The 72,089-nt window shown below is 39.5% G+C and overlaps 1 protein-coding gene across 2 annotated transcripts; it reads left to right on the top strand.

Moving 5' to 3' along the window:
* The first annotated feature begins 15,949 nt into the window (after window positions 1–15,949).
* Kap-alpha1 (karyopherin alpha1) lies at window positions 15,950–65,622 on the top strand. 2 transcript variants are annotated; one of them, XM_076184830.1, is made up of 10 exons: window positions 15,950–16,070; window positions 37,083–37,280; window positions 39,443–39,658; window positions 39,909–40,129; window positions 40,645–40,908; window positions 41,237–41,315; window positions 50,365–50,484; window positions 59,822–59,971; window positions 60,180–60,339; window positions 62,276–65,622. In XM_076184830.1, the coding sequence occupies exons 2-10, from the start codon at window positions 37,083–37,085 to the stop codon at window positions 62,467–62,469; spliced, it is 1,602 nt and encodes a 533-aa protein (XP_076040945.1). In that variant the 5' UTR covers window positions 15,950–16,070; the 3' UTR covers window positions 62,470–65,622. The 2 variants fall into 2 exon arrangements, with proteins under 2 accessions (XP_076040945.1, XP_076040944.1); XM_076184829.1 differs by lacking the exon at window positions 15,950–16,070 and adding an exon at window positions 33,601–33,654.
* The last annotated feature ends 6,467 nt before the right edge of the window (window positions 65,623–72,089 follow it).

The raw sequence follows: 72,089 nt of genomic DNA, 5'->3' as shown, positions 1-72,089 counted from the left end.
TTTCCTTCTGAACCCACAACCAGATGAGCTGGGACAAATCTGAACTTAAGTGGTTGTTATTTAAAGATAGCATCTTCCCCCCACTTTGTACCACTGAAGAGGATTGCAGTTAGCAGTCGAAATATATAGACTCTCTTATTATACTCTTTATTTTTTCCGACTTTGCTGTTAGTTATGACATACTTGTATAGTACATGCATAATATTTGCATAATAAGTAAATATAGAACTTAGACACCTTTATGTTTTTAAACACTATATCTTGTGGACATTATATCGTGTGGCATCTTGTCTTGTGGCATTTTGTCGCAGATTCGTTTGAAAGGGTTTATAGTAATTAATGGGGGGAATGGATGTGTGGGCCACGTAATATTCTTTTAGGATTTTTTTTGGGGGGGGCATAGAATAAACTATTTAATTTCTAAATATGGAAATAAGAAGCATTCTTATTTAATTTATTTTATTTATTTATTTATTTATTTATTTATTTATTTATTTATTTATTTATTTATTTATTTATTTATTTATTTATTTATTTATTTATTTATTTATTTATTTATTTATTTATTTATTTATCTATTTATTTATTTATTTATTTATTTATTTATTTATTTGTAATGAACAATCACAGGTTGGGCTGTCTAGCTTTTTGGGGCGATAGAATGAATACTTAGATATTTGATATATCATGATTTACTCCAATCTGATGTAGGGAGTTTCTCATAGTCGTTCACCCCCCCCCCCCCCCCGCCCCTTAGAAACTCAGGATGTATTTGAAACTTAGCTGGTCGTCACGTATAATTTTGTTATTTCTTAAATTAATTATCAATGTATGATTGATGAAAGTCAAATTGTGCCTCATGTCGATAGTAGAAACATGTGCCTATGCGGCCAGTTTGATGTGTGTATCTTGGTATAATCTTGTACCACTAACCATGTATGTATATTTAGTTTTTAATTTTATCTCCCAGATACAAAAGTTCTTGCTGCTGACGCCTCTGCATCTATTCATGGTGTATATGGTAAGTACAAGAATGAGGCATATTCACCACTCATGGCAACACCAGTAAACAACAAAATAGTAAAGATGATAGACCTTATTCATAATATTTATTTCTATTTATCTATTTATTTTTAAAGCGTCCATAACGGAAGTGCCCATTTGGTACCACAGAAAAGGTGGAGCGTCCATCGACTTGTGAGTTTTTTCCAGTGTGTAATATTTTGTCTTATGAGCTTATGTCGTGGAATCGAAAAACATACCTAAGGTCGATCTGCCAACTTGCTTACCGCGACGTCGTGGACTTCGGCGGTGTACGCCCAAAATGTCTTCTACTTCATTTTCAGTGTATAAAATGTCTCCTAATTTTTCTAAATGTGTTTAATGGTATATATTTCTATATGAAATAGTTATATTCTAGATTTATGTTTTACTACAAAAATAATTAGGATATTAAGTTGGTTGAGGAGTTATTTGAGTATTGCTCTAAGATGAAAAACATGACAACCCAAAGTCCAACATGATGTCAGATAAAATCCCACATAAGATATTTATTATGCATTTATATTTTTGATGCGTTTTCTTATGTACATGTATTTTGATGTATTTGATGAATGTGTGATGCACCAATGATTTAATAGGCAAGTGATCTGTACTTTGATCTAGTAAGACAGCTGTAAGACAATACATTTAAGATTAAGTAAGCTAACTAATCAGTTTGCTGTCCCTTTGATCTAGTAAGACAATACAGTTAAGATTAATCCAGTTATACAGTATGTAAGAGGCCGGTAGATAGAGGTAGACAATTGGATAGATAGAGGGGTAGGTGGAGACGAATGCTAATTTTACGACTAAAGGTTTAAAAACAACGGCCGACAGAAATGGCTTAGTCATACACGCGCTCGCTCGCGCCTTGTATATTGTAAACATTGCTGATGTGGCAAAAATTGTAAACGTATAAGCCATTTCCGTTGCGACATAATGCTTACGTAAATAATATCGCTTGAAACAGTATAACAGCCTCTCTGATTAGAGAAAAAGGTGGAGGAGAAAAATTATTGGCGCATGGAGGTAAAGTCACGCCCTTAAGGAGTGGCACTTGTTTGAGAAGTAAAAGGATATTGGATGAATGAAATAGTGACGTCAGAACGAAGGTGGCTTGACGTATTGTATAGGGATCTCGAGCGGGACTCCCTTGGTGTAGCTCACAAAACCAAGTAGAAGAATGAAGATAAGAAAAATCAATCTCATTTAATTCACCCCTCAAGCTTTGAGTGAAGGACTAGGCATGGGGCCTAAAGAAGAATGAAAATTACTAAGGGTTAAGTATGTCAATAAATCGTAGCTCAGTTTCAATTCACCCGATCAAATGAGTCAGTTTGATTAAAGTATTAACTAGTGTCCTTTAATTTAGCTTCACAATATATCATCATGCATACTGCAATAGCCAGTTTTTTGCGTGAAATTTTTGTTATGCATTTTCTTGCGAAAAAACCCTGCTCAAAAATTTTAAACCGACTTTTTGAAGGGCACTTAGAAAATGAGGAGGAAGAGGCGTGTCCGATGCCCCCTTAGATTCGCCACTGAATATCGAAATAAATATATGTGGGATTATGCCCTGGATTCTTATATCGACTATCACCAATCCTTACTTTCATTTCTTTGCAATACCATAGAATGCAAATGATCAACACCGAAATAGAATTAACGAATAATTCAGAATAATGAAACTTTATTTTATTTACAAAATATAATCACATTTCGTTTGATACATTGAACAACTCAAGCAATTTACAGGTAAACATAGATATAATATGATCACCACAGAATTAAAATATGATTAGCATAGGGAAATAATAATCGTCGGCATATAGAATATGATGACAAAGACACAGGGAAGATCGTGACTCCAAATCACAATATATCATAATATAATATACAGACTTAGACAATCCTCAAAATTTGACCAGCTCTAGTGAGGAATGTAGGTAAGTCCATTTTGTTATCTTGACAGGATGAGCACAGGTTACACAAGCGCCTCTGTAAATCCACACATTGCCTCCTCTCGCGTTTGGTTAATGGGTTACCAAACGAATCCTGTTGAATTTGAAGGCTGACAGACAACGGCATTTTCCTGTTTTATGCTGCTGATTGTTTTCCATATCGTTAGATGGCTATTTCCTACGAGTTTCAAGAAACGGTTATTCCAGGCCTCACACAAATTGTTTGTACGGGCACTATTTTCAATAGTTGCGCTATTAACATTCCACATTTTTTGTGGAAACGAAGGAGCTAATCGCTTGAATCTTATTAATCCATTTGGTGCGTGAACGTGACGAAAGGATCCATTTACATAGGTGTCATCAAAACACTAAATAATGTCCCTCTCCGGTAAGAAGGCTAATGCACTAATTTTATTACAGAATAATTTAAACTGTTCATCACCACGATACAAGTTAAATAATCCCAATGTCTGAATTTTCTTCCATATGTTCTGAGTTAAATGGAAGAAGCACCCTTTAGATTCTACGCCATCTCCGAAAACCGAAGACACTGCATTGTGTGCTGCCAATTCAAAGTCAGTATCACTGTATCAGGATTCGGGAAATAACGCATATGTTCGCACCGGGCCACAGTCACATTTACGAGTAAAAGTTCTTTGTATGTCTGTTGGTTTTTAATGGTTAGGGATACATAAGCAACTGATATCGCACTACCACCAAACGGTACTCTTATCGCGTGTAGTTGTTCAAAAAGTCTTGGTGCTACTTGATAGTTCTTATCCATAAACCATTTCTTGGACTGATAACTTCTTCAACCCTTCGTCATTGGCGAAGATGACCCTTCGTCCACTACTGTGGATAATACGCTCTTTGTTATCGTATAGGACAGTGGTTCCCAAACTGGGGGTAATTTAACCAATTTTCGGGGGGGGAGGGAGTAATGGAGGGGTGACAAAACTATTAAGAAAAATTCTGAAAATCAAGAAGCCAATAATTCCTCAACTACCTTAAATTCCTGCAACTCCATCCATCCCACTGATGTTCTCGACATCTTTGGCAATAGTCATTAGAGATGCACAATGTTCAAATCCAATAAATAAACGAAATTATCTCTAAAGTTTCAATTTATTCACATATGTCAATGTTGAATACATTTTGTGAAAGGGGTAGCATGTTTCATGTGGCATGTCAAATTGGGTAACAAATTGAAAAAGTTTAGAAACCACTGATATAGTAGAAAGCGATCGCCATCTTTTGTTTCAATACATTCGCCATCCAGGTTGTTCTCATCTAAGGATGCTGGTTCCTTCGTCATGTTCTTCCTTCTTACTCTACAAACTGCCATCGGTGGCATTCTAGCTTTTACATCATCATCTTGGATGTTTGACACGACCTTGGCGAATATCTGACCGGGAGCGTCTAATGTGTTCTCTGACGTCTGCTTCATCTTCTCTCTTGTCTTAATTACTTCAATTTCTATTGTATCTCGTCCGTGCTTGTGTTCCACTTTCTCTTCTGGAATGGCCATCTCTAAATTTGTCATCAGACTGCCTTTACAGTTTGGTCTCCTACTGCAAATCTATCTGATTTAGCCAGATCTCTCGTATTGTTTCGTATAAGAATAACCGTTATTACATAACTGGTTTTTCTTTCGTTGACATGACGATCTCCATGTTGACACTTTGACATTAACTGATTGATTTGATGAAGAGATCATTTTGAGAATAGTTGGCCAGATAAAGAGAGTTGGGTTTTAAGAATTTGGATAGGTGTGGTATTTGAAGAAAGTGATAGAACGGAGGAGAGGCTACATAAAGGTGTTTTTATACCCTCTGATGGTAGGTATAGTTTGTTTGATAAGGCCTAATCATTATGAATATACTTGATGTAATCATCGAAACGAAAGAGAAATATCAATGACAGGAGACATAATGGATGGAGACATTTTATCCAGGAGACATTATGAACCACAAACCATGGAAGCATTTTGGGTAGAGACATTATGTACCGGATCCGACTTGGGCGCATATATGGATGTACGTGAGAGAGGAACGTCACCCCAACCACTCCAATTATTACTCGAGTCCCTTTTACTCCTCGCATAAAACAAGCAAAGTCTGCAACTTCATCTCTTTTCCAACATTTATTATCATTACAAGCCCCGGCTTTGCCATGGGCGCTTAGCCTACGGCACTGCTCGCTTCGCGCCCTGCCCTTCGGGCTGATGTTAATGAAAATTGTATTTATATGTAAAATAATTAGGACATTAAAAACACGGGATTTTCATAATGAGTTTTATTTGGCAGGACTACAATTTTTTAATTGTTTTGCCGGGTTCTTTTGAGTGGAAATGGCATCAAATTCTTCATCGAGATCCCGTTAATTATTCCCTTACGGAAGTGTTCCCCCAAACACCGCCACCAGTGAGGTCATTTCCAAGTTATTCTGAAAGAGTTTTATCTTTATTTATATTATTATTAATATTAATATTATTATTATTATTATTATTATTATTATTATTATTATCATTATTATTATTATTATTATTATTATTATTATTATTATTACTATTATTATTATTATTACTATTATTATTATCATTATTATCATTATTATTATTATTATTATTATTATTATTGTTATTATTATTATTATTATTATTATTATTATTATTATTATCATTATCATTATTATTATTATTTCATAACTACGCATTTTTGTGGTTATTTTAGAAAACAAGATGGCTTAAGAAGGCAGGATGGCACGAAAATGTGTAGTGTACAAATATTCGATCTTACAGATTCAGTAACCATACATTGATATACACATTTACGTCGTAGGTATATTTCCCCCCTAGATTACATTTCCGTATATATTTTACACATACAAATCATTTATGTAAATCGTTATAGGAGAATATGGCCTACGAGTACATACATAAAAGTGCGATCAGCAAAAATAGATGTATATATATGTATGTGTATATATCTATATATTTATAAAACTGATAATCGTGTTTGTTATCTTGCTTGCTTGAAAATGTCACCCAGCCAATCAGAAGAGATATGACGTCACGACTGACGACTAACCAATCAGAAGAGATATGACGTCACGACTGAGGACCAGCCCAGCAGAAGAGATCAGAAGATATATGACGTCACGACTGAGGACCATCCAATCAGAAGAGACATGGCGTCACATCATATGATGCGTAGTGTTCCAAGCAACGACATGACGTCACAATCTTTTGCATTTCACTTCTTATAATAACGTATCATTTAAAATCTTATTTGACCCAACATACATATACATATATCTACATATACTTATAATTTTTCATATTCAGTATTTAAAAGTATAGACAACTCCTGAGTTAGCATCTATGAGGTATAATGAGTTTATTAAAATATTACGAACCCTATAAATCATATGATGCGTAGTGTTACAAGCAACGACGACTTGACGTCACAATCTTACGTATTTCACTTCTTATAAGTAATCAAGTCACTGCCTTCGTCTGCTGAATAGAACATTGTCTTAATAAAGATTTTATTGACCATTTTATTACATACATACATATACCAAAAAGGAAAAGGCATAAAATCATTCCCACCCATTCCATCCCTGAATACACTCCACACCCCTCCACCCTCCCTCCCATCTTAGCACCTCCTAGATGACGGGTCATCCCTGCACCTTGTCCACTGCCCTGGGTCAGAAGCAGTGTCGCAAGACACAGCACATCCACAGCAAGGCCGCTTCATCAAATCGGCGACCCCCCCCTCTCCGTCCCCCCATATAAAGGAGAGGACGGGGAGAAATCCCTTCGGGCTGCGTCAAAATTTTGCTCACACACTACCTCACCCCCCATCCCCCCGTCCATTCCACCTCCTGCATCACAACATCTTCCATACACAACCATTCTCCATTCACCCCTGTCTTCTGTCCTCTCCCGTCCTTCCTCAACAGACATTCCCCTCTTCCCCAAAGCCCCCTTCACCCCATCCATCCATCTCATCCTAGGATGTCCCCTCATGTTCACTCCCCCCACATCTGCCTTCCATACCTCCTTTACTAGCCTTTCTTCACTCATTCTTTCCATGTGTCCAAACCATCCTAATACTCTTTCATCAACCTCCTCATTTCTCACTCTATCTAGCCTAGTAACCCAATCATACTTCTCAGACACTTCATCTCAAACACATTCAAGTTTCTCTCTTCCTCTCTTATGTTCCATGTTTCTGCTCCATACAGTGTTGTTGGCACAATCACTCCTTCGTACAATCTCCTTTTAGCATCCATTCCCAAATGTCTATTCCTCATTACACTTTTTAATCCACCAAGGCATTTACTCGCTTCACTCAATCTACATTCTACCTCCACCTTTTCCTGCCACATTTGCACCCAAGTATCTAAAACTATCCACTTCCTCCAGTCGCTCTCCCTTAATGCTCACTTCCAGATTACTGCCACTTTCACCCCTTGTACATCTCATCACCTTACTTTTACCCACATTTATCTTCAGCTTTCTTCTATCACACACTCTCCCAAACTCTGTCACCAACTTCCTCAATCCCTCCTCCGATCCTGCCACAAGCGCAGTGTCGTCCGCAAACAACAGCTGGCTCACCTCCCACTTTTCTCCATTTTCTTTAACCATCTCCAATCCCTGACCCACTACCCTTGCATTTACCTCTCGCACTACCCCATCCATGTATAAGTTGAACAGCCAGGGTGACATAACGCATCCTTGACGAAGTCCCACCTTTACCTCGAACCACTCACTCTCTCCATTTCTAATCCTGACACAAGCTCTACTACTCTCATAAAAACTCTTGACAGCTCCTAGAAGCTTTCCTCCTATCCCGTATATCCGCATAACCTCCCACAGTGCCTTTCTGTCTACCCTGTCGTAAGCCTTTTCCAGATCCATAAAGGCCCAAAAAACATCCTTCCCCTTTCCTATAGCTTTCTCACATATCTGTCTTACCACAAAAATCTGATCTACACAACCTCTACCCGTCCTAAATCCACACTGTTCCTCACCAATTACTCCCTCTGTTCCTCTCCTAATCCTCTCAATCAAGATCCTCCTATAAGCCTTCTCAACTACACTTAACAAGCTAATCCCTCTGAAACTACTACATTCACACTTGTCCCCTTTTCCCTTGTAAAGTGGAACTATACAAGCACTCCTCCAGTCCTCCGGCACTCTACCTTCTCTCCAGCAAACATTAAATAACCTCACCAACCAGTCCACCATCACTGTACCTCCTTTTTTAAGACATTCTGCATGGCATCCATCCAGACCAGGTGCCTTACCTGCTTTCATCATCTTAACTGCTTCCTTCACTTCATCCTTCCTTATTTCCCCTCCCTTTTCCTCACTCATCACTCTCATTTTCTTAGCATTTCCCACTGCAACTACCTTTCCCTCCCTATCCTCCTTCACATTTAGCAACTCCCTAAAATATTCTGCCCATCTTCCCCTTACTGCCTTCTCCTCCATTATCATCTCTCCATCTGCACCTTTTACCTTTTCTTCTCTATTTGATTCGCCTCCTCTTCCTCTCTTAAATTCTTTACAAAACATCTTTTTATTACTTTCAAAATTTTCTGTCATACTCGTACCCCATTTTACACCTGCTCTCCTCTTTGCCTCCTTTACCTTTTTCTTCACTTCTCTTTTCTTTTCTTTGTACCTCTCATATGACTCCCTCGTCCTATTTTGTAACCAATCTGTGTAAGCTCGCTTCTTCTCTTCTACAACCTTCTTCACTTCCTCATCCCACCATTCACTACCCTTCCTTCTATTTCCTCCTGTCCTTCTTGTTCCACACACCATCTTTGCACACTTTGTGACTCCCTCCTTGAACCATCCCCATTCCTCCTCCACACCTACCTCTACTCTATCCTTCACTCCCTCCCACTCCTCCTTCAGTTTCTTCTTGTACTCCTTCTCCTTTTCCTCTTCATTTAAAGAGTTCACTCTAAGCACCTCCCTACCTTTTGTCCCTTTCCTCTTTCTCCATCTGTCCTCCACTCTCAACTTACCTTCCACCAGAAAATGATCTGATATTCCCCCACCCTCTCCCCTTAGCACATGTACATCCTTAACTCTTCCCATCATAATCCTATTTACCACTACATAGTCCATTAAAGCTCTATCTACCACCCTTCCCTCCACCACCCTCTCCCATGTGTACTTATGCTTGACTTTCTTCCTAAACACTGTATTTGCTATCATCAACTCTCTTTCTAGATACATTTCCACCATCAACTCTCCACTACGATTGTTTCCTGGAACGCCACATTTCCCAACCACTCCATCAATTGGATCCTTTCCTACCCTAGCATTAAGGTCTCCCAGTACTATTACATTTATACTTCTCCCTAAACCCTCTATGCACTCATTTAAATCTATCCTCTCTTATACATGTCGAGTTCAATTTGACTGCAGCTCGGGCTATAATAAACTTCTTGTTGATAGCCTTAGGTTTTCTTATTAAAGATCTCGACTCATCGGTAGCATTTTATTTCGCCTCCCCGATGAGCCGAGATCTTTGATAAGAAAACTTAAATCATCAACAATAAGTTGATTCTAGACCAAGCTGCGATCAAATACACACACATATATATATATATATATATATATATATATATATATATATATATATATATATATAATATATTTATTTATATATATAATAGATAGAAAGTATAAACCTAGTACAATAGGGTGCACTTGCAAGAAATATGGTAGGACAATGGATTCATTGGTTGATGAAATTTTATGTAAAGATTTTTACAACCAATCTTTACTTGTTGGTTAAAATACACTTTAGCAATCTGTGGTACCCATGATGAGTACCTGCTTGTGGTGGCACAGCAAGCTAAATAGCAGAAAGAATAGTCTCCTTGCTGCCTTTAGTTTGTGTGTGTGTGTGTGTGTGTGTGTGTGTGTGTGTGTGTGTGTGTGTGTGTGTATGTACTGTATTTACCTAGTTGTATTTTACGGGAAGGGGAGCTATGCTCGTGGGGTCCCGTCTTCATATCTCATTTTATCTAAACTATTTTTAAATTCATGTATTGTTTTTGCACACACCACTTTCTCATCTAACTTGTTCCAACTGTCTATTACTCTGTGAGGAAAGCTGTTCTTTTTCAAATCTCTTCTATAGCTGTCTTTTTTTTTATTTTCTTTCCGTGTCCTCTTGTATTTCTGTCATCCCATTTTATCAGATTCTCTCTATCAGTAATTTCCATGCCTTTCATGATTCTGTAAATAGCTATCAAATCTCCTCTTTCTCTTCTTTGCTCTAGTGTCTGTAGTTCAAGTTTTTCTAGTCTCTCTTCATATGATAGTTTTGAGAGTGTTGGTGCCAATTTTGTAATTGCTCTTTGTATTCTTTCAATTTTTCTTATACATTTTTTGTACTTGGTGACCATATCGTTGCTGCATATTTCAATCTTGGTCTTATCAGAGTGATTAGGATTTTCTTCACCATTTCTTCATCCAGGTATGTAAATGCAACTTTGATTGTTCTTATTAAATTATAAGTTTCTCCAAAAATCTTATTTATATGTTTCTCAGGTGACATATTATTCATAACAATGACTCCCAGGTCCTTCTCATTTTCTACTTTTTTTATTCCTTCTTCTCCCAATTTATATGCTCCTGTTATTCTGTTTTTGCTTTTTCCAAATTCCATTATACTACACTTTTTTGTATTGAACTCCATCTCCCACTTCCTACTCCATTCCTGTACTTTATTTAGATCTCTCTGTAGTGATTCACAATCTTCTTCAGTTTTCACTCTTTTCAGTAGTTTTGCATCATCTGCAAAGAAGCTCATATAGCTTTCAATTCCTTCATCCATATCATTAATATATATAGCAAACATTATTGGTGCCAGAACTGTTCCTTGCGGAACACCGCTTATTACTTCATCCCATTTTGAGTGCTGGTTTCTTATCACTACTCTCATTTTTCTTTCTTGCAAAAAGTCTTCCATCCAATTTAGTAGTTTGCCCTGTATTCCTCATTCAGTTTCTAATTTCTTAAGCAACTTCTTATGTGGTACTTTGTCAAAAGCTTTCTTTAGGTCTAGAAATGCACAGTCCGCCCATCCATCTCTTTCTTGTATTATATCTATTACCCTTGAATAGAAACATATTAAATTGGTGACGCATGATCGTCCTTGTCTGAATCCAAATTGCCTTGGATTTAACACTTTTTTTTTCTAAATATTTTACCCATCTACTTTTGATAATTCTTTCACAAATTTTTGCTATTGTACTTGTTAGAGAGACTGGTCTATAGTTGGTAGGTTCTTCTTTATTTCCTCCTTTATATATAGGTACTATATTTGCTTTTTTCCAATCTTCTGGAACTTTTCCTTCTTTCAAGGAACTGTTTAGTATGCTATGTATTTTGTCTGCCAGTTCATTCCTGCATTCTTTCAGTATCCAGTTTGCTATTTCATCTGGTCCATGCGATTTTCTGACATCAAGATTACTCAAGTGTGTTAATATTTCATTCTTTGTTACTTCTATTTCTTCCATAGGGGGGACTTTCTCTTTCCATTCGTTCTCTTCAGGTTGTATGTTCTCCCTTGTAAACACTAATTTAAAATGTTTGTTCATAATTTCCGCCATTTCCATTTCCTCAGTGTATTCAACTCCCCCTTGTCTTAATTTCTCCAAGTCTTGTTTGTTTTTCAGTTTATTGTTTACAAATCTGTAGAATAGTTTTGGTTGATCTTTACACTTTTCTATGATATCTTTTTCATATTTTCTCTTTTCCTCTCTGCACGTTTGTACATATTCATTTCTATAACAGGTATATATTTTCCATTTTTCAGGTCTTCTGTCTTTTTTCCATCTGGTCCAGGCTTTGTCTCTTTTGTCTTTTAACTCCCTACAACTTTTGTTGTACCAGCATTTTACATATTCTTTTTCTTGTTTTTGTCTTGGGACATACTTTTCCACTCCTTTTTTGTAAATTTTTGTCAAAATATTCCATTTCTCTTCTACTGTTGTTTCTTCTTTGTATATTTCTTTCCAGTTTTCCTTTTGAAAGAATTCTCTTATTTTATCAAAGTTTTTTTTTCCTACATCATTCTTCCTTTTCTATATTGTTCATTTCTTTTCATATATTTTTCTTCATTAAGTTCCAGTTCAATCAATATGTGGTCACTTTTACTTATTGGTGTTTTATATTCAATTTTGTCCACTATTCTAGGTTCAGATGTAATTATTAGGTCTAGTCTCGATGGCTCTTCTTCATTTCTATACCTAGTGTTCTCCTGTATCCATTGTGTCATTGTATGGTCAGTAACCATCTCAAGTAGAGCGTTTCCCCATGAGCCGTCTCCACCCTTTACTGTCATTTCTTCCCAGCAGATTTCTTTGCAATTAAAGTCGCCCATCATAACTATTCTTCCTCCCTCTTCCATTATCTTGTTTAATGCTATCTTTGTGTCCTCTAACATACTTTTATGTTCACTCTCTTCCCATGAGGCTGTTTTCGGAGGCACATAATTTATCACAAACTTTCTGCTCTTCTTATCTCTGTCTTCTACTTCCATCATTATCATCTCTACTGTATTCTTTCCATATGTGACACACTTCACGTTTATATCCTTCTTAGTCAGGAACATAACTCCACCCCCTTCCTTTTTCACTCTGTTTCTAATCCAATAATTATATGCATCATGTCCTACACTGTTGGGTGGTAGTGGACCTTTTAATTTTGTTTCTACAATTCCCATTATGTCTGGTTCTTTTTCTTTCAAATAATCATTCAGCTCATTCAATCCTGTTATTAATCCATCTATATTTGTGTAAGACACTCTTAGTTTTCTGCCACTTCCATTGTGTTCTCTGTTTCCCTTTTGTTTTTGTTTTCTTGTATGTCGACTTTCTTTAGTTTCATATTCACTACTCTCCAATAGAATCTCTCTTTTTCTGACTCCGTTCTTCTCTCGTTTTTTTCCTTAGCTTCAAGTCTTTTCTGTTTTTCTTCCTCTCTTTCCTCTTTATTCATTTCTCTTTTTATCCATACCTTTTTATATTGTTCATTTGTTGCTAGTTTCCCTGTTTTGGATAAGATATTCTCAGCCGTAGTTTGTGACCTGAATTTAATCTTAATTGATCTGGTCTTGTCTGTACTATATTTCCCGAGCCTAAATTTCTCTTCGATTTGTTTCATTATTTCTGGTTCATTTTCCTGAACTAATTCTAGTAAATTTCTTACTTTTTCATTTTCCTCTTTGATTCTTGTGGTTCTATCTGGGTTATGTTTCTCTTCCATTCCTAATATAATTATACATTTCTTTCTGTCTGCTAAGTCTCTTACTATATTCTCCTTCTGTCTCATCACTTTAATAACTGAGTCTTCAGTTTGTTCATTCATTTGCTGTCTGATTATGTCAGTGAATGCATCTTTGCTATTTTCTTGGATTTTTTCCAACCCTCCTTGTTCTCCTTATTATTCTCCTTTAAGACTTTATTCTCTTCTTTTACTTCTTTTAACTGTTTTTTAATTCTTCAATTTCCTTAGTTAAGTTTTTGTTCGCCTTCTCTAGTTCTTCCAATTTTTCAACTCTCTGCACAATGTTGTTAACGTGACCGAACTTAAATTCCCAGTGCTCGATCATCTTATCGAGTTTCTCTTCTAGTCTTGTTAATCGGGGGGGGGGTGTTTGTGTCCCCCCCCACCTTCTTTAAATCCCTGGAAAATATTCTCATCATCTGTATTGCTCTTATCTATACTTCTAATCTTTACATTTTTTTTAGACATTTCATCATCGCTAAATTGGTCCGGCCCTCGTTTGTTTAGATTTCGTCACTGCCTGCCTGGGCCAAGTCCTCACCTTCCTCATTTCCTTCCATTTCCCTCAGTAATCCCTCCCCTTCTCCTTTTTCCTTACTTTCCCTACACCACGAGCAATTTCCCCCCCATCCTGTAAATACAATAGGTACTTCCTTTGCTTTGGGATCCACGAAATTTCACTTTTTCTTCAGAACGTCGTCTATGCCGTCCGTTCGTTGAAGTGTGTGTGTGCGTGTGTGTGTGTGTGTTATACGGCTTCACCGCATGTGCTAAGTGAGAATCCTACGTCAGGAGCAAGAAACAAGTGCCTGCCGCCGGGAATCGGAGAGGCGTGCGGTCTCGAGCCCACACCTAAGCGACTGCGAGAACAGCACGTTTCCGATTGGGCCATCACTAAGAAGGTGAGATTATTTTCGTCGCGATCTCCGAAGTAATACTCTGGGCACTCAATATTATTATGATGTTAAGTCACCCAATGGGGGAATGGTCAGACCCCATAACACAATACTTCATTAATCATCATATACATAACATTACACAATACTTCATTAATCCTCACATACATTAGTAAAGCACAAATCGGTTATATAAATACTAATAACTAAGTTAATGTTATATCATGGTTACTACATCACAGCGATGAAGTAATATAATCTTATTAGTAACCATCGTCCCTATTTCAGAGAGTGCATCTGAACAGTTCTGTAACTTGACTTAAAATTGACTGAAAGTAAGATCCAAAGTTCAAAGTAAAGGATTTACAATCAGTCGTGGAAATATTTAAGAAGCTGGATGTTAAATGCTAAAGCTGACTGTAAACCGTAAGAAATAAGTATAATTGTGTATTACAATTACTTGGAAAATGTTTAGTAAATATGAAAATATCATACGAGGTTCCCTGTTTGTATGTTTACAACACAAAATTTACAATATGTGTACAATTCCAGCTATGATCTACGATACGAAAAAGGAGAGGTGGTGGAGCAAGAGTGTTACTGACTAGACGCCGCGAGAGGAGAAACGTTTAGTAACAGGAAATTTAGAAGGTTAGGCGAGGCAATTGTGCAGTAGTGAACTCCGATTATCTGATCGATTGTAAATAACCATAAAGAAGGTCCTACCATCACCCAGTCAGGGTGCAATGATAATAACAAATAGATAAGATGAATAAATTAACAATTACACTAACAATAATAAAAATCATTTAGAGTATAATGTATGTACTAGACACAAACAGATTCCCATATTATCTACAATTGAACTTTATTCTAATTTGTTTTCAAATTTGCAAGGTAATTTTTATTTCAATTTCAGCTTTAAAATCTATATAGAATGTTATTACTATTATTAACCCCATATAATAAAAACAACATTGAAAAGCTGTAGAGTATTCAGACATGTCAATGTAATTATTTTCTGGAATTTATACAGAAAAAAATACACGGTCTCATTTGTCTGCAACCACAGATTAAACCGACTAGCAAAACGCAATTGGAAATTATGCTCCTACTCTAAATCTATTACCCGTCAATCCCTATTCCCAGCATTATAAATATAAATACGGTCCTGATAGTTTCATAAATCATCTTGGCAGTTTATTATAACTTCCTTTACAGAATAGAGCTTTACTTTCAGAGGCATACCTGATGAACAAAGCAGATTTAAAATTAGCAGTTCTAGAACGATCAAGAATACTGTATTTACATTTTAGAAGTTTCCACATCTCAATGCCAAATTTGAAGGTGACGCCAATCTATTACGTCGTCTGCAAAAGTGAAAGTCGTATATGGGGTTGAAAGGGGTATTTAGGATATGGAAACAATATACTTTATGTTGACACTATAAAGTCCTTGATAGTGTAAACTTAGACTCTTTCTGGAATTTGTAGTATGAGATTCTGTATTCAGAGTGTAAGATAAAGTACTATAGTAAAACTTGATCTAAAAATAATACTTTTATATATTTTGTCAAAATATCAATACAGAATTACCTTAGTATATTTTTTATAACTTCATTTATATATAAAATTAATCTAGTGGAATTAAATGGAACAAACTTTTGAATAAATTCGTGTAGGAAATGGCCACATAAGGATCCAATATTACTGGAACATATAAGCGCTATGTAACTCAGTTAGACACCTCTGCTGTTTCTTGACGAGTGTGAGACAAAAACAAATCATTTAGTTTAACTTTTCTTATTAATTTGTTGCATCATTGTAAGACCACAAGGTAAGAAAAACACCATAGATTACTTCCCATACTGTAGATTACTGATATAAGTCATTAAATTTTAGAAAAGGTGGCCTATGAAATGGCCGGCCTTGACTTGCAGATGACATGTCACACTCGTGGATACAATGTTTATAGATAAGGGCCTTAGAAATGTAATGCTCTAATGTAAATAATGTGTTCAGTTTTATTCTGAGTTATTCTTATTTCGAATGCGCTATACCACCAAGTATTCTAGTATGATATGCTGTGATGTGTGGCATCTCTCCGCTAGAAATGTAACCATGGCATGAATTTGTCAGGTTTCATGGAATTGTTGCGACATAAAGTAAAGTGTATGTCTAATTATCATGCGTTATACTACTGGTGGCATGAAGAAGCAATTTTTCAAGGTTTTGGTAACCTCAGAAAGCTAAGTAGAGGAAGAGATGTGTTAGTTGAGGGTGTGTGTTGATGGATTGTTGAGGCTTAGAGCAGGTGGTTTGAAGTAAATAGGCCTCTGTAAGTATATTGCTAGATCCAACTTAAGAGAGCAGTTCATTGGTATCAGACATAAATAGAGTATTATAGTAGATTTATTTTGGATTAGTTGATATATAATATATTCCAACAGAGTTAATAGTTGTGTTGTTGATTTACTGGAATATTGATATGCCATTTGACAGTTATGGCTTAGGCAGAAAGAGATGTTGCCAAATTAGTGATTTTACATCCAGAAATTGGGCCTGCATATTAGGTGAAAGGCGAATTATTATTTTTTCAAAGTAAGTTGTCAGTATTTCTTTGTCTTGTGAGATGTTGGTATGAGGACAGTGCAGCTTTTTTGAGGTTTGGGTATTAAATTTGACTTTAAGTAGGTTATGCATAATAGTTATATGTCATATACATTTAAAGGGGTGTTTCTGTTTTGTTTACAGATTAATTAAGAATAATATTGCCAACATGATCAAAATATCTTTCATTTTTTAAGGCCTCTGGCAAGGTTAAGTTAGGTTAGAGGAAAAGTGTGGCTTCATGTTGGCAGGGACTTTAAAAATATCATTCCACTAGTATTGATATTGAATATTGGATGCATAGCAACTGATATTGTTATCAGAAATGGTAATATAGTTTTTTAATTTCACAATTAATATATGAGGGCAGTTTGTGTTAGGTGTGAAGAAGGAATGGACATGAAAGTGTGTATTTTGTCTTTGGTATGTTACTTAGTAATTGTGTATGAAATAGTGACGGTATGGGTAAAGAAGTACCTGAGCTTAGTTTATATAAATATATATTATATATTATTTTTTATTTTATTTATTTTTTATTTATTTATTTATTTATATTTTTTTATTTTTTTTCAAAATTTGGGAGCAGATTGATCTAGATTGAACATTGTCAAAAATTGTATCTTAAATTATACATAAAGAGGTTAGATTGATCTTGCATTTATGAAAACTAGGTGATTTAGGTCAGGTTCAGAAAAGTAAATTGTGATAAAGGTTACTCAATACCCGTAATCCAGGAGGTGCCAAGATGCGAAGGAGGGAAGAGGGTAGAGGGGAGTGGAGTATGTAGGGGATGGAATGGGTGGGAGTGGTTTCTATGCCTTTGTCTTTTGGCTACCTCCTGTGTAAGGAGGGAAAAGCCTTTGGTATATGTATATATGTACTTAATACTGTAATATGGAAATCATAAGGTTTGCATCACTCATTGTGTTTCAACATTTTAAGTGTTTTCAGCCGGATTGCTAGAATTGGCCAAAGGTCCATTCCTCTTGTAATAGGGTTGACCATGCTGAAGGACGTACTTGTATCATAAATAAAAGTTGTTCAATCATCCCTCCCATCTTGGTGGCTTAGGGCTGAAAATTTGCCCTAAAATTGTATAGAGCCAAAATGTCCAAGGTGTACCCATAATCACGAACTTTCTAAATGTAAATATATATATATATATTTACTTGCATATATTTATATATAAATGTAAATAAATAAAAATTAATAAATAAATAAACCATATAGATAAGAACTATGCAGATAAATGATAGATATGATAAATAACATTGAGTGTCTTGTATCAAGAAATATATCAAGCGGAAATTAAGAATATCATGGGCGGGTTCTAGGATAAGATTATAATACTTCAGCTAATACTCGGGTAATTGGAAGTAAAACACCATAGAAGTGAAATAATTAAAGAAATCATAAAATGTTTCAGCAGGGGAGTGGCTATTATTAAATAATTAGAAATTTGTGAACACGTAGAAAATGGAGTGAGGGCAGTGAAAATAACTACTTGTACTTGTTGTCATTATTTAACAGGTTCAACTCAGCCAATGGCACTCAGCAGGACTGTTCACGTATAATTACATCATAGAGCATATGATTCACAAATGGTTCATGTCGTCAAGGTTATCAGTCTGAGAATAAATATGTCTTTAATTACTTCTTAAAAATTTTCATGTTCTCAATTTATTTAATGTCAAGAGGAAGTTGGTATTATTTTAGTTCTGCACACCTACATGATATAGCATTAGAAAATTAAGTATTAATTTTGTGAATTATAATACATGAACGTAATATGTGATTTTCTTGGTGGAAATAAAAAACAAAAAACTTTGCTTCAAGCGAATTTAGTCACGAATGAAGCTACTAGAATACAGTCCAGACGCCATGCCAGTCCAGCCACTATCGGATGATAGCTTTCGCATTGTGGACCGGATGTTCTCCAACTCCAGTTGATGTTAATAAGCACTGTTACAAAGACAATAGGGCTTCCTTGGACTTAATGAGAGAACACGGGGTTCTGTTAATTGCCTGAGGTACAAAAATAATCAGGCCGTCAACATCCATGACGATGACAATGACCAGGATGATCTTTAGAATTTGAGGTACTGTACTGAATTACTGAATATAGGTTAGGTTAGAATAGACTAATTTATCATCCTTTCATTTCTTTGACCTCGGCATCTATCAAAACAAACATGGGATATCATTCAGCTGCTGCAAATTAGTTAGTAAATAGGTTTTAGCGACTTTTGTTATTCATTTCTGCCAAGAAAATCACATATTACATTGATCTTTTATAATTTACAAAATTAATACTGTAATTTTCTCTTGCTATATCGTGTACGTGTGCAGAACTAAAATTTTACCAGGAAGTTTATTGTAGAATCTTGGAGCAGCAGACTAAAAGTGCGAAAACCTACAGTCAGTGAAAATCTTGGTTCAAACAGTGTTAGTCGAGCAGTTGCTTTCTGGGTATTGATATTTTCTTCTGTTGGTTGAATTATGTGCAAAATTTTTCTTAAATATGATGGTGAACCAGTATGCAGTACTTGATGAGTTAAAACACAAATTTTGAAAATAATTCTGGCTTTAACAGGCAACCAGTGTAAGTGAATCAACACAGGAGTGATCCTACCTCTCTGTGGAATATCCCTAACAAGCCTTGCAGCTCTATTTAAAATAATTTGTAACTTTTTCAGTTGTATCTTGATCAAATTACAGTAAATTGAATTGCAATAATCGACTACTAATAACACAATTCATCACAAGTTTCTGAACAGAACTCTCGTTTAAATATTTTTCAACGGATGCAGTGTTCTTTAAATGGTAGTCAGCAATTCTTACAATGTTATTAATTTAAGCATTTAGAGACAAATGACCGTCACAAACTTTATCAACAGTACTTACAGGACCACCATTTACATTCAAATCAATCTTACCAAAATTTCTTAGTCCATCTTATCTTCCAAGTAATATATATATTCAGTCTTATCTGAATATAATCTTAACTGTCTAAAGTCCATCCATTATTTAACCACGTCAGTACAATGACACCCACGTAGGTGTCATGAGGCGTGAGTAGGTACACAAGGATGCCGGCATCAGCATTTTGATTATACAGTATATCTTTTTGCAGTTGTACATGAGTTAACCCGAGATTCTGTGAACTGGTTTGATCATGTTTTCGATGATTATTATTACTCAGAGTAAAAGAGAACGAGTAATATATCAGTGACTTTATATTTTATAATGCAAGTAGTGTGATGAATCATACATTTGGCAGCTGATGCTGCTCGCAAAATTTTGAGTTGTACTGAAGTGGTTAACACTCATCAAAACACTATTCAGTTTCTCAACAGTGCTCTCAATATCAGAAATAGAATTGGGTGTCATCAGCATATAGTCTCTTACACCATGTCTTTCCAAAACTTCAGATAAACCAATTGTATAGATACAAAAAAGAACTGGACACCTCAGGCCAAGGTTTCAGTTTATGAAAAAGAATTACCAACTTGTACATACTATGTCCTATCCTTGATATAACTATGTAAATATTGCAGTGCCTCATCAACAATATTTTAAATCATTTAAAAGTATCTCATGGACAACAGTGTCAAAAGCAGCACTGATATCAAGCAAAACTAATATCCCGCATTTGAGGAGCCGCGTGCTGTAGGGGCTCAAGCGCCAAATTAGGAATTCCAAGTAATTGAGTGTTAAAGTATGGGTACATATTACGGACATTGTTTACGCGTAAAAATCAAACTGTAATATATCATTTGAAAGCTTTCGAACAGATCTTTTTTGCTATGTGTTATTAATAATTTTATTGTTTCATATTATTATAGAAATATGAAAATTTATACACATATACAGTGGCCGCGAAAAGTTTGGGCACAAAATTATAGGCGCCCCAACTTTCCCCTAAACTCAAAACATGCGAAAAATACAACTTTCCACCCAAACTTTTCGCTATTTTTCAATGCTAGCGTTTGTACCCGTATTTAGCCGAGACAATACACACTATTTGGCAACTCTGTTTAGGCGCACTCGATGTCACATGGAGTCAGTTTCTAAACATCTCTCACGGAGAGTAGTCTTTTTTTTGCGGTGGTCTCTGTTTTTGTGCCTTGATATCTCCGTAATGGGAAGTGGTAAAGAGCTGGAAAGAGACACAGTTGTTACAATCATAACCCTCCTTATAGAGGGTTATGATTGTAACAACTGTGTCTCTTTCCAGCTCTTTACCACGTTCCCATTACGGAGATATCAAGGCACAAAAACAGAGACCACCGCAAAAAAAAGACTACTCTCCGTGAGAGATGTTTAGAAACTGACTCCATGTCACAACGAGTGCACCTAAAAATACTTGCCAAATAGTGTGTATTGTCTCGGCTAAATACGGGTACAAACGCTAGCATTGAAAAAGAGAGAAAAGTTTGGGTGGAAAGTTGTATTTTTCGCATGTTTTGAGTTTAGGGGAAAGTTGGGGCGCCTATAATTTGGCGCCCAAACTTTTCGCGGCCACTGTATGTATGATTCCCAATATGTGTGGCATGTAAATAAACATTCAAAATGGAAGGTAAATACATGTATAAAATATGTAATATAGTACCAGTTTCATTGTCCATTGTAATTATTTTTAATTATTATTATTATTATTTTTTTTTTTTTTTTTTTTTTTTTTTTTTTTTTTATATACCAGACAGAGACAAATCGCAATAAATACATGAAATTCACACAATATTAGTCACACTAACCATTCCAGGGAAGATGTTGTGCCCACGAAACTTGAATAAGGGGGGGGGGGATTAGTAATCGAGGAAGTCGTCCGGCCCCTCATGCACGTCTACCTCACTCTCCCTTCCTTCCTGGGACTCGAAGAGCTCGTTGTAGAATGACCTGTATTCACCAGGAACAAACTTCAGAAGATCCTTCAAATCAGATGTCTTATCCTTAGTGAGAGGAACACCACGGGGGTACTTCAGGGGCAGGTCAACGTTGCTTAAGTCAAACCTTGGGTCGTACTCCCCCTTCTTTTTCTGCATGACCCACAGAAAATCATCCTGTTCTTCACAAAACCCCTTCATCACCATGATGCCCCTTCGCTCCTCATTAGAGACAGTGAGGACCTTAGCAGACTTGAACCCGGACTGAGCCTGCTTGGCCTTTGAAACTTGCGCTCCCAAGACGGTGAAGTCGAAGAAGTGGGTGGAGTCCATGGGAATGACGATGAATGGCTTCTTCTCACTCGCTGTCTTCATGATGTCCATGTAGTGTTTGGGGGTGTAGATCTGATGTCCACGTAGTTTTAACTCCAAACGCCCAAAGTCACGGTCACATGGCATGTAAGAATGACCTGGTTCCATGTAGCGGTGTTCAATCCTGGTTAGTAGTCCGGAGTGGATGAGCCTGAGGTAGTAGGAGACAAGGTTCACATTCTTGTTCTGGACGGAACAGTTGTCGGTGAAAACAATAAGCTTCTCAACCCCATCGTCCATGAAGTGAGACAGGTAATACTGAAGACAGCTGCAGACCTCTGATGACCCCCTCTTCGCCTGTCCCTCGTGCCACACAAAAAAGTACCCCTGCTTGGTCTTGAGATTGTGAATCCCCAGGTTGTATGTCCATAGCTTCCTCTTGTAGTACTGTGCACCCGATGTAAGTCTAGGGGTAGGGAGGGTCTGCTGAAGATCAATGGCAATACACGCAATCTTCGGGTTTTTTTCTGCACCGTAGGCCTTGAGAAGTCTCTGGGCAACCTTAGCGTGGGCGTCATGGACGGTCTTCTGAGCCTTGAGTATTTCCTTCTCCGTGAATTTTTTCTCGTCCGTCAGCATCTTGAACTTGATTGCGTACTCATCACAAAAGTTACAGGTTGCTTGGGGTGGAGTAGTGCCGATGTTAAACTCACTGCTGAAAATATCACGAAACATGTGTTCATGTACCACAGAATTAATTAACTGCTTCTCCTCGAGGTCGTCCTTGTAGGCCTTGTACAGCGAGATGAGAGTACTGCCAGGGGGGAGGTACTTCCGGTTGGGGGCCTTTGTACGACTGTAATGCGAAGAACACAGTGGTAAGGCCTTAATAAAGTTACGCACCAGGTCTTTTCTTACATCAGCAACTTGGTTCCACTTTACTGTACTTCCCCGTTTGTCTGCTGTAGGAGTTCCTGTAGGCGAGGCTTTGGTCTTCACTGAAACGTTCCTTACACGTTTATCACTGATGCCGTGAATGTTGAGAAAGGCTGTCTTACAAACAATCACAACCATCCCACTCACTAACACGGAATAGTTGCGTGTGCACTGTCTCTTGGACTCGGTAGACCCATCCTGCTTCTTCCTAGGACGCTTCACAGGTGTCTCAACTACTCGAAAGGCAAGGTAGATACTCTGGGCATCGTGGTTTGCTAGATCCCAGTAAGCTTTGAAGATTGCTTCCACGTTGTCATCCCCTAGCCTGGTGAAACACTTATCAGGGCAAGAGCAGGGACTCCCAACCCTCCTTTCCCCAACTTGCTTTTTGGTGGTGTGGCTGGTGTACGCCTCACCCCTGTTACATTTCGCCTTATTTTGGTTCTTTATCCACTTATCAGGACACCGTTGCCGCTTGCGTGACTTAGTAGAAGCCTCTTCTTCATGTTCTGATGCACTGGAGCTGTTATCAGACGATAAATCCATGGTAAGAGTGGAAAATAACACAACACTCGCGAAAGCACGTGTAGCTTAGCGGGAACGTGACATCGTGACTATACCTCGGAGAACGTGATTGGCCGGGTGAGTGGGTGTGCCTGAATATGGACCGCTCATTGGCCGAGCACTTGAGCCCCTATGCACCGCTACCGACAAAGTCCTCTGCTCAAAAAACAGGTTTCAGTATGCAACTCTAACCCCTCGATACAGTGGGAATAAGGTATGTAATCCTATCCCAGTCTATTGCCCCATGATCTAGAAGAGATGGAGCACCTAGAACATGCAAAAACCTGAGATCGCGGGAACTGGCGCTTGAGCCCCTACAGCACGCAGCTCCTCATTTGTCCTCATCCATTATTTCCAGTACATCATTAACAACAGAGCACACTGTAGTCTCCATAGTGTACAATTGCCTATAAGTTGACTGTCAATCAGGTAAAGCATGAACTTGCTCCAGGTAGTCAGTCAACTGCTCAAGCGTCATGTATTCTAGTAATTTAGATACACAAGATAAAGTTGAAACTGGTCTATCTGAGTTTAAACTGACAGTCAAATGAACCCGTCAATATTGGTGTAACAATTGCTGTTTTCTCAGATTTAGGAAATTTGCACATGGATATACAGTGAGTCGTCCTTAAACGGTAATTCTTTATCTGGTAAATTCGTAGTTACGGTATTTGGTAATTACTACCCTCGATTCAATTTACAGTAAGAAAAATTCATAGATATGGTATCCGCTCATGTTTTGGAGGTAAAATTAGATATTTTGAAGAGGAAAGAGCAGGGAAAAGGTACGTCTGCATAAGTAGAAACTTCAGTTTGGTATACGGTAATTTCAATTTGCAGTAAGGTTTTCAGGAACACATATGTACTGTATAACGAGGACTCACTGTACTAGCATTTACCAATGTCAATATAATATCTATAAGACAAGAGAAGTTTTCTGCTCCAACCAATTCTGATATTGGCTTTGGATTAATAGCAATGTGTTTTCTTAGATCTGTTTATCACTTGAATAATAGTATCTCTGTTTACTGTCTTAAAATGTGGCAATATAAGTTCAGTAACAGCTGCCACCACAGCCAAGGAATGCACATTAACAAACCCACTCAATACATTTCCAGTCTTATTTCCAAAAAAACTATAATGTCCTCAGCCAGGTAAAAATCACTGAAACCATCAGGGAGTTTCTTCTTTTTCACATTTCCACTTAATCCGTTTAAAAATCTATATAACTGTGCTACATCTGATCCCGCTTCATGAATTTTCAAATTGTAATATTCACTTTTCCTTCTTACCAGGTAATTATATTGATTCTTTATACTTTTGAATTCTTGAAATGCATTATTAGTCTTGAACCTGTACTATTTACTTTTTTTTTTTTTTTTTTTCTCTCCAGTTGTCACCATTAAACCATGATGACTTATCCTTGACTGTTATTACTTTTTCTAGCTGATGACATTGATCATCAAATTATTTTTTAATTACAATGTTATAAACACTCATAATACAGTCCACACACTCAGATCTCAGTAATGAATATTGTGAATACACAACATATTTAGTTCAACATCCATTCTCTGAGTTACCACATCAATAAATGCTACAGAAGAAAATTCAAATTTATTTCTAAAAGATATTCTCTTAATTACTCTTGACTTTGGAAGATGTAAGTTAAAAGTTTTGAACTTATGGACTGGTGAAATATTACATTTTTCTTGTACAGCAACATTAGTTATTAGATTTACTGACATATTAAATTTACTAATATATCTCCTATAACTAGATCCAAAATATGACCTTTGGTTAAAGTTGGAGTCCACACATTATTCAACAACTGATAGGAATCTAATAATTCTTTAGACCTAATGGCATTAGTTATCTAAATCATCCATCCATGTTAAAATCACCAACAATAACCACTTGTAAAGAAACCATATCAATCAAATCCAACAAAGAAACAAATTCCCCTAAAAATACACTAACATTTGATGATAGAGATCAATAAACAACCACAAAAGACACCCACTGATTATTACACTTAAAATTCACCTCCATATACTCAAAACTGGTTACAGTTATTCTCCTTATGCTTTTTAAATAAGAATAAGCATTTGACACAGAAATACCAAAATCACCTGAATCTTCCTCATGAAGAGCATGAAGGAAAGCGTGTGTAGGAGTCATCTCATTAATCTTTGAATAATCAAAATTGTGCGGCCATGTTTCAGCCATAGCCATCACATCAAACATCTTATTAAGCAAGTCTCTAATTCTAGGTGTTTTGTTCCCAACAGATTGAATATTTACAAAGCCACAAATAATAGATTCAAAGTTAATATCTATAAGCAGTGATTGCTGCTAAACCAAGAATTTCAGTTTCAAAAGCTTTACAGTAACTAGAATTTACTCTATGTTCAGTGTCTGTATGCTTTTGTCATACAGAGTTTACATTTAGAAGAATTAGAAGAACAATTCTTAGTCTCATGATTCTCAGAGCAAATACCACATATTCTATCCTGATCCATAAACTTACAGTTGTTCTCCACATGGCCATACCTTTGACAATAGAAACAAGTCAACACATGGTACCTATCATGTACAACATACTTTCCCCATTGTAACATAACTTTGTCTTCATTATCATGAATGGCTTTACATACCTACCTCTAGTGTACACTTAAAGATATAGTGGGCAGTATGCCCTGCTGCTTGCTTTTTTAATACAAACTTTATCTTAGTGTTAACATCAGAGACAGACTCTAAGTACAGATTTCTTTCTATCATTCTGAACATTACACACTAATTTTTGGCTGCAATTTGCCAACTTTTCTTGCCATTGCACCTGTAACACAACTTTGCACTAACCTTGCAGTATTATCTTTAATAGTTAATATTTTGGCTATCAAATTATAGAAATTGATATTTGGCACTAAGACTCGGATATTATTGTTAGGTTACCATCTAACTCATTTGGCATAAAGACCCACCCGGTACACAAGGCCAGTACAGTATTTGAATATGGTAGAATAGGGTCTTCACATAAAGTGATGGCAATCACAAACAAAAGGTGACTTTGTCAGTTATTAGAATGCTATAACCGTGGAAACAAATCCATTACAGCAATAACACTAATGCACAGTTACCCTAATATGGTAGAATAACGATTTTGTCATTAACCACTTCGGTATTGGCTGCCTACGTAGCCATCATGAGGTGCGAGTGGGTACACGAAGAGGCCAGCGTTGGTGTCTTGATTATATATTTTATTTGTAGTTGTACATGAGTTAGCCCCAGATTCTGTTAACTGGTTTGATCATGTTTTCTGTGTTTATTAGTACATACATACTTATACCAAAGGCTTTTTCCCCCTTACAAGGGAGGTAGCCAAAAAGAAAAAGGCATAAAAACCATTCCCACCCATTCCATCCCTAATACACTCCACTCCCCTCCACCCTTTCCCTTATCTTGGCACCTCCTGGATAACGGGTCATCCCTGCATCTTGTCCACTGCCCTGGGTCAGAAGCAGTGTCGCAAGACACAGCAAGTCCACAGCAAGGCCGCTTCATTAAATTGGCAATCCCCCCTCTCCATCCCATCATGCAGAAAAGGAGAAGGGGAGAAATCCCTTCGGGCTGCGTCAAATTTTGCTCACACATACTACCTCACCCCCCATCCCCCCACCCATTCCACCTCATGCATCACAACATCATCCATATACAACCATTCCCCATTCACCCCTGTCTTCTGTCCTCTCCCGTCCTTCCTCAACAGACATTCCCCTCTTCCCCAAAGCCCCTTTCACCCCATCCATCCATCTCATCCTAGGTCGCCCCCTCATGTTCACTCCCTCCACATCTTTTACTAGTCTTTCTTCACTCATTCTTTCCATGTGTCCAAAACATCCCAATACTCTTTCATCCACCCTATCACCCAACTCCCTTACCACCTCTGTTCTCCTTCTCACCTCCTCATTTCTCACTCTATTCAGCCTAGTAACCCCCATCATACTTCTCAGACACCTCATCTCAAACACATTCAAACTCCTTCTCTCTTATGTTCCATGTTTCTGCCCCATACAGTGCTGTTGGCACAATCACTCCTTCATACAATCTCCTCTTAGCCTCCATTCCCAAATGTCTATTCCTCATTACACTTTTTAATCCACCAAGGCATTTACTCACTTTTCTCAATCTACATTCTACCTCCACCTCCACTTCACCCTTTCCTGCCACATTCGCACCCAAATATCTAAAACTATCCACTTTCTCCGGTCGCTCTCCCTTAATGCTCACTTCCAGTCTGCTGCCACTTTTACCCCTTGTACATCTCATCACCTTACTTTTACCCACATTTATCTTCAGCTTTCTTCTTTCACACACTCTCCCAAACTCTGTCACCAGCTTCCTCAATCCCTCCTATCCTGCCACAAGTGCAGTGTCGTCCGCAAACAACAGCTGGCTCACCTCCCACTTTTCTCCATTTTCTTTAACCATCTCCAATCCCTGACCCACCACCCTTGCATTTACCTCTCGCACCACCCAATCCATGTATAAATTGAACAGCCAGGGCGACATAACACATCCCTGATGAAGTCCCACCTTTACCTCAAACTACTCACTCTCTCCATTTCTAATCCTGACACATGCTCTACTACTATTGTAAAAACTCTTGACAGCTAATAGAAGCTTTCCTCCTATCCCATATATCTGCAAAACCTCCCACAGTGCCCTCCTGTCTACCCTATCATAAGCCTTTTCCAAATCCAGAGTAAAAGAGAACAAGTAATACATCAGTGACTTTATATTTTATAATGAGAGTAGTGTGATGCAAATTACATATAGGAGCTGATGCTGCAGTACTGAAGTGGTTAATTGGTGCAGTCCCCTAAATTGACACAGTAATGTCTTGTACATAATAATGATGATAATAATTATTGCTTTGAATTTCATGGACTGGAAGCCTGCAGCCTCACAGGTGCTGGTGGTGGTCCTTGGGTTATCCCACATATCATTGTGGGAAGAAACTTTGGACTGTATTATGTGTTGTATAAGTGTGGGACTGTTTCAATGTCAACAGCTGAAAGTAAGAAAAAGGGGGAGTGGTCACCAATTGGCAGTTCGCCATGTGTGAAAAGATGCAAGAAATACAGTTGAAGTTAATAGAAATCTTGGGTCTTGTCTGGAGACCAGTTGTTAGGGGCTCTGGGCTGGACCCAGTGGCAGATACAGATTTTTTTTTTTTTTTTTTTTTTTTTTTTTTTTTTTTTTTTTTTTTTTTTTTTTTTTTTTTTTTTTTGGGGGGGGGGGGGAGGGTGGCTGAACTATGTAGGAGTAAGTGGGAAGCGAGTGATAGCAAGCAAAGTGACCAGAATCAGCTGGGGGATTTGAAATGTGAACAATTTTAGAAGCATTTTGAAGCTATTTTCAAAGGTATATTGAGGAAATGGTCAATAAATTAGATTGCAATGGTAAAGAACTTTATACACTCGCACATACATGGCTCTTCCTGAAAAGTAGAATACAACTATGGCAAAAAATAAAACTGCCACTTCAAGTTTTTCCATCCCTCTTTCCCAGGGTTGCGCTACAGCATCATACGAGATCACCTCGACCAATCAGCATTCATTGCCATTGTGACACCATCATACGATGCTCTATCTAACTGAAACTGACAAAAGCCAATTGCACTCCAACACCACCATGACGCGGTCATATGAGTACTTACAGGTCCAGTTCGGACTTCGGACAGTGTCATTTAAATCCAAAATACATTAGATATATATGGCATATGTCTCTCATCTTCTGGAGAAGTACTAAATTTTGTAGCCTACTGATATTTCTCTTGATGTGTGGATATGGATGTCTCACAGGGAATTGGGGATAGGTTGTTCTATGGACTTGAATTATTGGGGCTGATAACAGTTACAGCTGAGAATCAAAAATATGTATAGAATTCAAACTAGTGGCCATAGCTGTTTCTTTGGGGCCACAGGTCTCTTGCATGAGAGAAATGGGACAACAGATTGATTCAACCTCCATAGTGTCATCAACTTGGGGCCAGCATTTGCTGAGTGAGTCACATGGCTGTGCTGCTACAACCGGTATTGGGTGATAAAGTAGGTTATTTGTTTTGGTTCCGCTCATACCATAGGAGCTCAAGGTTTGATATATGTTTGTTAGAGTGATACTTCATTATCCTCAGGAGGGATTTACTCTAAAGGCATAAAGGTTTTCTTAAAGTTGAAGATAGTGTTGTGAGTCCTGCATTGATGTGATACTTGAAAGCCATGGGGGGGTCTCCTGGAAAAAGGATCTGGAGCAACAGATTGATTAATTGCCAATTGTTGGTGCAAAGTAGAAAAAACAATAGTTGTACAATTACATTCAAATTTTTTGAGAGTCAGCAGTGTAAGAATTGACTGCTAAAAGGGCAGCATCAATATACAAGCTGAGATCAGTGAGTTGTCAGACATTTCTGGTATCAATAACACTGGCCTGCGAAGTTTCAAAGGTAAAGCATCTGATAACTGATTCTAGGGTAATTTGCTATGCAGAATCTAAAAATCACACTCATTTTGTTCAATCAGGTCACGTTTTTGAGATACGAGGCGGTAAAAATAAATAAAAATGCCATTTAGTGCTATTTATTCCCTTTAATTTTGGAAAAAATTCTTGACAAAAGAAAAAAAAAATTCTTGCATAGTTCAGAAGATAAAGAGGATATATTACAGAAAATCTAATCATGGATGAAGGGCCTTTTCAGTGACTTTCTCCTGTGTTGGGCAGCCACCACGTCTCGTTTCAAACACCAACAGTAGTCCGCAAGAAAATTCACATCCCACCGGCCTTGGTAGCGTTCTTCCATGACACGAATATCCTGGTGGAAACGTTCTCCCTGTTCCTCACTGAAGTCACCACAGTTCTGAGGGAAATAGTCTAAGTGGGACCGTAGAAAGTGCATTTTGACTGACATGCGAGCCCCTAATTTTTTATAGCTGTTCAAGAGCTCATCGACTTCTTTCTCGTATTCTGCACTTCGGTTATTTCCTAGAAAGTTTCTTATCACTGACTTAAGCGACCACCAAACGGACAGCTCAGCTGCATTCAGTGCATCGTCAAACATTGAGTCCTTCATAAGTTCCCTTATCTGAGGCCCATCAAAGATAGCCTTAAGCTTTTCCAGACTGATCCGAGGAAACTTCTGCTGAAGAAAAGTAAATCCCATGCCATCCTTGTCCATTGCCTTCACAAAGTTCTTCATCAGTCCCAGTTTGATATGTAAAGTAAGACCTTGTTTGGTTCAACACGAGAACGAGCCTGAACATTGTGTGAACCAGGTTCCAAACGTTGTCGTGGTGGCCATTCTTGTCTGACAAAATGTTGATCATCAGCCCGACTATCCCACAAACACAAAAAGCATGGATACTTTGTGTACCCACCCTGTAGTCCCAAAACCAATCCAACTACCTTAAGATCTCCACAGATCAACCAACCATGGTCATTGTAGTTCAGAGCAGACAGTAGCTGATCCATGTTGTCATGAGTTTCTTTCATTTGCACCGAATGACCGATTGGAATTGAAGAGTATTTATTTCCGTTGTGAAGGAGGACTGCCTTGAGACTTCTGCTGGAAGAGTCGATGAACAGTCTCCATTCAGTAGCAACATAGTCCAGCCCCATTGATTGAATCAAACCAGCAATGTTGTTGCAGTAAACTAATGACGAGTCCTTCTGGGTTGTGAAGAACTGTCTAAATTCTCTTTCACGCTCTCGGTACCAAAAGAATGTTGTCTCAGGTGCTAGCAAATTTTTCTCACGAAGACGAGAACCCAGAAGCTGTGCTGATTCCTTTGATAGGTTTAGATCCCATGTCAGGTCATTGAGATCTGCTTGTGTTAGAGGCACTGGCCGGTCATTCTCTTCTGGCATGTATTCTCCACCCTCTGCCCTGTCTAGTGCGTTATCAGATTCCGATTCAGTACTAGATTCCATTGCAACATCTGGCTCGGGAACGGGCAGGCTTGGACCATGAGGGACTGGTCGTATGGCAGACGGAACATTAGGATACTGAATACAATGCTTGTTCTTGCGGTTGACTCCTTTAAGATTAGTCATGCAGAAATAGCAGTCTGACACATGATCTTTACCCTCTCTCCAAACCATTGGAACAGCGAATGGCATACTCTTCCTTTTTTTATTTCTCCAATCATGCAAGTTCTTGACACATGTTTTGCAGCTAACATGGGGTGCAAATGGCTTGTCCTGGTCCCCAAGCTTAACTCCAAAGTAAGCATGATATGCCTTCTTCACAAAATCAGTTATATTTGCTAGTCGACGAGGAAGAATCACATTACCACATATGTAGCAGAACCTATCAGGATGATTTGTGCATTTGCGTTCCATTTTCTGTCAATCTAAGATACGTGTCCAAAATAGAAACACAAGAAGCACAGATTCTTATAAAATCAGTCACATTGATTGGAGATCACACTTTTCTAAACCATTTTCAGTTTCAGTGTTGTCAATGCAGTTTGTCAATGTAGTCAATGCAGTTTCAGTTTCGGTTTCAGTTTCCTGAAAGTAAACAAAAACATCATTAGGTTTCAGTATCAGTTTCGGGGTGCTACAGTATAATTTTTATGCAAAAAAAAAATAAGAATAGGCTATACCTGCAGCCTCGTTTTCCTTATACTTAGTACTATACAAGGCCCAAAAGTCGCACTTCTCATATCTCAAAAACTAGACCTGATCCAAGGAAACAGATGGCATTTTTGGATTCAGCGCACCAAAAAACCTATAAATCACTTGGAAAAATCTTCGACCTTTGAAAAAAAAAATTAAACGCAGGCCAGTGTAATGCATCCACAGTCAACCATAAATTTGCCCATCAGCCACTTCACACCAAAGTTTAAAAAAAAAGATAGGAACAAGGGGACACTCCTGCCATACTTTCATTTTATTTTATACCTAAAGGAATTTTTCACCTCTGCTACACCTAATTTCTTGTTGTATTGAGCACAGCAAAGAAGAAAAAATCACCGGGCACACCTCTTAAAATCTTCTGGAATACCTCATAAGCAAATGAATAAAAAAAAGATCTGTCGACCACATAGATACATCAGTTGAAATTGTAGCCAGTATTCAGATATGACACATTATGAAGATCCCGTTGTAGATTTTTTTGGGCATGAAGCCAAGGTGCAGAGGTACTGGTTTACTGGGAGACAGGCTTCTGTTCATGAGTAAATGGGCTCTTGTTTATGCCACAATGACAAAAACAGTGAGCTTATCAAGAATCACACATTGTTACATGATAGTAGCCATTGTTCTCATATCAGTTATCTTCTCCAGATTAGGGTGAAATGACCCTTCCTTCAATCTGCTGGGATGTGGATAGAGTGCATCATCTTCATGGCACAATCTCACCTCCTAGGGGGGATTAATGTCTCATTTGTCTTTCTGGGAGTGGTGGGTGGGGGTGGAGGGCATCACTGCACCTCTCAGATGTCTCCAGCAATGCCTTTAGCAATCAAGCCAACTCCAGTTAGCCAGGAGTTGTATATTGGGACATTCCTATGCCAGAAAAGGAGCAATCAGGCTGCTGATCTTTTGAAGTTAGCGGGAGCCTCATGCCAAACAATTAGACTAATCAAATTATATAGGTAAATGAAAAACACACAAGTTGCTGGGGTTTTTGTGGATGGAGCTGATAATCTGGCTCTTGTCCCCTTTCTACCTAGTGACATTGAAGAAAACCCTGGACTGCCAAGAATTGTATACATTTGTCACACATGCACAATGGAGAGGTCTATATTAGGGCTTGAGGAGTGGCTGAAGACTGTCAGTGTAGGTTTCCAATGAGTGGAAGTGGAGGCAACAGTTATTGTTACTGTATTACAGTTAGTATAGCTTTCTGCTCTACTGGATGTGATACTCTCTTATCAGATAATCCTATGATTTTATTCATAAAAGTGCTGGGGCCAATGAAATGTACCTGGAAGTATTAGTGCAAGATACATCAGAAAGTCACCCTGCCGCCAGTTTAGAGAATTCACCAACATCCTCACCTCCATTAGGATGTGTGGGCTCAAGGGGTGTCTCTGGACTCATTCAAAGGTATCTCTCCACTTCAACTTTGTTTCCTCCACCTTTTCATATAGAAAACTGGCAGTTGCTTCCTGCTACCACTGTAAACCAGTGACTAAGAAACTGTCCTAATTTAATACAACACAGATAGCAGTTCAGAGTTTCTAAAGAGATCTGTGGGAGAGCATGAAGCTGTGGGTTTCTTGTAAAATTTAAGGCAACAATTGTTAGTGTTATTGTGATGATGATGCTCTGCATGAGGTAGTTTTTTATTTGAATTTTTTCTTTGTTGTGTTCTTGGCCCAATGAAGAATTCAGCCAGTCTCATTAACTTTGTTGAATGTTTCCTGCCCTTTTCACTGAAAAAGATCTTTACAATGAACATGATTTGTTATAGAAAATATCATAAATTGGTAAACATGTCTTCTTCTGTTATCACAGTGAAGACTTTCATTTGTCGAACAGGATGGCTGAAAGTCAGGACCCACCAAAGTCTTTAGTGTGGAAAGCCATGGTAAGAAAATTAATTACCATTGTAATGAATCATTGTGGTAAGAAAATTAATTATTAATGTGTGCCAGCACCTGGAGTGGAGTTTCTGCAAATAGTAAAACAACCTAGTTTGTGAAAAAAAATAGTTGCACTTTACAAAGAGTATGTATCAGTAGTAATGTATTTTACATAGAACTAATTTCAGAGCACAAGATAATTGATAAATCACTTTGTTACTGATGTGATACCATACAGCTGAATGAAAATATCTGGTAAGCAAGAATTAAAATGCAAATGTCCCCCCTATAGTAATGAAGGGATTAACTGAAATATGTTTAATATTAGCCAATGAAGGAGGACACCGTATCATAACTGAGGAGGATATTTTGTTGCCAATGACCTGTACCTCTAACCTTAGGGGACAATATCTCACCAAAAAAGTGGATTCAGAGTTGGGAAAAGGGAGAGAGTTAAAGGGGTTGGCAGGAAAGACTGTAGATGCTAAAAATTATTGGAATTCTTTTCTAAATAGAATAAGAATAGGTTGCCCTCAGTAGAGAAGGCTATGACTAGGAGCTTCATATTCATGTCTGAAGATGCGTCAACCAAAAGAAGTGACATGTGAGGATGGAATCTTTATTAGTATAATGTTTTGCTTGTCAGAGCTTTATAAAGTACATAGCAGAGATTGCATTATAGGATGCATGACTACATATTTGTAAATAAAGAATAATTGTATATTCTATTTGTGAGAGCACCAAATGTTCCTTTTGGCACCACGTCTTGAATTGCTCAGCATTCCGTGAGAGGGAAGAGCTTAACAAATTTTGCTTTTAGCAACACCCTCAGATTTAAAAAACCAAGAGGAAAGAGATGTTTTCATTTGTGTTGCTATTGCAATAGAATTTTTGTATGTAGCGTTTACCATTTATGAAATTTTGCACTTTTGGGGGTATGTATTTAATGACAGGATCATTGTTAAGCTATCAATTCCCTCTTGAGCTGTGAGCAACATTTACAAAAAACATTTAACACACAAAATACATTGATAGCAGACAGATTACTAATTAAGTCCACAGCCACAGAATCATTTCAACCAACAACTAAATTGTAAAATAGGAAGTGTGAATAACTCACTGGGACACCATCATTGGTCTTTACTTGTGTATTGCTTTTGAGAGATTTCATGCACCACTTAAGTGTCTTAAAACAAGCAAACAAACAAATGAAACACTGTGTCCATTGAACTCTTGTCTTCTTTAGCAAATAGCTCTAGTTTAGAGGAAGTGAGGGAGGGAGTGAGGGTGGCATGTGAATAGGAATGCCAGATCACAGTCATCACCTCCTCCTCCTCCTCCTCCTTCCCCTCCCCTCCCCTCCCCTCCTCCCCATCTCTTGTGCATCCACCTCCTCCTTACCTCTTCCCTCCCACACACACCCCTTCACCCTCTTCCCCACTTCCTCCTTCACTTCTTCCCCCTTTCTCTGCTTCATCCCCATTCCACACCTTCTTCCCCTGTCCTCTCCTCCCCTTCTCTCCATCCCTTTTCCTGTCCTCTCCTCTCATCCCCTCCTCCCTGTCTCTTGCCCTGCATCCCTTTCCTCTTGCACCACTACCAAGGCAGGCTTCACCAGCTACGCTATCACCACAATCACACCATCACAATTATCATCACTACAGCTACCAGTGATGGATTCTTATCCACATGGTCCTCTTTCCTTTGTTTCTTTCCGTTGTTTACATGTATCTGTATCATCTTCCATTTCTTCCCATTCATTCGGCCTAGTTCAGTCCAGTTCATCACAGTAAGGTGTCATGTGTGTGTATATATATATATATATATATATATATATATATATATATATATATATATATATATATATCAGAAACCATGGGGAAATCAAAAGAATGGTATACTAAACGTTTTTGTCTATTAAGACATCGTCAAAGTATACAGGAAAATCAGTAAAGGTAACATATATATAGTCACATCACCAATTATGTACACCTTGGGGTGCTGTTACACAAATGAAAATGCAAATAATTATATGCATCAAAAGAATGGTATACTAAACGTTTTTGTCTATTAAGACATCGTCAAAGTATACAGGAAAATCAGTAAAGGTAACATATATATAGTCACATCACCAATTATGTACACCTTGGGGTGCTGTTACACAAATGAAAATGCAAATAATTATATGCATCTATCAAAATATACATAAATACATACAGAGTTACATACATGCCAATATGAATAAAGAGTGAATAAATAAATAGATGGATTATAAGTTTTGTGGTTTCTGCAAAATCTTTATTCACATGTTCATTGTGAAATTTATTGCATATATATATACAGTATATATGTATATATTATATATATTTTTTATTTATTTAGGTAATTATTTTATTTACCTGGTAGTTATTTTATTTTACCTGTAGACAACAACATTTTATTTTATTTTATTATTGTATATTTTTTTCTCGTACAGAGCTCCTCTACTTACGTTCATTCGTTTTACGTTTTTTCGATTTTACGTTTGAACTGACTGTAAAAAAAAACTGTACAAATTTTTTTTTTGAGTGATTTCTTTAGTTTAGCGCGCTCTCCGTAGTTCAAACGATACTTGCGCATGACGTCCATTGTTTACATTGCACAAACGACAAACTGAACATGCCTTGCCTCCTCCTCCTCCTCCCCCTCCTCCTCCACCATCTCAATTTATGTTGCTTGAATTTAATTTATTTGAAATTAATGTTATTATTTTACAATGTTATGTGTATAATTAATGATTTAGGGGTGTTATATAAGATACGGTAATAGAATTTATGGATGTATAGTACAGTACCAACTTACGTTCATTTTCAACTTACGTTCGGCCGTTCGGAACGTAACTAAAACGTAAGTTGAGGAGTGTCTGTACTGGTTCTTACTACAAATACTAATATTAATGTTAACCTGCAGATGTCGGGCCCCTCGCAGCACAAGTATCGCTACAAGAATCAAGGCCTGGACTCAGCAGAGATGAGGCGGAGGAGAGAAGAGGAGGGGGTACAGCTCCGAAAACAGAAGCGGGAAGAACAACTGGCCAAAAGACGTAATGTGGCAGCATTGACAGCAGCTATGGGAGAAGATGAACAGTCCGATGTTGCCATGAACCAAGTAAGATCAAATGTAGAAATTTTAGGGGAAACTGTGTGACAGGTGGATGGGAAAGCTCTGCCATTGCATGCAGCAGAAGAAATATTAGGTTAATTATGAGAGTGTATGCTGTTAGCATGATTTGTATGTATTGAGACAAAGTCAAGGATATATCATTTTAGTTATTCACCCATTGTTATAGGTCTCTGTCCCTGTATGGGCTCAAACATTCCAAAATATATGATTAACTGAATTCTATTCATGTTGATAATGTAGAAGCCAAAGGCATTTTTCCTTATATAAGGGGGATTGCCAAGTCAAAGCAACTCCGGGGCTGCAGGTTTTCCACTAACCTTGAGGCAGCAGTTGAAGAGAGAAGGGCTATATATATGCATTCATTCCTAGTCTCCAACATTTGAGAGATGTGACTATTTATGGCTGCAATGTGCAATAGTTTATTTTACATAATACCATATTTTTCGGACCATAAGGCGCACCCGTAATTTGCTATTCCCCGTCCTTACATAAGGCGCACCTGGTCTCGTCATCGGATAATCATGCATATGTGAGTGCTTTCAGAACTGAACATTTTCATTGTTGAATGAGAAAAATCGGTTGGGATTTAGCAAAATTACAAAAATAAATGATATATTTTTTTATTTTGGTCAGTGAAATCAGACCACCTCCATGGGCGGTCTGCCCTGCCAATACCCCTAAAAAACAACATAAACACGTTACGGGAATTGTGGGGAATTAAACTATTGAATTAAATTATTAAATTATTAAATTAAATTATTCCCGGAATTCTCTATTCACTTAAAAACACAGGATTACAAAGAAAGGTAAATTTTTAGTTTCGACCATGGGCGCAATATAGTAATAGAAAATTAATTATTAATTTTGTAAATTATAATATATCAACGTAATATGCAATTTTGTGAGCGGAAATATAAACAAATAAGGTGCTTAAACAGATTTCGTAAGTAACGAAGTCGTGTTGGACGAATGGTACGCCATGTTTGTTATGATAGATGCCGACGTCGAAGAAATGAAAGGATGATAAATTCGTTTAACCAAACCTAACCTGTGTTTAAAATAAATCATTACCTGCAAATTAAATGTCATCCGGCTCGTCCTCGTTGTCGTCGTCGTGAGAGACGTTGGCGGGCTTTTCAACCACTCTCTCACCTTGCGGGGTATACAAAGTTCTTGCAGCTTGAAGGAATGCATGTATCTCCTCTCCATAACATTCCTTCAAGAAAATTTACCTGGCGAGGTGCTGTCGGAAGTATCGAGACAAGATGGCGTCCCGATCCTATGCTACCGACTTCGTTCATTAGCATATTTGCTTGTAGCAAGGCATTTTTTATTTTCATTTCCACCCACAAAATTGCATATTACGTTGATACATTTTAATTTACAAAATTAATAATTAATTTTTTATTGCTATTATATGCGCCCATGGTCGAAACTAAAAGAATACCCAAATGACTACAGTCTGAGTGGAGCGAGACTAGACCAATGCAAAATGGCTGTCTGTGTCATGTCATAGACATGATAGCGTGAATGAATGCGGTGACATGGACTCGACGACAGTTTTCGCAATTTTCTTGTCAAGATACATGCATCTTGGTTGTAACTTGGTTGTAACTTTTGCTATGACTATGCACTGTTGCCATCGGCAGGCTAGCTACGAAACGCGTCAAAATAGTACGTCACTGTCCGAGGCATTTTTTTTGTGCTGAAGCCACACATAAGGCACACCACCCGATTTTGGCCGATTTTAAGGATTTTGCCCGCGCCTTATAGTCTGAAAAATACAGTAGTTTGAACATCATTGTAATTTTAACCTCTTCATTACGAGTCAAATTCTTGTGTGCAGCATCGGATGCCTGATGTATGATGATTCAGTGATGCATCACAAAACTTGTGTCATAAAATATAAAGTAACTGCTAGTTTACTTATTTTCTTTCACTCTGAGTAATAATAAACACAGAAAATGTGATCAAGCCAGTTCACAGAATTCAGGGGGCACTCAGGTACAACGACAAAGTAAATATAATCAGGATGCCAACTCCAGCATCTTCGTAGGCGTCATCTGTGGGGTCATCATGTGGAAGAGGTTAATGTTTTGATTTTTCTTACAACCATGGATATCTAATCTTTGCCTTTTATTTTACAGGAAAGTAATCAGACAGTAATTGGTGGAAGCCTCATAACTTCAGAAATGGTCCAGGCACTTTATAGTGATGACATCGAAGCTCAGCTCAATGCAACACAGAAATTCCGTAAATTGCTTTCCCGTGAACCCAACCCACCCATAGATGAAGTTATCCAAACTGGTATTGTCCCTAGATTTGTCGAGTTCCTCCAAAGAAATGGCCACTGTACGCTACAGGTAAGCTTTCTGTTTCACCTGATGTTTTGTCCATATTCTTAGAAAGGGTGATGGGAAGTGGTACATGGTAAGGGGATGCCCTGCTTGGTTGTATTCTCTTTTTCTCATGTTCATCAGTTGAAATGTGAAGATGATTGAACTAATACACGAGTCAAGGATGATTATGGAAATTATTTAATAGTATTATCTTTGTAAAAGACTGGTGATGCCATAAATATTTGCTAAACATCTGAATATCTTTATTTTTCAGTTTGAAGCTGCGTGGGCACTAACCAACATAGCATCAGGCACCAGCAATCAGACACGAATTGTGATAGAGGCCCGAGCAGTACCCATCTTTATTCAGCTATTGAGTTCGGAATATGAAGATGTCCAAGAACAAGCAGTTTGGGCTTTGGGTAATATTGCAGGAGATTCACCAGATTGCAGAGATTATGTCCTGTCTGAGAGTATTCTTATGCCATTACTACAGTAAGTATTGCATAAAATCCACACCCACCCATTCCATCCCCACATACTCCACTCCCACTCACTCCTCTCCCTCCCTTTTATCTTGGCTCTTCCTGGATGATGGGTCATCCCTGCATCTCGCCCACTGCCCTAGGTCAGAAGCAATGTAGCTAGACACAGCACATCCACAACAAAGCCGCTACATTTAATCTGCAACCCCCCCTCTCCATCCCCTCATACAGAAAAAGATAAAACTGGGAGAAATCCCTTCAGGCTGTGTCAAAATATCATTCACACATACTCCCTCACCACCCATCCCCCCACTCCCTTCCATGCATTACAGCATCACTGATACACAACCATTCTCCACACACCTTCATCCTCTGTCCTCTCCCTTCCCTCCTCAATAGACAATTCCCTATTTCCCAATGCCCCCCTTACCTCATCCATTACCCTATTACAAATGATAGTAAATATAACTTTACAGTTTCACTCTTTTTTTAGCTAATGATATATTCAATAATCTTCTTTCACAGATTGCTTAGTAAATCCACGAGGTTGTCTATGACTCGCAACGCTGTCTGGGCACTCAGCAACTTGTGCCGAGGCAAGAATCCGCCCCCAGACTTCTCTCGCGTGTCCCCCTGCCTTCCAGTCCTCTCCCGCCTTCTGTTTCACAGTGATGCTGATGTCTTGGCAGATGCATGTTGGGCACTGAGTTACCTGAGTGATGGCCCCAATGAGAAGATACAGGCTGTGATTGATGCTGGGGTCTGTAGGAGACTTGTAGAACTACTTATGTAAGTATATAAGAGCTTGGTCTACTCATATATTCCATTCACACATAGAGGTTCCCTGAAGTTGGATAGAATTAACTGGGATTGCTAGTGCAAAATCCTTGAATTATCAAATTTTCTAGTTAATGAAAATGGATTGCGATACAAGTTGTCATACACAGAGATGCTAAAGGCACTTTTTCCCTTAGGGAAGTGGCCAAGTGGAAGCACACATAATGTGTATACACATTAAAGCCTAGTTAACATGCCTCCCATTAGCACCTTGTGGATGAGGATTCATGACAGCCCCCTGCCACACTGCTGAGATTAATTTGTTTCTTTTCATTTCAAGGTTCAATCAACATAGTGTTGTTGCAGCAGCCCTAAGAGCAGTTGGAAATATTGTTACAGGAGATGATGTTCAAACACAGGTATGTGGTAACATTTCAGGGGAATGCTCAGTTTAATAGAAATTAATAAGATCACCAGATGTATATAAATACAAGGGGAAGGGAGCATAAGATACATACATATACCAAGGCTTTTTCCCCCTTACAAGGGAGGTAGCCAAAAAGAAAAAGGCATAAAATCATTCCCACCCATTCCATCCCTGAATACACTCCACCCTCCCTCTTATCTTAGCACCTCCTGGATGACGGGTCATCCCTGCACCTTGTCCACTGCCCTGGGTCAGAAGCAGTGTCGCAAGACACAGCACATCCACAGCAAGGCCGCTTCATTAAATCGGCAACCCCCCCCTCTCCGTCCCCCCATTGCATAAAAGGAGAAGACGGGGAGAAATCCCTTCGGGCTGCGTCAAATTTTGCTCACACATACTACCTCACCCCCCATCCCCGCCCACTCCACCCCATGCATCACAACATCATCCATATACAACCATTCTCCATTCACCCCTGTCTTCTGTCCTCTCCAGTCCTTCCTCAACAGACATTCCCCTCTTCCCCAAAACCCCCTTCACCCCATCCATCCACCTCATCCTAGGACGTCCCCTCATGTTCACTCCCTCCACATCTGCCTTCCATACCTCTTTTACTAGTCTTTCTTCACTCATTCTTTCCATGTGTCCAAACCATCCTAATACTCTTTCATCAACCCTATCTCCCAACTCCCTTTCCACCCCTGTTCTCCTCCTCACCTCCTCATTTCTCACTCTATCTAGCCTAGTAACCCCCACCATACTTCTCAGACACCTCATCTCAAACACATTCAAACTCCTTCTCTCTTCCTCTCTTATGTTCCATGTTTCTGCTCCATACAGTGCTGTTGGCACATTCACTCCTTCATACAGTCTCCTCTTAGCATCCATTCCCAAATGTCTATTCCTCATTACATTCTTCAATCCACCAAGGCATTTACTCGCTTCTCTCATTCTACATTCTACCTCCACCTTCACTCCACCTTTTCCTGCCACATTTGTACCCAAGTATCTAAAACTATCCACTTCCTCCAGTCGCTCTCCCTTAATGCTCACTTCCAGTCTACTGCCATTTTCACCCCTTGTACATCTCATCACCTTACTTTTACCCACATTTATCTTTAGCTTTCTTCTATCAAATACTCTCCCAAACTCTGTCACCAAGTTCCTCAATCCCTCCTCCGATCCTGCCACAAGTGCTGTGTCGTCCGCAAACAACAGCTGGCTCACCTCCCACTTTTCTCCATTTTCTTTAACCATCTCCAATCCCTGACCCACTACTCTTGCATTTACCTCTCGCACTACCCCATCCATGTATAAGTTGAACAGCCAGGGCGACATAACACATCCTTGACGAAGTCCCACCTTTACCTCGAACCACTCACTCTCTCCATTTCTAATCCTGACACAAGCTCTACTACTCTCATAAAAACTCTTGACAGCTCCTAGAAGCTTTCCTCCTATCCCGTATATCTGCATAACCTCCCACAGTGCCTTTCTGTCTACCCTATCGTAAACCTTTTCCAGATCCATAAAAGCCCAAAAAACATCCTTCCCCTTTCCTATAGCTTTCTCACATATCTGTCTTACTACAAAGATCTGATCTACACAACCTCTACCCGTCCTAAATCCACACTGTTCCTCACCAATTACTCCTTCTGTTCCTCTCCTAATCCTCTCAATCAAGATCCTCCCATAAGCCTTCCCAACTACACTTAACCTCTTCACTCCGGGGCACATCGCACGTCTGGCTTCATTAGCTGCCCGACGTGCGATGTTGCGTCATAATAATCGCATTATAAAAAATAAAGTCAGTGCTCAATCGTTCGTTCTCTTTCACCCGTGTATTTTGATAACCACAGAAAATTGATGAAGCCAGTTTAGAGATAATGGAAATTACGTAGGTACGACTACAATAAATATAATCAAGATGCCGACGTCAGCATCATCGCTTACCCACTTGCTCCTCATGCCACCTACGTAGGCGTCACCGTATGGAAGTGGTTAACAAGCTAATCCCTCTGAAACTGCTACATTCACACTTGTCCCCTTTTCCCTTGTAAAGTGGAACTATACAGGCACTCCTCCAGTCCTCCGGCACTCTACCCTCTCTCCAGCAAACATTAAATAACTTCATCAGCCAGTCCACCATCACTGTACCTCCTTTTTTTTTTTTTACATTCTGCATGGCATCCATCCAGACCAGGTGCCTTACCTGCTTTCATCTTCTTAACAACTGCCTTCACTTCATCTTTCCTTATTTCTCCTCAATTTTCCTCACTCATCACGGTCATTTTCTTAGCATTTCCCACTGCAAGTATCTTTCCCTCCCTATCCTCCTTCACATTTAGCAACTCCCTAAAATATTCTGCCCATCTTCCCCTTACTGCCTTCTCTTCCATTATCATCTCTCCATCTGCACCTTTTACCTTTTCTTCTCTACTTGATTCACCTCCTCTTCCTCTCTTAATTTCTTTCCAAAACATCTTTTTATTACTTTCAAAATTTTCTGTCATACTCTTACCCCATTTCACATCTGCTCTCCTCTTTGCCTCCTTTACCTTTTGCTTTACTTCTCTTTTATTTTCTTTGTACCTCTCATATGACTCCCTCGTCCTATTTTGTAACCAATCTGTGAAAGCTCGCTTCTTCTCTTCTACAACCTTCTTTGTTTCCTCATCCCACCATTCACTACCCTTCCTTCTATTTCCTCCTGTCCTTCTTGTTCCACACACCATCCTTGCACACTTTGTGACTCCCTCCTTGACCCATCCCCATTCCTCCTCCACACCTAGCTCTACTCTCTCCTTCACTCCCTTCCACTCCTCCTTCAGCTTCCTCTTGTACTCCTTCTCCTTTTCATTAAAAGAGTTCACTCTAAGCACCTCCCTACCTTTTGTCCCTTTCCTCTTTCTCCATCTATCCTCCACTCTCACCTTACCTTCCACCAAAAAATGATCTGATATTCCCCCACCCTCTCCCCTTAGCACATGTACATCCTTAACTCTTCCTATCATAATCCTATTTACTAGTACATAATCCATTAATGCTCTATCTACCACCCTTCCCTCCACCCTCTCCCATGTGTACTTATGCTTGACTTTCTTCCGAAACACTGTATTTGCTATCATCAACTCTCTTTCTAGACACATTTCCACCATCAACTCTCTTTCTAGACACATTTCCACCATCAACTCTCCACTAATATTCTTTCCTGGAACTCCACATTTCCCAACCACTCCATCAATTGGACCATTTCCTACCCTAGCATTAAGGTCTGCCAGTACTATTACATTGACATTTCTCCCTAAATCCTCTATGCATTCATTTAAATCTATCCAAAAGGCCTCCCTTTCTTCTACACTCTTCTCACTTCCAGGCCCATATGCACTTACAAAGACCCACATCTACTTTCCCAGTTTCACCTTCATCCACATTATCCATGAGGAAACCTCCTTCCACTCCACTACACGTTTACCTACCTCTTCACCTACTAGAATAGCCACCCCTTCCCTCCCTCGCCCTCTCTTCACTCCTAATAACCTCCCACTTACACTCACCCTTCCCTTTCAACTTAGTTTCATTCAAAGCCAACACATCCATCTTTCTTCTCACAAACATACTACCTATCTCTTCCCTTTTACTCTCATCTGTACCACATCCACGCACATTAAAAGACCCAAACCTTAGGGTGCTGGTCGGAAAACTCCCAGACCCTCTTATGCCTTTACTTTTTCTTTTAGGAATGTCCCCTGTGGGGCTACAAGGAGAAGGATGCCTAGTCCCAATCCCCGTCCCTTTCTTCTCGCCTCTTACGATCCAAGTGGGAATACTTGGTGGCAGTATTCTTTTCCCCCACCACAGGGAATTCCCCCACCACAGAAAAAGAATACTCAGAGAAATGGTACAGGACAGCAACAAGGGGTTGGGGGACAGCATAACAGAGGGACAGTCGTAGTATAAAAGTGTCATCATTTCTCTATGAACAGAGTTTTCCTCTATCATAAACAAAATGATGTGTGGCTCTGGTCCGTATGGGCGTCCCATATAGACCCTAAAGTATCAACCCGTCTGAGGTATTGGCTGCTTGTTATTGTGGCCCCCATCTGGGGTATTGGCTGCTTGTAGCATAAGATAAAGCAGGCAAATAGGAGAGCAGATGTGAAATGGGGTAAGAGTATGACAGAAAATTTTGAAAGTAATAAAAAAAAAAAAATTGGAAAGAAATTAAGAGAGGAAGAGGAGGCAAATCAAGTAGAGAAGAAAAGGTAAAAAGTGCAGATGGAGAGATGATAATGGAAAAGAAGGCAGTAAGAGGAAGATGGACAGAGTATTTTAGGGAGTTGCTAAATGTGAAGGAGGATAGGGAGGGAAAGGTAGTTGCTGTGGGAAGTGCTAAGAAAATGACCGTGATGAGTGAGGAAAATTGAGGAGAAATAAGGAAAGATGAAGTGAAGGCAATTGTTAAGATGATGAGAGCAGGTAAGGCACCTGGGTTGGGTAGATGTCATGCAGAATGTCTTAAAAAAGGAGGTGCAGTGATGGTGGACTGGGTGGTGAGGATATTTAATGTTTAAGAGAGGGTAGAGTACCAGAGGACTGGAGGAGTACCTGTATAGTTCCACACTACAAGGGAAAAGGGGACAAGTGTGAGTGTAGTAGTTTCAAAGGAATCAGCTTGTTAAGTGAGAGCAGGTAAGGCACCTGGTCTGGATGGATGTCATGCAGAATGTCTGAAAAAGGGAGGTACAGTGATGGTGGACTGGCTGGTGAGGTTATTTAATGTTTGTTTAAGAGAGGGTAAAGTGCCAGAGGACTGAAGGAGTGCTTGTATAGTTCCACTTTACAAGGGAAAAGGGGACAAGTGTGAGTGTAGTAGTTTCAGAGGAATCAGTTTGTTAACCTCTTCACTCCGGGGCACATCTCATCTGGCAGCATTAGCTGTCCGACGTGCGATGTTGCGTCATAATAATCGCATTATAAAAAATAAAGTCAGAGCTCAATCGTTCGTTCTCTCTCACCCATGTATTTTGATAACAATAGAAAATTGATGAAGCCAGTTTAGAGAGAATGGAAATTACGTAGGTACGACTACAATAAATATATTCAAGATGCCGACGTCGGCATCTTGATTATATTTATTGTAGTCGTACCTACATAATTTCCATTCTCTCTAAACTGGCTTCATCAATTTTCTATGGTTATCAATATACACGAGTGAAAGAGAACGAACGATTGAGCACTGACTTTATTTTTTATAATGCGATTATTATGATGCAACATCGCATGTCGGGCAGCTAATGCTGCCAGACGTGTGATGTGCCCCGGAGTGAAGAGGTTAACTTACACTCTCTGGAAAGACACAGAGTGCGGGGTGATCTAATAGAGGTGTTCAAGTGGATCAAAGGCTTTATTAAGGGTGATGCAAACAAGGTCATCATATTAAAACAACAGGGCAGGACTCGCAGTAATGGTTTTAAACTGAACAAATTTAGATGTAAGGAGATAGGCAAGAATTGGTTTACTAAGTGGAATAAGTGGAATAGACTTGGTAACCATGTTGTAAGCTCTGAAACTATCAGTTGTTTTAAGAAACGATTAGACAACTTTATGGATGGGGATGACAGGTGGTGATGGATACAGAGCTGCTTAGTGTAGGCCTTATGGTCTCTTGCAGTTTCCATCATTCTTATGTTCTTATGGATGTCTTGCAGAATGTCTGATAACAGGAGGTACAGTGATCGTGGACTGGCTGGTTAGGTTATTTAATGTTTGTTTAAGAGAGGGTAGAGTGCCAGAGGACTGGAGGAGTGCCTGTATAGTTCCACTTTACAAGGGAAAAGGGGACAAGTGTGAGTGTAGTAGTTTCAGAGGAATCAGATTTTTAAGTGTAGTTAGAAAGGCTTATGGGAGGGTCTTGATTGAGAGGATTAGGAGAGGAACAGAGGGAGTGATTGGTGAGGGACAATGTGGGTTTAGGACAGGTAGGGGTTGTGTAGGTCAAATATTTGTGGTAAGACAGATATGTGAGAAAGCTATAGGAAAAGGTAATGATATATTTTGGGCTTTTATGGATTTGAAAAGGGTTTATGACTAGGTAGACAGGAAGGCACTGTGGGAGGTATTACAGATATATGGAATGGGAGGAAAGCTGTTGAGAGCAGTCGAGTTTTTACAAGAGTAGCAGAACATGTGTTAGGATTAGAAATGGAGAAAGTAAGTGGTTTGAGGTAAAGGTGGGACTTTATCAGGGATGTGTTATGTCGCCCTGGCTGTTTAATTTATACATGGATAGGGTGGTGCAAGATGTAAATGCAAGGGTAGTGGGTCAGGGATTGGAGATGGTTAAGGAAAATTGAGAAAAGTGGGAGATAAGCCAGCTGTTGTTTGCTGACAACACTGTACTTGTAGCAGGATCAGAGGAGGGATTGAGGAAGTTAGTGGAAAGGGAGTTGGAAGATAGGGTTGATGAAAGAGTATTGGGATGGTTTGGACACATGGAAAGAATGAGTGAAGAAAGAGTAGTAAAAGAATTGTGGAAAGCAGAGGTGGAAGTAGTGAACATGAGGGGGCAACCTAGGATGAGATGGATGGATGGGGTAAAAGGGGCATTGGGAAAGAGGAGGAATGTCTGTTGAGGAAGGACGGGAGAGGACAGAAGATAAGGGTGAATGAAGAATGGTTGTGTATGGATGATGCTGTGATCCATAAGGTGGAGTGGGTGGGGGAGGGAGGGAGGGAGTATATGTGAAAAATAAATTGATGCAGCCCAAAGGGATTTCTCCCCATCTTCTTTTCTGCATAAGGGGACAGAGAGTGGGGTCACCCATACAGAAACAGCCTTGCTGTGGATGTACTGTGTCTTGCTGAACTGCTTCTGACCCAGGGCAGTGGCCAAGATGCAGGGAGGGAGGGAAGAGGGTGGAGGGGAGTGGAGTATGTTAGCAATGGAATGGGTGGGAGTGGTTCTTATGCCTTTGATTTTTGGCTACTTCCCTTATAAGGAGGAAAAACCTTTGGTATATGTATGTATAAAATGAAGAGGCATGATGAGCAAATCAGTGAAAATCTTTGTGTACTGAATACTTAACATTTCTAACAGAAGTAAGAAAACACAATATCACTACTTGGCAATTCAAACTAATTCGGTAATTTAGTGCTTTGGCAATGTCATACTTCATTAGTGGCTAATTATAAATAAATGTGCTCACTACCATGGTCTTAGCTATTTACCTCAATCGCCTACTGTCCAACCTAAGCTAATTCGGTGATTTATTGTTTTAGCATTTTCCTAGATCTACCATGATTTTATTTATTTTTTCCTCCGATGAATTGTTTATATTGATAAATTGAGCGTGTCAGTAAATTGTCAGTAAACTCACCTAGACCCAAGGGGGCCAAGTATGGGTGTAGATTTGTATTGTTAAGTCTAGTCAGAAAGATATATAGGTGTGTAGTAATTGAGAGGATCAGGATTGGAATAGTGAGTGGTTAGGTAAGACCAATGTCAATTTAGGAGAGGAAGAGGGTCCTAAAACAATTAAGTGTGACATTATGGATATTTTTTAGGCTTTCATGGACCTAGAGAAGGTATATGACAGGGTTGCCAGAAAAGCTTTGCAGTGCATGTTACAAATAAAGAGAATAGGGGGAAGTGTGTTGAAGGCATTCAATAGTTTTTACATTTTAAAGTACCTGTAAAGGTCAGGAATGGAGAGAATGATCAGTTTGTGAAGAATGGGCTCCGCTAGGATGTTGCCATAGTTGTTCATTGTGCATATGGATGGGAAGTGAAACAGTTGTTAGCAGATGACACAATACTTGTGGCTGATTCTGAGTAGACACTGAAGCAGTTTAGTGAGCTTGGAAGGGTGTGTGAGGGAAGAAATTTGCAGGTTAATGTGGGCAAGAGTGAAGTGATGACATGCGAGTGTGAAGAGTGAGAGCCTTAAGGCAGTGGGGTTGAAAGTATCTGGGGCTGCATGTAGTAGGGAATAGAATATGTGAAGTAAAGGAAGCAAGTAAATGTCAGGGTTGAATGAAGTGGTATGAGAAATTAAGTATTTGTAAATGAAAGTAAAGAGAAGGTTGTATGATGTGATTACCCATTATGGTTTATGGTGCAGAGACAGAGGAAGGGACTGAAACTTTGAGATGTAGTGTGTGAGGAATGTGATTGATGTGACAAGAACAGGGTGAAAAATGTAGAAGGAAGGGAGGAAATATGAGTGGAAAGGGAACTGTCATATAGGTGAGAACAGAGTACTGAGGTGGTTTGGACATATGGAAAGAATGAATGAGGCAAGACTAGAAAATGAAGTACAGAAAGGAGAAGTGGATGGAGTGAACTTGGGAAGATAACCAGTAGTAAGAGGGATAAAGTGAAGGGGGCTTTGGATGCATGTAGTATGTCTGTTGAGCAGGGAAGAGAGAGTGCAAAAGGTAGGGGAGAATGGGGATGAGAGTTTGAATAGAAAAAGGGAAGATAGAGCCCAAAGGGATGTTCTTCTCATTTGCTTCATGATTTGTGAATGGATGAAGAGGGGAGGGGTCACCAAATAGTGAATTGATAGGAGAAAACCTACTTAAGCTGTCAGGGCTTGATATGGAAGAGCTGTCTTTCACTGCATTGTTTTCGAATCAAGTAAAAACTGGTTTACCTCCATCATTTCATCATATAGCAACCTCCCTCCCCCCTCTTTTCATGCATTTAAGTAATTTGCAAGGCAGAAGAGAATGTACCTGTAAGCCACATTGCCCTTTTATCCATTCAGTAGCCCCCTTTATTCACTCTTCTCCTTTGCATTATCTCCCAGCATGTGTGTAATTAGTTTTGTCAACTTGTATGACCTCATATGTGGCAACTTGTGCATAATGCACTGGTATAATCTCAAGATTTACTTAGTTTTTACCCAAATTTGCTTCAAATCAATCCATTGCCCCTGGTCTCTTGCAGAATATCTGCACTTTAAGTTCATCTTGATATGGTTAGGTATGGGCAGTAATGGCATATATTTGTATTTATACATATTTATTTATTCCAGGTTATCTTAAATTGTTCTGCCCTCCCGTGCTTACTTCATCTGCTTGGCTCTCCAAAAGAATCTATCAGGAAAGAATCATGTTGGACTATTTCTAATATCACTGCAGGCAATCGTTCACAAGTAAGTATGTCATATTTGTTTAGATTTGAGGGACATTGATGCATGTATGAAAAGGGGGAAGTGTTTTGATTCAGCTATCTGCGGACACCTTCCTTGTAAAGAAGGAACGGTTTTTGGTGTATACACATGCATACACAGATTACATACATATATATACCAAGGTTTTTTCCCCCTTACAAGGGAGGTAGCCAAAAAGGAAAAGGCATAAAATCATTCCCACCCATTCCATCCCTCAATACACTCCACACCCCTCCACCCTCCCTCTTATCTTAGCACCTCCTGGATGACGGGTCATCCCTGCACCTTGTCCACTGCCCTGGGTCAGAAGCAGTGTCGCAAGACACAGCACATCCACAGCAAGGCCACTTCATTAAATCAGCGACCCCCCTCTCTGTCCCCCCATGCATAAAAGGAGAAGACGGGGAGAAATCCCTTCAGGCTGCATCAAATTTTGCTCACACATACTACCTCACCCCCCATCCCCCACCCATTCCACCTCCTGCATCACATCATCCATATACAACCATTCTCCATTCACCCCTGTCTTCTGTCCTCTCCCGTCCTTCCTCAACAGACATTCCCCTCTTCCCCAAAGCCCCCTTCACCCCATCCATCCACCTCATCCTAGGACGTCCCCTCATGTTCACTCCCTCCACATCTTCCTTCCATACCTCTTTTACTAGTCTTTCTTCACTCATTCTTTCCATGTGTCCAAACCATCCTAATACTCTTTCATCAACCCTATCTCCCAACTCCCTTTCCACCCCCGTTCTCCTCCTCACCTCCTCATTTCTCACTCTATATAGCCTAGTAACCCCCATCATACTTCTCAGACACCTCATCTCAAACACATTCAAACTCCTTCTCTCTTCCTCTCTTATGTTCCATGTTTCTGCCCCATACAGTGCTGTTGGCACATTCACTCCTTCATACAGTCTCCTCTTAGCATCCATTCCCAAATGTCTATTCCTCATTACACTCTTCAATCCATCAAGGCATTTACTCACTTCTCTCAATCTACATTCTACCTCCACCTTCACTCCACCTTTTCCTGCCACATTTGCACCCAAGTATCTAAAACTATCCACTTCCTCCAGTCGCTCTCCCTTAATGCTCACTTCCAGTCTACTGCCACTTTCACCCCTTGTACATCTCATCACCTTACATTTACCCACATTTATCTTTAGCTTTCTTCTATCTCATACTCTCCCAAACTCTGTCACCAACTTCCTCAATCCCTCCTCCGATCCTGCCACAAGTGCAGTGTCGTCCGCAAACAACAGCTGGCTCACCTCCCACTTTTCTCCATTTTCTTTAACCATCTCCAATCCCTGACCCACTACTCTTGCATTTACCTCTCGCATTACCCCATCCATGTATAAGTTGAACAGCCAGGGCGACATAACGCATCCTTGACAAAGTCCCACCTTTACCTCGAACCACTCACTCTCTCCATTTCTAATCCTGACACAAGCTCTACTACTATCATAAAAACTCTTGACAGCTCCTAGAAGCTTTCCTCCTATCCCATATATCTGCATAACCTCCCACAGTGCCTTTCTGCCTACCCTATCGTAAGCCATTTCCAGATCAATAAAAGCCCAAAAAACATCCTTCCCCTTTCCTATAGCTTTCTCACATATTTGTCTTAGCACAAAGATCTGATCTACACAACCTCTACCCGTCCTAAATCCACACTGTTCCTCACCAATTACTCCCTCTGTTCCTCTCTTAATACTCTCAATCAAGATCCTCCTATAAGCCTTCCAACTACACTTAACAAGCTAATCCCTCTGAAACTACTACATTCACACTTATCCCCTTTTCCCTTGTAAAGTGGAACTATACAGGCACTCCTCCAGTCCTCCGGCACTCTACCCTCTCTCCAGCAAACATTAAATAACCTCACCAGCCAGTCCACCATCGCTTTCCCTCCTTTTTTTAGACATTCTGCATGGCATCCATCCAGACCAGGTGCCTTACCTGCTTTCATCATCTTAACAACTGCCTTCACTTCATCCTTCCTTATTTCTCCTCCATTTTCCTTACTCATCACGGTCATTTTCTTAGCATTTCCCACTGCAACTATCTTTCCCTCCCTATCCTCCTTCACATTTAGCAACTCCCTAAAATATTCTGCCCATCTTCCCCTTACTGCCTTTTCTTCCATTATTATCTCCCCATCTGCACCTTTTACCTTTTCTTCTACTTGATTCGCCTCCTCTTCCTCTCTTAATTTCTTTCCAAAAAATCTCTTTATTACTTTCAAAATTTTCTGTCATACTCTTACCCCATTTCACATCTGCTCTCCTCTTTGCCTCCTTTACCTTTTGCTTTACTTCTCTTTTTTTTCTTTGTACCTATCATATGACTCCCTCGTCCTATTTTGTAACCAATCTGTGAAAGCTCGCTTCTTCTCTTCTACAAGCTTCTTTGTTTCCTCATCCCACCATTCACTACCCTTCCTTCTATTTCCTCCTGTCCTACTTGTTCAACACACCATCCTTGCACACTTTGTGACTCCCTCCTTGACCCATCCCCATTCCTCCTCCACACCTAGCTCTACTCTATCCTTCACTCCCTCCCACTCCTTCAGCTTCTTCTTATACTCCTTTTCCTTTTCATTTAAAGAGTTCACTCTAAGCACCTTTTGTTCCTTTCCTCTTTCTCCATCTATCCTCCACTCTCAATTTACCTTCCACCAAAAAATGATCTGATATTCCCCCACCCTCTCCCCTTAGCACATGTACATCCTTAACTCTCGCATGTCTGGCAGCTAATGCTGCCAGACATGCGATGTGCCCCGGAGTGAAGAGGTTAAGAAAGAGAGGCTAGAGAACCTGGATAGTTTTAGATACTTGGGTGCAAATGTGATGGGAAAGGGAGGAATGGAGGTGGAGGTAGAATGTAGATTAAGAGAAACAAGTAAATGCATGGGGTGATTAAAAAGTGTAACGAGAAATAGACATTTGGTAATGGATGCTAAGAGGAGATTGTATGAAGGAGTGATTGCACAGAGGTCACTGTATGGGGGAAAAACATGGAACATAAGAGAGGAAGAGAGGAGTTTGAATGCATTTGAAATGAGGTGCCTGAGAAGTATGATTGGGGTTACTAGGCCAGATAAAGAGAGAAATTAGGTGAGGAGGATAGTGGAAGTGAAACGGGAGTTGGGAGATAAGGTTGATGAAAGAGTATTGGAATGGTTTGGACATGAATTAGGTGGGCATGGATTAATGCCTTTTGACTTTGGAAAGGGAGTTGGGAGATAAGGTTGATGAAAGAGTATTGGAATGGTTTGGACACATGGAAAGAATGAGTGAAGAATGATTAGTAAAAGAGGTGTGGAAGGCATAGGTGGAAGTAGTGAACATGAAGGGGCAACCAAGGATGAGATGGATGGATGGGTTAAAAGGGGCATTAAGAAAGGGGATTGTCTGTTGAGGAAGGAAAGGAGAAGACAGAAGATAGGGGTGAATGGAGAATGGTGGTGTGGATGATGCTGTGATGCATGGGAGTGGGATGGGGATGGTGAGGGAGTATGTGTGGATGATATTTTGTCATAACTCAAAAGGAAAGGGAGGAGTGGAGGTGGAGGTAGAATGTAGGTAGAGAGAAGCAGGTAATGCCTTGGTGGATTAAAAATTGTAATGAGAAATGGACATTTGGGAATGGATGCTAAGAGGAGATTGAATGAAGGAGTGATTGTGCTTACAGCACTATATGGGGCAGACATAGAACATACGGGGGGGAGAGTTTAAATGTGTTTGAGATGAATTGCCTGAGAAGTATGATAGGGGTTACTAGGCTGGATAGAGTGAGAAATGTGGAGATGAGAAGGAGAGTGGGGGTGGAAAGGGAGTTGGGAGATAAGGTCAATGAAATAGCATTGGAATGGTTAAGACACATGGAAAGACTGAGTGAAGAAATATTAGTAAATAAAAAAATGTGGAAGGCAGAGTTGGAGGGAGTGAATATGAAGGGGTGACCAAAGATGTGATGGATGGACAGGGTAAATGGGGCATTACAAAAGAGGGGAATGTCTGTTGAGGAAGGAAGGGAGAAAACAGAAGATTGGGGTGAGTGGAGAATGGTTGTGTATGGATGCTGTGATGCATGGGAAGGAGTGGGTGGGGGATGGGGACAGTGAGGGAGTATGTGTGAATGATTTTTTTATGCAACCAGAAGGGATTTCTCCCCATCTTCTCTTTTTCAGCATGAGGGGATGTAGAAGGGATGTCACTGATTAAATGAAGCAGCTTTGCTGTGGATGTGCTGCCGAGCTACATTGTTTCTGATCCAGTGCAGTGGGTAACATGCAGGGATGACCTATCATCCAGGAGGAACCAAGGAAAAGGGAGGGAGGGATGCCGAATGGGAAGTGGAGTATGTGGAGATGAAATGGGTGGGAATGGATTTATGCCTTTGACTTTGGCTACCTCCCTTGTAAGGGGAAAAAGCTGTTGGTATATTTACCTAGTTTTACTTAGTTGTATGTTATGGGAAGGGGAGCTATGCATGTACATACATACCTATATCATACAATTCATGTATCAGGAAAATACATGAATCCAGATCTAAATATGATGATTGGAAATCATGGATATAGATTAAGTAGGAACTGTACACAAATTTGTGGCTAGATATGACAAAATTAGAGAGGATACGGGGACTGAACTGGTGTTACTACTTTCTTGTATACTACAATTGGGTAAATACATACATACACATACCAAAGGTTTTTTTCCCCCTTTTAAGGGAGGTAGCCAAAAAACAAAGGCATAAAAACCACTCCCACCCATTCCATCCCCAACATACTCCACTCCCATCCACCCTCCCTTTTATCTTTGCACCTCCTGGATGACAGGTCATCCCTGCATCTTGCCCACTGCCCTGGGTTAGAAACAGTGTCGCAAGACACAGCACATCGACATCAAGTCTGCTTCATTAAATTGGCAAAAAAAAAAAAAAATCCTTCCTCTCATGCTGCGTCAGTTTATTTCTCACACATACTCCCTCACCCCTATCCCCCACCCACTCCCCTCATGTATCACAGCATCATCCATACACAACCATTCTCCATTCATCCCTATTTTCTGTCCTTTCTTGTCCTTCCTCAACAGACATTCCCCTCTCTCCCAATGCCCCTTTTACCCCATCCATCTATCTCATCCTGGAAGTTCGTTGGCTGAGCGGGTTAGGGCGTTGTTACGTGTGGCGAAGGTCGAGGTGAGGGCGGTTCGAATCCTGCCACCGGCGAAGTTGAACCAAGGGCATGGTTCATTAAATTCCAAGCTACAAAGCCCTCTGTGAGGGGCACTGTCCTAGCCTTCCGATAGGGGGGAAGTGTGTGACGTTAAACCATATCAAAATCAAATCTATCTCATCCTAGGTCGCCCCCCTCATGTTCATTCCTTCCACATCTGCCTTCAACACCTTTTTTACTAATCTTTCTTCACTCATTCTTTCCATGTGTCCAAACCATCCCAATACTCATTCATCAACCCTATCTCCTAACACCCTTTCCACCCCCGTTCTCTTCCTCACCACCTCATTTCTCACTCTCAAGGCTAGTAACCTCTATCATACTTCTCAGGCACCTTATCTAATACTCATTGATACTCCTCTTTTCCTCTCTTATGTTCCATGTTTCTGCCCTGTACAGTGCTGTTGGCACAATCATTCCTTCATACAGTCTCCTCTTGGCATGCATTCCTAAATGCATTACACTTTTTAATTCCCCAAGGCATTTACTCGCTTCTCTCAATCTACATTCTACCTCCACCACCTCCACTCCTCCCTTTCACGACACAGTTGCACCCAAGTATCTAAAACTATCCACTTTCTAAATGCAATTTGGTAAATACATACAAATACTTCTTGGATTATGCCTATTTAGATTACCTGATTTTGTAGTAAATGGAAGAGGGGTTAGGGAGTATGTGTGAATATTTTGATGTAGCCCAAAGGGACTTCTCCCCATTTCTCTTTTTCTGCATGAAGAAAGGGAGAGGGGGAGTTGCTGATTAAATGAAGTGGTCTTGCTGTGAATGTGCTGTGTCTTGCTGCATATCTTCTGACCTAGGGCCATGGCCAAGATGTCATCCAGGAGGAGTCAAGGAAAGAGGGAGGGAGGGATGGGTGGTGAATGGGAGTGGAGTGGGTGGGGATGAAATGGGAGAGAGTGGAATTATTCCTTTTGATTTTGGCTACCTCCCTTGTGAAGGGAAAATCCCTTGATATATGTATGTAATAACTTTTAGAAAGTTTATGTATGTTTTTACTTTACATGGAACACATATATTGCACAAATTGATAACTACTTGTACATACCTTCCTTATATATGGGAAAAAGCCCTTGGTATATACATAGACATGTTGAAAAAGGTGGAAAAAGAGAGTCATGGGTCCTGTTCCGAGTTTATTCCTGACCGGTTTCGCTTGTAGCTTCTTCAAAGGAAGCTACAAGCAAAACCATTCAGGAATAAACTTGCAACGAGACCCGTGACTCTCTTTTTCTACCTTTTTCAACTTGTCACAATGTCTCAAAAATACTTAGACATACCAAAGGGTCTTGTTTCCACTGTAAGCATGTGGCTAAGTCAAAGCTTGCACCCACTCCACGTCCATCATACATACATATACCAAAGGCTTTTTCCCCCTACACGGGGGGTAGCCAAAAAGAAAAAGGCATAGAAACCACTCCCACCCATTCCATTTCCTATATATTCCACTCCCCTCCACCCTCCTCCCTCCCTCTTATCTTGGCACCTCTTGGATGATGGGTCATCCCTGCATCCTGTCCACTGCCCTGGGTCAGGAGCAGTGTTGCAAGACATGGACGTGGAAGCCAGCACATCCATGTCCATCATAAGAACATAAAAATGGAGGGTACTGCAAGAGACTATAAGGCCTACACTAGGCATTTCCATGTCTATTACCACCTGTCATCCCCACCCGTAAAATTATCTAGTCTTCTCTTAACCTCTTCCATACGATGATGCCTACATAGGCATCATGAGGCACGAGCTGGTATACAAGGATGCTGGTGTTGGCATCTTGATTATATTTATTTTGTAGTTGTAGCTGAGTAACCCCTGAATTCTGTGAACTGGCTTTATCACGTTTTCTGTGTTTATTATTACTCTGTGAAAGAGAATGAGTAATACAGCAGTGACTTTATATTTCATAATGTGAGTATTGTGATGCATCAATCATTGTACCTCGGGCATCCGATGCTGTGCAGGAGAATTTGGCTTGTATTGAATATGACCAATAGTTTCAGCACTCACTACATGATTACTACGTCCATTCCATTCATTAACCTGTTGGTAAACCAGTTCTTGCCCATCTCCATCCATTCATTTCCCCTCCCATTTTAATACCTTACAAAGGATTGCATTTGAAAAAAGATGACAGATAGGACTGATGAAAGAGTATTGGGATGGCTTGGACATACAGGAAGAATAAATAAAGAAAAATTAGTAAAATAAGTGTGGAAAGCAGAAGTAGAAGGAATGAATTTGAGAGGATGAGATGAATGGAGTGAAGGGGGTGTTGAGAAAGAGGGGAATGTCTGTTGAGGAAGGAAGGGAGAAGGCAGGAGATAGGGATGAGTGGAGAATGGCTGTATATAGATGATACTGTTATGCAAGGAAGGGACAGGCAGGGGATGTGTGGAAAGGGGTGCTTATGTATGAATGATATGTTGATGCAGCCCGAAGGGATTTTTCCCTGTCATCTCATTTTCTGCATGAGGGGATGGAGAGCAGGGCTCACAGGAATGGAGAAGATGGGGAGAAATCCCTAACAGTATTTCACACATACTCCCTCACCCCCCATCCCCCACCCACTCCCCCTCATGCATCATAGCATCATCCATACACAACCATTCTCCATTCACCCCTATCTTCTGTCCTCTCCCATCCTTCCATAACAGATATTCCCCTCTTTCCCAATGCCCCTTTTACCCCATCCATCCATCTCATCCTTGGTTGCCCCCCTCATGTTCACTCCTTCCACCTCTGCCTTCCACATCTCTTTTACTAATCTTTCTTCACTCATTCTTTCCATGTGTCCAAACCATTCCAATACTCTTCCATCAACCCCGTCTCCCAACACCCTTTCCAAAGTCAAAAGGCATTAATCCATGCCCACCTAATTCATCTCCACATATTCCACTCCTGTTCACCACCCCTCCCTCCCTCCCTCACTCTTTTCTTGGCTCCTCCTGGATAACTCACTGTTGTATTTTTTCTAATCTGTCAATGCCTTTAATGAGATTCGGGGATCATATAGAAATAGCAATTCCAAATGTGGATGAACTAATGATTTTTTTTATGACAGATGGACTTTTAAAATCCAAAGATTGCACAATCTACCCTAGAATCTTGTTTGCTTTCTCTAAGGCGGAAATACACTGCTTGGATGACCAAGATCATCACTGATAATTATGCTGAGATCCTTCTCACTATCCACATTTGTTAACGAATTTCCAAATAACTTGTAATCGTACTTATTGTTATTTTTACCTGTGTGCATAACCTTACATTTACTTGGGTTGAATTTAATTAGTCACATTTCAGACCATTGCTCTAGTTTATCTAAATATTTTTGAATATCTTATTGTGGATGAAAGGTCATCCCTTTTCCCCACCATACTGCTGAGGTCAAAGGCACTGCAGCAAGACATAGCACTTCCACAGCAGGACCCAACAGCTGAAACTGGTTTAGTCCCACTATTTTGTTACATGACAAACCTTGCTCTTTCATCAACTCCAGAATTTACAGAGCAGACAAGAAACCCCTTCAGGCCACATCAGTTTGTGATGATTTGCATTATCTATCTATATACTAAGGGCTTCTCCCTTATAAGGGAGATAGCTAAGTCTAAGTCATGCATTCACTCTTACCCACTCCACTCCCAACCACCACCTTTGTTTACCCCTCATCTTATCTTCCTTGGATGAATGGTCATACCTGTCTCCTGCTCACTGCCTGGATAAGAAGTAATACAGGAAGACACAGTATGTCCACAGCAAGTATACTTCATTTAATAGGCGAACCCCCCTCTCTGTCCCCTCATGCAGAAAGTAGAGAAGGCAGGGAGAAATCTCTTTAGGCTGCATCAAAATATCATTCACACACAACCGCTCCCCCCTGCCCTGCCCCCTTCCTTCATGTTCAATCAAAGTATCATCCATACACAGCCATTCTCCTCTCACCCCTATCCTCTGCCTTCTCCTTTCTTGTTCAACAGACATTCCCCCCCTTGTTCATTTGCATTGTATTTGAAGATGAACCATAACCTACATGGAAACCATTATCTTTTTTACAGATTCAACATGTGATAGATGCAAACATTTTCCCCGTATTAATTGAAATCTTGGGTAAGGCTGAATTCAAAACACGCAAGGAAGCAGCCTGGGCAATAACCAATGCCACATCTGGTGGAACCCCAGCACAGATTAGATATCTGGTTGATCAGGTAAGAGGAATGATTGAAATAGATAGTTTCAGCTTGTGAAAAGACAATATTCCCAAAGTAGATTTTGTGTAAAGAATAATTAAATGCACACAAGTAGTTTTATGGAATAATTGGTAGAAGCATTCTATGCAAGTCATATTCTAGATAATAAGAATGAGTAAGGAAGCAGTGCTATTTCTTTATCTTATATGTATTTGTGTTTCCTCAGAACTGCATTCCTCCCTTGTGTGACCTCCTAACAGTAATGGATGCCAAGATTGTTCAGGTGGCTCTTAACGGTATTCAGAATATCCTACAACTTGGAGAACAAGAAGCAAAGAATACATTCGGAGTTAACCCATATGCTGTTTTAGTTGAAGAATGTTATGGTATGTTACAAATTTTTGTCCTCTTTATCATCTTTGCTGTGTTCTCATATTATTATTAGTTGAATGCTCGCTGGCTGGGCAGGTTAGAGTATCACTACTTGGCTGAGGTCAAGGTGACGGCAGTTCAAACCCTGCTGTCATTGAATTGGACCAAGGGCAGGGTTCATTAAATTCCATACTACAAAGTTCTCTGCAAGGACACCATCCTATCCTCCTGATAGGGAGAGGTCATGATGTTAAACCAAATCAATCATCATCATCATAAAGGGGGAAATGACCTTTTGATCTATTTATGTAGGATTTAATGTTTGCTTCCACCTTACTTTTCTCATTTGAATATACTCCTTGAAGGTTATGTCAGAGAATAGTCTCTCTACCACATATCTTGAAAACCCATCAATACACTCGCCTCCATCTAGAGGTGCACCCCTCCCCCCCCAAAGGGGTGAATCAGTAGATCTGTTGCCCCTGTTGTACATGACACTCAATCACTAGGCCTAGGATCTTTGTCAGCTTCAACTGTACTTCATCCACCTTTTGACACAAACAGAACTGACAATCTGTAATCGTCCAGGATGCAGCACTTCCCCATACTATACAACATGTTATGGAAGACTGCATTGTACACAATCATACATACCAACAACACAATATACACTCTATAAAGAATTTGTGGGGAAACCCTGTTCCAGCCATGGCATTTCTCAGGAAGATTGGACTGCTCAGCTAGACAGTCTAGGGAATGACAACAACAATAACAACAACAACAACCATTGACTGCCCCCTTCCTCCTGCTACTGTAAGCTGGTGACATAAAAATTGTCGTACATTTATACAAGATGCTCCCTGGCTAAGTGGGGAAGAGCCTTACTATTTACGGCAGAGGTTGAGGTGATAGCAATTTGAATCCTACTGCCAGCTAATTGGATCAAGGGCATGTTTCATTAAGTTCCATGCTACAAAGTCCTCTGTAAGGGGCACTGTCCTAGCCTCCTGATAGGAGGGAGTTTGCAATGTGAAACCTGATGATGATATGGTTTAACGTCACACACTTCCCCCCTATCGGGAGGCTAGGACAGTGCCCCTCACAGAGGGCTTTGTAGCAATGTGAAACCTAATCATCATTAATGCAACAGACATGAATCCATAGTTTCTTTACTTATATAGATTTGCGTAAAGAAACTTTGGACTTGTCTGTTGTATTAGTGTGGAGAAGTTTCCCTTCTGTTGTATTAGTGTGGAGAAGTTTCCCTGTCACCACCTTGTATTAGTAGTAGTTGTAGGATGAGGAGGAGGGGGAGGGGAGCAGTCACCTCTATGTGTGAAAAAGTGTAAGAAATACAGTTGAAGTTAATAGAGTCTTAGGCCCACTCTAGAGGCTAAGTTTCAGTCCCTCAGAACTTTACCTATGTATGGACCTTCATATGTATACAGTATATGTTGTAGAAGGCAACTAAACGGAACACAAGGGAACTAGAGATGAACTTTTCTGAATTAACTATTTTCTCCCCGTCCTCTCCTTTTATGCAATGGGGGGACGGAGAGGGGGGGGTCGCCGATTTAATGAAGCGGCCTTGCTGTGGATGTGCTGTGTCTTGCGATACTGCTCCTGACCCAGGGCAGTGGACAAGGTGCAGGGATGACCCATCATTCAGGAGGTGCTCAGATAGGAGGGAGGGTGGAGGGGTGTGGAGTGTATTCAGGGATGGAATGGGTGGGAATGATTTTATGCCTTTTTCTTTTTGGCTACCTCCCTTGTAAGGGGGAAAAAGCCTTGGTATATGTATGTATGTACTATATTTTTCTCATGTGAAAAGTCTAGGGAAGCCACCCCCTTACAAGGGGAAAAGGCTTTTAGGTACATGTATGTGTGACAAGAGTGCTTAGGATTTGTGAGTGGGTAGTGATATCACTAAGCAATTGTTTCTTCTTTCAGGTTTGGATAAAATTGAATTCCTGCAAAGCCACGAAAACCTTGAGATCTATCAGAAGGCATTTGAAATCATTGAACACTACTTTGGAGGTGAGGAGGAAGACACTAAAGTGGCTCCTTCTGTGGACGAGAGTGGACAGCAGTTCCAGTTCAACCCAGAAGCACAAGATGCTCACCAAGGCGGATTTAACTTTTAACCACGGAGTACAGGTGTAGCCAAGGGATGTGTAGTTCGCAGTTTTATTTCAGTCTTTCTGTTATAGCTTCCTGTTTTCATTACCAAGGTTTACATGGGAAAAGGTGTGCCGTGTTCCACAGCAGAAAGCCTGAGTGCTTACAGCAAATGTATCCGATGGAAGGTATAGTGCATATAGACCCAAAAACAGAATGCACATACAGAGAGAGAAGGGGATCACCCTGACAGACAATGGTTTTGTGGTGTGGACATCTCTTTCGTTCAAACCGGGAAATATTTAAGAAAGCATTAAGGATCAAGTTGTGATTGACATTTCTCGAGTCATTAACTATAATAATGGTATTGCCCAAAACCCTGTAAAAATTATTATAATTGCAGTAGTGAACATATGAAAACTTGAACCAAAATAGAAAAAAAGAAATCAAAGTATATCAATGTAGCAAAACATTTCATGTTGTCCTCAAAGGTCTGCTTCTCCCAGTGACTTGCTGTCCTGAACTACAGTTATGTTTGAATCCTTGCATTCGTCGCAAAGCTTTGTCGTCACTTTTGTTGAAATATATCACATGCTCCAAATTAGGGGACTGTGTCCTTTCCATTATTTTGTTTACATAGTCTAAGTCCATGTTAGTTTGCTGTGTACTCTCCACGTACTGCACACACATGAGCTTCAACATTATCCCAGGTGGCGTTGAACACCAAGGGGCAGGGACGGGTGACTGTCGTGCAACAGCAAACAAGGGTGACACAGGTGATCGGTGCAAGGCAACACTTGAAGTTCTTTGCGCTTTTTTTGTTGGATCGTTTCCAGTTGCCAAAGGATGTTCGTTACATTGCTGAGGTCCTCCTTTGTTTGTATTGCCTAGTCACTGTTGGGTTGAGGAAGTTCTTCCTTAAGTTGGGTGAGAAGAGACCCTTGTTTAAAAAAAATATATAAAAAAATAAATAAAAAAAAATAAAAAAAAATCTGGGGCTTGAAACTTGTGGAATTTGAAGCTTGCATATTATTTCAATGAAGTAAGACCAACACTACATTTGACTTGATACAATAATTATTTTCAGTGCTTTATGGTTATCATTTCTTGTGGTTATTATTTTTATTGTATTGTTATTATTATGACCAACCAATGGGCCCTTGTTATAGATAGTAATACTAAGAAGACATAGTATCATTGGTTGAAGCTTTAAGAGTCTTATTTCATATCTCCAAATTTCAAGCCTTACAACAGCAACACATTCAACGCCAACAACTACAATAACAACAACAACTTGCATGTAGTAAGGGCATCCCCAATAGCAGTACCATCCTCGTCAAAGTAACCAGGACATCTGAGGGGGTAACTAGTTGGTAATACAAGGGACGTCCAACATTTAAGTAGTGGTGACACATGGGTTTCATTGGAATATACCCTTCATACTGCAGTGGGAATATTAACAATTTGTTGCATAGAACAAGCAAAAGGCAGTGTAAAAACCCAGTTCAGCATAACTGGAAAATGTCGCCATGAAACAATGAGTTCCTTTGCAAAACAGCGGGGACTTCTTTAATCTAGCGGGATATTGACCGCTGCAGTCGTGTGCAATTGATGGTTTTCACTATCAAAGATGTCAGGAAGCAAGTGTGACTCAATGTGCTACTACTTGTGTACTTGTTTGATAGCTGCATATATCAATGAAGGAGATGATAGCATGGGTGTGTAGCAGATTGTGTGATGTTATCAAGTATGTGTTCCTGGCTCAAAGTACTTTTCCTCCTAATTTACATACAAGTAGAGTGTAAGCAGTTGTTAATCCCCAAACCATAGTTAATGTGCCATGAGCAGTTGTAACTCAATTGGTTTGCCTTTAACATTTTCCAAGATTCTCAAACATCCCGTTCCAACTGTGTTAAAGGGCATAGTGACATTCGTTAGCATTGAGCCATTTTTCTACAGCCGGCTGTGTTGGCCTCATGTCAGCCATTGAATGAATGTATGGCACTTTGAAGGCCATTGGTTTACATGTGTGGGCTAGGTCCCTCTGGTTTAAGGATGTGTCCTAGAGCCAGCCACAGAGTGAATGTAAGGCTCTTTTTGAGCCAAGTATGGACCTGTGGCCATGGGCTGGCCATAATGTGGACTTATGGCCCTGTGCTGGCCATTGCATGCAAGTTTGGCATTTGTTCTTTTTCCTACTGTAACATTACAAGGACCACACACACCTACTTGATAAATTATGTAAGATTCCATTGCTTTGACTGTTATTTAGCAGTCATTGTGTTATCAACAGTGACATTCAAATTTTGAGAGTTTCCCTGTGGTTCTTGAAGTCTAGTACATGTGATTTGAATGATACATGATGTATCTTGGGTGCTTGAGTGATCCGGGACACAGAGGAGTCTTGGTTACAACTTGAGTGATGATGTGTTCGAAAGAGATCGCGCAAAGAATATTGCAGGTGGTGACTTTCTTTTCTGAAGCCAAAATCATTTGTTTGTTAGGATCTGAACTGCGTATGACAAGTATGTGATATTTTGTATGTATGTTAGATATGCTTTGAGAGATAGATAGTTTATATATTTTGTATGGAAGTTGTTTGAATGCAGTTAGGGTCCTTTTTCTAGGTATTTTTTAGCAAGAATGTAGGACTGAGCAGCGATCGAGATGTTGGTCCTTGTGAATGTACGAGTGATTCAGTGCTCCTTGGTTGCCCTCACTTTGTTACTGAGTCAACCAGTCAAGGCAAAATAGTTCTAAGTGATATTGCATCTGTCGGCTTGTTGAGCAACTTGGCAGCTTACCAGTGAGGAGTACATGTGTGTGATACAATGCTGACCAGATGTCTTGTATGCTCCTTTTGTGATATGATACGATACGGAGTGAGGTCATATTTCTACATTATGCCCATGAAATCAAAGTAGTATTTTTATCCTGGTGAACATACTGATTCATTCAGGTCAATCAGGAACTTTAGCCAAGTTTATTATTATTATTATTTTTTTTTTTTTTTCCCATTTATTTTTACTTTTTTTTTCTGTAGAAATGTAACCCCAAATCTGTTTTGATAATGACTTGGTGTTGATGATGATGATGATGATAATGATGATGATGGTGTTGATGAAATGTACCACCTTGTGGATGAACGCATGGGGGAGTAAAAGATGCTGCCTGACCCACTTTGACTTTTTCTTCTGACGCCTTATACATATGGTGAACATGCTAAATGGGAAATCTTTGGGTTTCTCGGACCTGGTGGTAGAGTGCAGCATTACAAACTGCACCGGAAATAGACATGCACACTTGTTCATTCACACAAGAAACAACCAGGGCAGAACTTTGGTCAAGCTTTGGAATACATGTTGAAGTGAGGAAGGTAGATTGAAAAAGTGTTGAGACAAGTTTGGTGCACAATATTTGTTTGTGTTGGTACATGTACAAATATTGTGTACTTAATATTTTTTGTCTATCCTTCTATTGCTTCAGCAAGATGAACACAATCCAAGTATTTTTGAGCTACACTTGGTTTTTTGTTACATACTGGAAAAGGACCAAAAGAGGTTTAAAGAGTTGATCTATCAGTTGATTTCCCTATTTCTTTTATTTATTTATTTATATATATATATATATATATATATATTTTTTTTTTTTTTTTTTTTTTTTTTTTTTCCTAGAAGATTTGACATATCTTGGACTGTGATAAGAAAAAGATTTTTTTTATTTTTTTTTATCAATTTGAAATTACAGTTTTAGAACCTTTTAATTTTCAAATAGGCATATATGGTCAAATCTCCAGTGGCCCATTGATATATAATGCTAAATTTCTTGATCACAACTCAGGCTTAAACAATATTAAGCATTACCATATATGTATCCATTCTTTTTCGAAGAAGGATTGTCATTCTGATCTCTTAATTCATTTTATTGTGACCATATGTAGAGTGACTACATAACTTAAAGTTGTCTTTACTCTACGAAAGTCCCTCAGTATGTATATGTGTACATATGTGTAAAACCAGTCAGATCTAGAAACAGTGATTTGTTGAAGTAAATTCCTTTTACCAGCGTGTGTACTACAAATTTTGCAATTTTTAAAAATGCACTGGGTTAGACAGTTACTAATTCCAGTTTAGTAATAATTCTGTCGCCACAATCAATTTCTACAATTGCATAACTCTTTTTAACTCCTTTTCACTGCATGTAGGAAGGTATTTATTACTACAGTATGATTTCATGGGAAACTTTATCTTCAACATTTCACACATACAGAAACTACACAGGAAAACATGTTTATTTAAACTTGGTATATCCAGAACAAAACAAAACAGACAAAACAGTGCTAAGTGCCATGTGAATGGTGCCATTGATCAATGCAATGCCTTGTTTGTAGTGCTGCACAGCTACCCAGTACTTACCAAGTACTATCGAAGACTAGTCGGACCTGTGGACATCGTAACACAACCTGGGACTTTTCAACAACATAATTTTTCCCTAATTTTTATATTCATTTTTTTTTTTTTTTTTTTTTTTTTTTTTTTTTTTTTTTTTTTTTTTCTCTTGGTATGAGATTGTTTCTGGTCCTGTGAAGTGTGCTTGGTTTGTATTATACTGCATAGCCAAGGTGAAGGTACACATGATTTCTCTCAGTGGAGGCAATATTTATGTATTACAGGATATGCTTCCTTTAGTGTTACGTGTGAGCAAATGCCCTTTTAGTTTAGGTAAGAGTTGGGATATTTTTGTAAAAGGTAGGCCACATAGAGACGGGGAAGTCTACTCCCGTGGGCTGGAGTGAAAGGTAAGTCTTCCTCGTATACTTCTCCTTGTCTTGTTGAACTGTGAGCCTTTTTATCCAGTCTTTAGTCATTTTGTTGATACATATCTAGTTTTTTCTACTCTCGTCCCATTTTATAATTTGTAGGTTTCCTCAGGCATCATGTGAGTGCATAAACTCCAAAGAACTTGAACTTAACAGTGGTGCTTCTCCTACCTACTGCTTGCTGAATATCTATACTTTAATACTAAACATTATGCATGTGAGCCATTTCGATAGAATGCCAAAGCCTGAATGCTTGACGCCTAGTCTGACTCGATCTCTGTAACCCCGGAGTCGCACTTCCACCAGAATGAAGTGTTGGTCAGAAGTGTGAGATGTTTGTGGGTTATGTTATGTTTGTGTTTTTTTTTTTTTTTTTTTTTTTTTTTTTTTTTTTTTTTTTTTTTTTTTTTTTTTTTTCTGTACCCTAGTGAGGGTGCAAGCAGTGTTTGATTTCATTCCAAGAACTATTTATTAAGCTTGGAGTGGGAGCAGTGAAAGAAGGGGATTAGGTACTTGTAGAGGAAGGGGTGCATCAGGGAACACGTACCTTGGATTATGCACTATCTTGTCCAATCTGTGCACACTTCCGCAGAGGAAACCCAAGTATACCTGTGAACACATTTGCCTCGCACCTTTGCTTAAGGAACGTGGCAGTGCTGTCATGCAGAAGACATAGAAATAACACTTTGGCTGTGATGTACTGGCCATTTAGACAGTGTGTGTGTGTGTGTGTGTGTATGCATGTGTGTATTTACCTAGTTGTATTGTGCGGGAGAAGAGCTATGCTCGTATCCCGCAATGTGTGTGTGTGTGTGTGTGTGTGTGTGTGTGTACTTGTAGGTACATGGGTGGGTGGGTGTCTGGGACAAGACATTGAGTGTATATGACACAGTCCAAATCTATATTCTGGGAAGGGTTTGTTGATAACTTGTTAAAACAAGGAATTAAAGAGGATGATAATTCAGTGGAATAGATATTATAGAAGAGCATATGAATGAGGGTGGGAAGTAAATTGTGTAGGACAATAGGTAGAAGTGAGGTTCTAGGAAGGAGAATGTGTATATGATATTGACAGACAAACAGACTGGTCAGTGAAAGGATACAAGAGGACATGTTGTAGGGTAGGTGGAGGTGGTTTATCCAGAATAATGGTATTTGTTTTGGTGTCTAGGCATTTTATCCATGTAAGTGTTGAGGTGATACATTCAGAATGGTGTTCCTGTAGGTGTCAGGGTACTTTATCCAGAATGGTATTTGTGTAGGTGCCAGGTCATTATCCAGAATAGTATTCATGTAGGTGTCAAAATGACATGTAGAATCCCACCTGGGCTTTCAGTATGACACCTGAACAGTATTTCTGAACAGGTACTGTAAATCCACCATCTTTTTATTTTACATCAAATCTCACAGAACACACTTCTCCAATAACTGCATGATCCACAGTCCTATAGCTACCATTATAGATATTAAATTTCCTTAATGCTTCAATGAAATTGTAGCCTCAAAATAGGTTTTAATTAGCAAAACCACCTGGGGGTAGGTTTGGACTCCAAAACTCTTGGACATAAAATCTTCAAAACTTCAAGTAACACATACCAAAGCTTTTACTTCAGAATATGCTCACTACTATTCATAAACACTTCAGTCTTTCAGGCTCATCATCATCTCATCACCATGTGTAAACCCATTTATATGTACATACCAAAGGGCCTTTTTCCCCTTTTAAAGGGGGGTGGCCAAGTCAAAGCACACAAACACACACCCACACCCATCCAAATCCATTCATTGCCCCTTCCATTCAGCCTCACTCATCACATCCCCTCAGAACTCGTGAAGCTACTTTCAAGCTTGTACAGTGGACTCAACAAGGGCAACTTCAAAGAAATTTTGTCAGCCTCATAATTGTTTTTGACAACTAGATTTGTATTACTGTGGCGGAATAGACAGCTTATGTAGAATGCACGCCACTGCCTCAACCTTGCTGAGTCACTGTGGAAAGCCCTAAACTTAATTGCTTTCATTCTTTATGTAAGATTGACAGAGGTTATGGAATATTCACAACACCAGAAGAATGATTGCAGGCTTTACTGAATTTTGTTAAAGATGTTCTCTACCAAACCCGTGTACCCCTTGCAGAATATCTGTCATTGCTGTGGAAAACCCATAACCTTTGTTTAATGCCCACAACCTTTGCAGAATATAGCGCATGTGCACTGGTGGTGTAACTGGAAGCATGCTGGTCTCTCATTGGCTTAGTTGTGGGTTCAAATCCTGCACTTCTCTCCGTTTCCCAGCAGTAACTGTTACCTGCCCTAACAGTTCAAGTACATGGGGCAAAGGTGATGGCTTCAGTTGCAGATGTGCACCTCCTGGTATGGGCTCCTAACTACCTTCTTTGGCACTAGCAATGTGCTCACAACACTTACAGAATGTCTCCAGCCTGTGTGGATCTGACACAACCCCAGCTGCCCACAACCATGTAAGAATTCTATTGCCATGTCATGACTCCCATGACTTTTGTGAAAATGTCCATAGCCAGCCTCAGAATTTCCAAACTCTGCTTATAACCCATAGCCTCCCACATTTCTGCCTCCTGAAAGTACCTCAATTTTACACTTACAGGTTCTTAATATCCACCTCATATATGGGACTCTCTGCAACTGTAGTAGCACCTTTTCCAAAACTTCTGTAGTCTCCTCCATAATTCTTGTTAACATTCTTGCTGCTCTCTTTGACATTCTTACTGTTCTACCTCTCGAAACTCCTGTAAGTTACTCCAGAACTCTCATGGGACAAATTCAACCTCCCAAAAACATGTATGTGTAAGGGAAAGATATACCTAACTTCCTTGGAATGGGTCAAAGTAATGTGACTTGTTTACACACCCAAAGGCTTCAACAGGGTGGCATATATTGTAGATTTTGTTGAGGTCACTGCTAGAGCAAGTCCAGGGTTGAAGGGGTCTCGATCCATCAAAACCTCTTTCAGTGTGGGGCGTCACCATTTCTTCAGTCGAATAGAATCATTTGGTGGTAGCTAGAGCGAAACATATGACAGTATATTGTGTAATGGGAGTAAGCACCCCAGAATGTCCGTTACCTCCTAAAAACTGAATCTCACTCATACATCCTTATTTTTTCATTTCAAAATATGAAGACTTCATTGGTAGAAAGATTTCTTTTCCCCAGTGTTTCCATGTCACTGGATCTGTCCATACTGACCTTCAAACATGCCACATAAAGTGAATAGTTTGCATGGGACTAACAGTGGGAAACTGCATGTGGTGTTCCTATAAAATTATGAGAAGCATTTCCCTATCACATATACTCACATCCCATGCTCAAGATCTCTTTTGGCTTTGATCATCTTGCTTCCACTTTTTTATATAAGGAGGGCTGACAACCAGTAACAGACCTCCTATTCTGCCTTCTACCAGCTGGTAATAGGAACAGACCCACACTAATACAACACAAATATCAATCCAATAATTCCTTCTGAAGAAAACTATAGTAGATGCTGAGGCTGTTGCTAGCTACCCTGTGGCATTGGGTTTCCAATTAGTGAAACCCAAAGCAACAATTATTATTAATTATTAGTAATTTGTACCTTTGACTTATAAGATACATCCGGGTTGAGAGACCAGTGGGAGGTAGTGGCAGGTACAATTGTATGTTCATAGAACATGTTCAAATACCCTGTATGTGGTCAGCTTTGTTTGTTTTGCAGAGGTGATATAGATGATCATGGAACACTGCTCATTTTGCTCATTTGTATTTTTTGGGTGACTGTATTATCGTGCTTTGAATCTACTTATGCTCTCTTATTCTTCTTCCTCTTTTCTTCTTCTTATTCTGTCTTCTTTATTATTTCCACCTTCTGCTTCCTTTGAATCTATTCCTCTCTCATAATCTTGTGTTTCACTGACTAGAAACTGACAGCCTGTTCATACATCAGGTGTCCTTATTTTAAGGTGGAGTTGTATTTATAAAGTCGATAAAGGAATATCTTGGGCCCAGTCTGAAGACTGAGTGTATACCTATAAGGGCTGCACCTCCAAATGGAAATGAGGAAGTTGATGATGTTTGAAGATGAGTGGCAGGGAGGGACTTTATATGACGTCCTACTTAAAGGACCATATTGTGCAGGTACCAGTTGTCAGTTCCTCCTGTTTCATGTTCTACAGTTATCGTACCTCATTTTGAATTCATATATTGTTCCAGCTCGTGTTATATCATCATTGTTATTCCCAGAGTTTATGCATCAATATAGAAAATGGTTTTTCACATCCTTCAGTCCTTTCTATCTTTTTCATTATTGATATTAAATTGTGACCACCTCTTGATGCCCTCCTATCCCTTATCAAGACATCTCTGTCATCTTTGTCCATCCACTTCAGTGGTCAGAACATCACAATGGCATTCCCTCTTCCTCTTTGATCCTTTTACAGTAACACGGCTAATGGTTCCAGTCTTTCCTTGTAGAACTCAACTGCAAGACTGGGAATAATTTTTTATTGCTGCTCATTGTGTTCTTTGCCTCTGAGTGTGATTGTGTACTTGTGCATGTGTGTTTGTTTAATTAGATACTCGTATCCAAAAGTGAATGGTGGAAAGTCGGAAAGAAAAATCAGTGGCTTAGGGTAAATGCTGGAACAAAGGTTGTCAACTGGCATCACTGGGCTTCCATGCACGATAGGAACAGAATTTTTATGTAATATGTGGTTCTTGTGTGGCCAGCCAATAGTACAGAGAAGGCCACTTATTAAGGAACTTCAAAATATATATTGTCAATGTGATTCACCATGGTCTTGGATTAAGTGCTGGTCTT

Source organism: Oratosquilla oratoria, chromosome 5, assembly GCF_046742065.1.
Source record: "Oratosquilla oratoria isolate Oo_2021 chromosome 5, ASM4674206v1, whole genome shotgun sequence".
Lineage (NCBI taxonomy): Eukaryota > Metazoa > Arthropoda > Malacostraca > Stomatopoda > Squillidae > Oratosquilla > Oratosquilla oratoria.
This window is presented reverse-complemented; position numbering and strand designations above follow the sequence as displayed.

Excerpts from the sequence above, each read along its gene's own strand:
- Kap-alpha1 (XM_076184829.1), top strand. The coding sequence starts at position 33,616 with ATGTGTGGGCTCAAGGGGTGTCTCTGGACTCATTCAAAG. Across the intron at positions 40,909-41,236 it reads AGACTTGTAGAACTACTTAT|GTTCAATCAACATAGTGTTG; the intron begins GTAAGTATATAA and ends TTTCATTTCAAG. Across the intron at positions 41,316-50,364 it reads GAGATGATGTTCAAACACAG|GTTATCTTAAATTGTTCTGC; the intron begins GTATGTGGTAAC and ends TATTTATTCCAG.